Source organism: Tachypleus tridentatus, chromosome 4 (assembly GCF_004210375.1).
Source record: "Tachypleus tridentatus isolate NWPU-2018 chromosome 4, ASM421037v1, whole genome shotgun sequence".
Lineage (NCBI taxonomy): Eukaryota > Metazoa > Arthropoda > Merostomata > Xiphosura > Limulidae > Tachypleus > Tachypleus tridentatus.
In genome coordinates this window covers 53,143,520-53,215,608 of record NC_134828.1, presented here as the reverse complement: position 1 = coordinate 53,215,608, position 72,089 = coordinate 53,143,520, and the positions used below count along the sequence as shown (strand labels likewise).

Below are 72,089 nucleotides of genomic sequence, written 5' to 3'. Positions count from 1 at the left end.
GTTCAGGACGATCTTTTTGGTAAATTATTAGTTTGAGCATAGTTTATAATACATTGATGATGAAGGCTGATCTTAGAGTAAACTGCTCTTATCTAATGCTTGGTAATTTATCTTACCTACTTGGTGATTACCAGCTAAATCACATTTCTTTATTTAGTGGTGCATGCGTATACAGTCTTGTTTATTTGCAGCTCCTTGTAACAACTGTGTTTACAGTCAGAAAAATCATACTTCACGAAATGATGGCAACTTTTCATAATAGTACTCGATGTGTTTGTATACTTTCCATATATACTAGGTTTCTTACCAACAATACTTTTTATGAATTCATCCAATAAAAGAGAAGTACTACATACACTTGCCCCTTTTCACTGAGGATTATTATAGGTATAAGTACTTTAACGAATGCAGCTGGAGTTTTTAACTTAAATGACACTTTATGAGCAAGTTGGCTAAGCTTTCTGGTCAGTGACATTTAGGATTCAGGTAAAGCCATTTCTCATTTGATCTAACGTGTACTGTTACGATACTGAGAGTTACTTCGTAACAGAAACATGATCTACAGTGCAACCCCTCTAAGCGGCCACCCCTCAGATTCGGTCACCCCTCGAAAGCGGTCATTCAATCACAGTCCCTTTTTTTGTTTACATAATCCCTAATTATGTACAGTGGACCCCTCTAATCAAGCCAGGTTGTCTCAGTCCCGAAGGTGGCTGCTTTAGAGGGGTTCCACGGTATAAGTTTTAAGCAACCTGTATGAGCTTTTCTTAACGTCTTTAAAGGTAGTAAATGTACAGCCTTCTAATACATGAATCATAATTTCATTATACATATGTACAACTTTTCTGATGAATTATCATTAATGTACTTATATATTTGTACAGAAAATGAATGAGTTAATGAATTTTTAGTATCGAGTCTTGAAATAGAGAGAAAGCTAACTGATATTATATTCGTCTGTTTTTAGTGTGTGATGATACCTAATTGTAGTGTCAAGTAATGAAGCAGTCGAGTCATTACATTCGTTTGTTATTAGTAAGTGCATGATAACATCGTATAATCAATGATAACATCTCATAAACAGTTTTGTGCAGCCTTTTAATGCCTTACTACTTTCAACTTCGTATCTATATAAGTGATACACATGTATTATTTCCAACATGTGTTGATATAACAAGTTAGCAACGTTATAGCAAAACTCCGTAATGTCAAAATCTTGTACTTCACCTTTGAAAGTGGTGCTTTAAGTAAGATTCTTTATTTTAGTTGTTCTAATGGCATTGGAACTGTTTTCTTGGAAAATTTCCTTATTACACTAGAATATTCTGACACATTAAATAATATAACAAATCTAGTTCATTGTGTGTTTATGCATGTGTGTACGTACGTATAACATTATTGTTCACTTATTACACGAACCATTTCAAATATTAATGCGTCAGACTGAGTTTTGTTTTAATTTGAATTGCACCTTACGGACAAGTGGTCTAATATTTTATTACTAACTGTAGCACTGTACATATCATACTAACTAAGCAGTTGAAGAACTTTAACAATATCTTAATACTATATATAGCAGTAGTATTTAGTAAGTAGATTGAATAATATGGGTGTTGTTGATTGGGCTAAAGATTCATCTACAGTCAGTTTCTATGAAATGTTGACGGTAAATTAAAAAACAACAAAAACGAACAGCATTCACTTTATTTATTCTTAAAACAATATATCCGGTTGGAACTAGTTAAAATGTACAACAAATTCTTTACAATATAGACGATCATAGGCATATCATAAACACTATATAATTCTCTTCTTTTTGTCAAAAGCCCAGTTGGGCCTACTCAATTTCTTCGGCTGACAAGACGTATAATTTTTATCTATTATTGTCGCCAAACTGTCCGAGCATAGGTCACTTAAGTTTCGTCGAGTTACCAAGGTTGTGTCTTATACGTCTGAAACTGCCTGCTCCTTTTCGTATTTAGGCCTACTTCCAATAAACGTCTACCTTTTGTCAAAGTTCACATAGGCAGGTTCAGTTACTTTCAAACTCTTTTTGACGGGATAAATTATTCTGATTATCTCTTTCAAAACAGCTAATCTCACTGCAATATATATCAACAGTTAGGCCTACATTAGTTTTTTAGGCCGTTCTTCTATTTCCGAACGTCTCTTTCACCAGTCTTTATTTTTCATCTTTGTTTGTCTATTCTCTCATCTGATACTATTTATATGTTTATTACTAAATTGTCTGCTCGCTATATATCCTCGACGTCAATAAATTTCACGTGACGTTCTATAATCTCGACATCAAAGAGTACAACTCTTACCAACTTGGCCCGGCATGGCAAGGTGGGTTAAGGCGTTCGACTCGTAATCCGAGGGTCACGTATTTGAATCCTCCTCGCACCAAACATGCTCGCACTTTCAGCCGTAGGGGCGTTATAATGTGACGGTAAATCCCACTATTCGTTGGTGAAAGAGCAGCCCAAGAGTTGGCGGTGGGTGGTGATGACTAGCTGCCTTCCCTCTAGTCTTACACTGCTAAATCAGGGACAGATAGCCCTCGTGTAGCTTTGCACGAAATTCCAAAACAAACAAGCAAAAAACTTACCGACTTACATAACTAAACTTATCATACATTTACTTTAAAATTATTATTTCTAACTTTCTTACTATGAACAAAACCAAACAATCATAAAATATTCACTCACAATATAAGTAAATTAATCATGTCTACACTAAACAGTCTTTTGTATCATGACCAGCTTTATAATGTGATATATGCGTGTGTGTGTATGAAATGAAAATCTCTGTTCATACCTGCAATATTTTTATCAATATCCGCAGAGAAGTATTTTTATTACTTCCTATATCACAGTAGGATCTTCTCTGCTATCGTTTCATCAAATTTCTAAGATATTTACTAGCAAGAAGTAGTACTTGTTCATTTATATCCTTCATCTACCTGGTCTTTACTTTATAAATTGTATGTTTATGACTCAGGATGTGATGTACAGCTTACTGAGTGTTAAAGTGAGCTAGGGTTCATGACAAAAACGTCACAATTTTTTTCCTCTTTTTACTGTCCTCCGCTTGTACAGCAGTAAGTCTACGCATTTACAACGCGAATATCATGGGTTCGATTCCCCTCGGTAGACACAGCAGATAGCCCGATGTGACTTTTTCGTTTTGAAAACGTATGGTGGCTTTGTATTCGATGTTTGCTTTGTCTCGTACTGTCTGTAATATTACGTTAGAGTTTCGTTTAACATAGATATCGCGTTGTGGCGCATCATGCAACTATGACGTCACACACCATATAACATGGGATCTAACGTTGTCACGCGCTCTGATGTTAGGTTTCAATGGATAAATTACACGCTCTAGATGTAAAATTGTGATTGATATTTGAATTTAAATTAGTTCCAAGATTTGTTGTCTTGAATTCTAGTGATATCAAAATTAAAACAAACTACTAACTGTCTTGTATTCTAGCTGTTCTGAGGAAGTCTGTCTTCTTAGAAATTGTTCTAATGCGACTAACATATCTTAATACCTGAGAGTGATATTTACAGAACGTCATACGTAAGTTAGCTTAATGTACCAACTTTGTTACAAAAGCATCTAACGTTTTCTTTCTTAAACAGAGGACGACATTGACAACGGCGAAGAGAGGTATGCCTTGTGTACCATGGAGATTGTATGTCCTTCAGACTAACATAGAACTTACAATATGCAGCTTTAAAAATCAAAGCGTTTACATACATTAATAATAACAACAGAAATAAATATTTCTCAGCAGAAAACATACAAAGTTTCTATTCGTATTCTAATAATAATATAGTTTTTTTTTAATTGCTGCACCCTAAAGATGTTGAATTACGAAATAAGCTGAGAAAGCACTAGTCATTTTAAAACATAAATATGTGATAGACGTGTATATTTATTGTTAATTTAGAAAGTTCTTACTGTCATATATACTTGCTTCTTGAATCCCGTTGAAGTACCTCTTTTTATCCCGGAGGTCAGAGTCCATCTATGTTAGGGGCTAAGTGCACTTTGGTCAAACAGAACTTTCCTCAATACTCAGGTTATTCAGACAGATATTTATCACTTGTACTCTTATTCCCCTAATTACTGTTTAATTATTCTCTGTCGTTTAGAAACTAATAAATATTTACATTTCCATATACAGTCTTCATATCTAAAATAGGCTCGGCATGACCAAGTGATTAGGGCACTCGACTCATAATCTGAGGGTAACGGGTTTGAATCCCCGTCACATCAAATATACTCGACCTTTCAGCCGGTTGGGGTGTTATAATGTAACGGTCAATCCCACTATTCATTGGTAAAAGAGTAGCTCAAGAGTTGGCGGTGGGTGGTAATGGCAAGCTGTCTTTCCTCAAGTCTTACACTGCTAAATTAAGGACAACTAGCACAGATAACCCTCTTGTAGCTTTGTGCGAAATTCAAAAACAAACAAACATAACTAAATAATATAATAAACATGTTTAGGTATTTGGAATTTTCAACATAGACATATGGACTAAGCAACTAAATCAAAGACTCTTAAGGCTTAGGAATAACTAGCCCTAATTTATAAGTGTTAACTAAAGAGATGGCAAACAGTCAGCAGCACCTGCCGCCAACGTTTCCCCTCTTAAAGGAATAACGGTATTGGTTGTCATATTTATAAGACTCCTTATATCTTAACGTGCAGAACGCCCTCAACTGAATATTGTAGATTAAACCTTCTAATCTGTAGCTTCAAACATTAACGACAAGCCCACGTCTGCCCTTGTAGTGTGTTTTTATCGTGAATGATATATAATCAGTGCAGGTAACAGTGTCTACTCATCTCGTTTTTAAAAACCTGTCGTATTAAACTCCAACAGTGCGTCTCTCCCGGGGCACAGCAGTATGTCTACGGACCCAAACCGCTAGAAACCGAGTTTCGATAGCCGTAGTGGGTAGAGCACAGATAATCCATTGTGTAGCTTTATGGTTAATTCCAATCAATTAATTAACCCAATTATGTACATTCAGTCATCTGGTTTTTGCTCTTACATTAAAAGTAAACATAAGCTCACTTTCTAGATTAAAAATATGTATACATAGTAAGCGAACATTATGTATTTGATGAGCTTAAGAAATTTGTTACAAATCCGATCACACTGTAGAGAGGTATTAACCCAAATTGCAAAAATCCCTTATCTCTCCATTATAAAAATGCTTCAAAATGACGCAGAATCCGGATTCTCCTCAAAGCTGGGGAGAATTGTCCATACTTACTTCTTCCCATCATGGGTAAAATTTGCGTATACATTGATCAATTAAGAATAATTATGAAGAATTCATTATTTTGGAAACATTTCTGCGTGACGACACTACTCCATGTATTGTACTGCAAATGTAGTTGTGTATTGTACTCGTACATGGCTAGTTGGATTGTGAACGCGATGATGTACTGTTAATTCTGAGATAGTGTAACATTATATAATATGTTCTTAACTGAGTTTGGGCATCCATTAACTTTATGAAACAAAATGAACAAAAATATGCACATAACAATTTATTTGTTTGTTTGTTTAAAATTAAGCACAAAGCTATAAAATGGGCTATTTGTGCTCTGCCCACAACAGGTATCGAAACCCGGTTTCTAGCGGTGTGAGTCCGCAAATATACCGCTGTGGCACTAGGGGAGGGGTAATTCATTTGCAAAAGTATTCTCGTTTAAATAAAACTAATTATCTTGCACGCTATTCATGATTTGGAAAACTAGTGTTTGTGTGTGTGTGTGTGTGTGTGTGTGTGTGTGTGTGTGTAACAACTGATGTCTTGAAGTTACAATGTTTGTAAAATTTCAAATGTCATAAACTATTCTCAGTATATATAGAGAGGATGAGATGGAGTTTTTTTCGTACTATTTATCAGGAAAGATCGAAAACCTCATACCTGGAAACACAACACAGTCAGTAAGCCACAAGTACTGTTCGTACCAACCACTTGATGATAGCCTAGTTTAAATCATATATTGATTATCTATGTTGCAACTAATCAATCTAGACGAAAGAACCTGTGACATTTAAGTCGTGCAAATACACTACAACTACTAGAATAATAGCCTTATAAGAAACATACAGATAATATATTTTATTTTAATATAAAAACTGAAGTTCACGTCTTTAGTTTAAGGACACATATACAAAAACCAAACGTTGAAGGAGAAAGAAATTATAGTTGTGCATTACATCAAGTAAATTTTTAATGCCTGTGTTACTAGTGAAGCACGTGTAAAATATACGTATTAAAGCAGTTATATGACACCGATTAAGTTGGTTATTTAAAACATATCTTCGACTTTATTATATAAAATAAGGCACCGTAAGATCAATTTTAACAGAGTACTTGTTTAAAGCATGGGGTACCGAATATAATTTTAATAAAACCGTATCACTCACCTACTCAAAGTACAACTGGCTGTGTTCTGCAATTGTAGGGATGTCTTTATCGTCTCTGATGACTTCTATATTTTGTCTTGCGTTCTTCATTATGTTCTTTAGTTCAATAATGCATTCTTTGAGAGGTTTTGGTCTGATTGAAGACTAAGGTAATTCCCAGGCAAGGTTATTTCATGTCTAAAATGTGGTTTAGTTCGTTAAAACTCGCCAATTCGTGAATAAAAGTTTTAATACCAAAATAAAAGTCAGGTAAATAATTATCACTTGTAAATATATACAAATATTATTTTCCTGGCGTTCCTTTTGACTCTTTCGCTCAGTGGCCCCGTATGGCCTGGTGGTTAGGGCGATCGACTCTTAATATAAGGGTCATGGGTTCGAATCCCCGCCACATCAAACATGCTCACCCTTTCAGTCATAGGTGCATTATAGTATGACGGTCAATATTACTGTTCTTTGATAAAAGAGTAGCCCAAGAAATGACAGTGAATGGTAATGACTAGCTGCCCTCCCTCTAGTCTTACACTGCTAAATTAGGGAATGCTACCGCAGATAGACCTCGTGTAGCTTTGTGAGAAATTTAAAAAACGAACAAACAAACAAATACTCTTCCGTTCTTGTTTGACAGTGAATAATAATGAACATTAAAGACATGATTAATTCTCATTGTAATAATTGTCAGTCTGGAGTCGTGAGAATATTATATCTATAAAAGTGCTCATTTACTAACATCTTTACAACAGTTTCTGTGTTAATCTGTTTTATTGGACATACCTCAACCTACTTAATAAACTTGTTAAAAACAACAGGTATAAAATGTTTCAATCGTATCTGATTCAGATGGTTTAGTACTTTTTAGTTAATCATTATTGATCAAACTTTGTAATCTGATACATATGACAAGAAGAAACATAACTTTTAAAGTATTTTATCATTCTAGGCCGATAACCAAGTTTTACTGGTTTATCTGTTAATTTACTTATTCTTAAATTACCAGCAGTTTGATGGTCATATAATTCAGCCAATACAAAAGGTATTAGTGTTTTAGAAATAACTGTTTAAATTCACCATTCGTTGCAATAAATCATCGGTTAAAACAAACATTATTGGTTTACCAGTTATTTTGCAATTAGTGCGAGATTAATAAGTAGTTTTACATTTCTAATGTAAGCGTATGTTTGTTTATAGTCAGTGTATATTGATCGTTTTGTAATCAATTGTTTGTCTTTTGTTAACCCTGGCAATAGTTAAAAGTTCAATATATAACTTACTAATGTCTAGGTCAGGAGGTTCCACTGATAGGTCAATAAGAAGTAGTAACAAAATATCAAGTAATTTATGGTAACATCGTTTCCTATAGCCCACTGAACAAATAAAATATTACAATTTCAGATACTGACACATTTCTTTTCCAGTAACTACTTGTAAACAAATATTTTTGGCACAATACCCCTTCCATCATATTTGTCCGTTATATTAGTTTACTTTAGACATACCTTCTACCATGCTGGTCTGTTAGATTGGTTTACTTTTAACATACCTTTCATCATATTGATCTGTCAGGTTAGTTTACTTTTGACATATTTTCCACTATATTGATCTGTCAGATTAGTTTACTTCTGACATACCTTTCACCATATTGATCTGTTAGATTAGTTTACTTTACACAGCATATTCCTTCCCTCATATTGGGTTTCGATAGCCGTGGTAGGCAGAGCACAGATAGCCCATTGTGTAGCTTTGTACTTAATTCTAAACCAACAATCATATGAGTTTGCTTTTTACATTGCTTTGATAGTATGTTCTGTATTTTAATAAAAGGTTGAAAACAAGAAATACAATTCTCCGATACAAGAGTTATTGTTAATTCAGCTGTTCATAATTACGTAATAAAATGTCATTGTGTAAAATGGTACTATAATTCTTCACTATCAGTGGCAATTAGAATTACTTTCGCAGAATAGTCATATAAATATTGTTTTGTTTTGTTTTTAATTTCGCGCAAAGATACATGAGGGCTATCTGCGCTAGCTGTTCTTAATTTTGCGGTGTAAGACTAGAGGGCTACTCTTTTACAAACGAATAGTAGGGTTGGCGTCACATTATAATACCCCACGACTAAAAGGGCGAGCATGTTTGGTGTGACAGGGATTTGATCCCGCGACTTTCAGATTACAAATGGAGCGTCCCTAACCATCTGGCCATGCCATATGTAATAGTGTATGAAATGTATACACAAAAACAGACGTGGTGTTGGACCATGCGTAACAAATTTTAAAAATTTAATCATAACTGAACTTATATGTTTAGTAGACATGTTTTAGTGAAATTATTTCTATTCTCATCCTGAGTAAGTACATTTATTTGTTTTCAGATTTCAAAACATATATCATGGGAAATATGTAGATAATATTATGGTAGTTTTTCTTTAAAAAAAGAACATTTTTAAATTAAATAATAAAATTTAGTAGATTATTATATTTACTTCTGAAGAAGAAACAGGCTTCATTTACTTGTATAACTTACCATAATGACAATTTTTTTTCTTTATTTTCCCATTGTTATTCCCTGCATATTTATGTAATCAATTTAGTGCATGAAGGTGATAATTTCTTAGTTCTCACATAAACACACTAACTTGACTGGTATGTCTTCATATAGAGTAATATAAATACCCACTTGATTTTGCAGTTGTCTTAGGGGTGCTATCACTGAATGTCTGTTATGACTGGAAGTTTTACTTTAGCTTCATTTACATACAGTGCTGGTATTTCTTTGTAATACAGATGCTCAAAACATAGATCTAATAATAAGCAGAATTTACCTGATCATTTTACCCATTCTTCTGCTTCCTAACTTACCTGTGACATAATATTCGACAACGACCATGAAATCCTAAGAAATAATTTTTCAGCATGGAATGAACCTGTTTTGGATATTTTTACTAACTGACCACAATATATCAAAGAAAGAATATGTATAACAACCATCATTTTCATCTGATTTGTGTCACTTTTCCAGAAAGAGATTCTTTTTGATTATGTCAGATACTGTTGTGTAAAGCATGTGGACAGCTTTTGTCGCTGATATTTGTGATAATTGATTCTCGCTTGCGACAAAATGCTGCAATACATTTATTATGGCTCAGTTGTTACAACTCTCTTTTTTGGTGGTCCAGTTCCTTAAGTTAATCTTTTTTTTCAGTCGTATTAAATAAAATGGCTTTTACTGTCTCGAAAATTCTAAGTCCCCGATCTGAGTACATCTGTGACCTAAGTAAATGAATATTTTGTATTGAAAAGTTACGTACTCTTCCAAAAAAGGATGGAATTTCATTGGCATTACACTATCTATGAAATATCAAATAAAGTCAAAATGCAATTCTGGTATATCCCATTTCACCACAGCTTCATATTGGCTTGGGTTTTTTACATAATTTAGTGGCCTGTATATTCAAATTTGTTTTAAAATAATACAATCAACCCTATGTAGTGTATAAATACGTCTGTATCGAATGAGATTGAACTTTGGTATATAGCACGAGTTACACCTTAGCTAAAATGATGAATTGTATGCATGAAACATCATATCTGTATAGTCTAGCAAATACCATAATGCTCTGCAAAGTTGTATGATTTTCTACACAATATCTATATATAACTACCAGAACAAATAGATTTATTGACTTACAGAAACCATTTTCATTGATCAGATAAATTAAAAATAGTTTAAAGGTAGCTCAGTGACACATCTATAGGATTGAAAGGTGTACCGTAGAGAAGTGAATATATTTCTTCTTATTGGAACTCCGTATTAAAAGACCAGCAAAGAAAGATTTGTAAAAATTTATTATCAGCCTTATTTTAGTCTAATTTCACGTAGGTTATTAATCAATAATTCCCGATTCTCCAACATAAGACATTATGAAATTGATAAATTATAAATGATTGATATAAATAGCATTTCAACCAAAACCTTACGTGTTGCATTCACAGCCGACCAGTTTATCTCTGGTATTAAGTTTAAAGCCTTGTCGTGGTTAGGGCGCTTGACTCGCAATTTGAGGGTCGCAGGTTCAAATCCCAGTCTCACCAAACGTGCTCTCCCTTTCAGTTCTAAAGGCGTTATAATGTGACGATCAATCCCACTATTCGTTGGTAAAAGAGTAGCCCAAGAATTGGCGGTCGGTGGTGATGACTAACTGCCTTCCATCTAGTCTTTCTTTATTACGTTAGGGACAGGTAGAGCAGATAGCTCTCTTGTAGTTTTACTCGAAATTGAAAACAAAATGAACTTTAAGCCTTCTCAGCGGTGGCGTGCACCATACAGAGCGAGTAGGATGCTATTACGTTTCTTTTATTGGAAACTTGTCATACAGAGACAGCAAATAATTACTCGTAAATATTATTATCAATCTTATTGTGACAAAATATCACACAAATTATTAATCAACAGATCAAGTTTTGCCGCGATAAATCGTTATGTATCATCGTAACTGGTCACCAGTTGTGTTTATTCTTCTTTGTGTGCCAGCTTCTAATATCACTTGTTACTAAACTATTTAAAATATTTTGAGAGATTCCCTCTACTTATAATAATGTACAGTAGAGTCTCTTCTACCAAGTATCAAATTCAGAGACTACCTTTATAAAGACCATCCAGATGAATAGTGAAAATGATATATGAAAACTAAATACTTACTTGAACATGAGTTCTTTTTTAATGCTATCAAGCTGTATCTTGTAATGACACTATGAGAACATTTTTAATTGTGCTAACCTTGATTTTTCATAATCCGTAGATAGGTTGCATTATGCCATATATTCTCAAGTATATATGAAAAGTTACTAAGTGTAGTTCAAGGGTTGAACCTGCGGAAGCTCATTGGAACTGCCTATTCATGACATTTCTATTAATTCAACTGAGAAGATAATGTTGAAAAGTACTTTTTCGTGAGTCAGTAATAATTTATTTGTTCCCGCTGGGACAGCGGTAAGTCTTCGTATTTACACTACTAAAATCAGGGGTTTGATTGCCCTCGGTACGTACAGCAAATAACCCCATGTGGCTTTGCTATAAGAAAAAAAAACACTCAATAATTTATTTCTCCTATAACACCAAACAACAAAACAATCTGTCTGCTACTAGAAAACTTGAAACTGTTTCTTAGTAACTTGGTGATGCTGATTATAAAAATCATGTTGAAAATTATGGATCGCCTCAGGTTTTCTAATTATGATATACTCATTCAAAACATTCTTATACATGCTCAAAAACAATATGTAATAGCAATACCAATTTTAAAAAGAAAGGAATGTAATGAGATTATATATTGAATACATGTTTCAGGCTATGTTTAATATGTTCAAAGCTTTCATCATGGTATTATTTTTGTCATAAAATACCTGTTAATTTTTTGCATCTTTTATGTATGTTTTCATTTTCACGCTGCAAGATTTAACAGTTATCTCCCATCATCACCTGATTCCATTGTCCTTGATATCACTGTTCCATTGTAGGAATATCTTGATGGAAGCGTTCACCATGTTCATCAGTGACTGCACATATACCTTTTGGAAAGATGTCAAAATAGAATGTGTGGATGTGTAAAGAATGTGTCATTAGTGACATCCAAGACATCATTTTCCTGTAGTTCTTCAGAATATTATCACAGGATAACTTCATTTCTGTGATTTCCTGAGAAATCTTTGATGACCAGATTGAATGATTTCCAGGTAGCGAGTTCTTTCGGATTGGGTACTGTTTCAAGATCATCATCCAATAACGCTTCCTGAATCTGTGGCCAAACAAAGATACCTTCTTTTATTAATGCTTCACTGATTTTTAGAAAGTGATCATCTTTGTTCATTAATTTATAAATTTCTTCGCAAGTCTCATTTGAACATGAAGCGAGAATATATTCACTAAGGGTTTGTACTTGATACTTGTTGCTCTTGTTTGTTTTGGTTTTAACATAAGATAAACCAAATTTCTCGAAAAACGTTGACATCTAAAGAATTACATGAAAATGTGTCTGAAATTATCTAAAATGCATCCTTAAAATTTATTAAATGCAAGTTAGTGGAAGAATATAACCTGATATATGAAGAAAGTCTACCAGAAACGTACAATTCTTGTAATCTAGAAAGGTCAGAAAGTGAAACAAAAAGAGGCATCCGAGTATTTAAAGGAAGAATTTACAACTTCACACTACACAGCCAGAAAGTGTGGATTCCCAAGCACAGCCTTAAATAAGTTAAAGTGACGTGCACAGACTACTGAGTGGGCTCAAACCCCTGTCTTTCTTCCCGTTAAGTCTTTTTATTTTTCTTCTCTCTCATACAAACTATCAATAACTATGGAAAAATATACCTGATTCCACACCAAGCTTGCTGTGAGTGATATGTATTTGGTAAAAAAAAAAGGAATTCAGCTACCAAATAAATGAATCACAGGGTCTTTTAAGACTTTACAGTCCAATAGTAACTGTTTTGTCTTAGATTATAAAAGTATTTATAAGACTAATTGAATGGTAATAAAAATAATATCTGTTTTAAAATCAATTTTTACTTTCGTGTACTAGAAACAATTCACAGTTCTAATGGCTTCCTCTAACATACACACACATACATCAACCTAAAAGACTTGCCTTACAATGATTGAAAATTTTCTCCCCTTTTTTTGTTAATGAGATCCTGCCTTTTTACTGTCCTTTGCGCATCATTTGTTGAATGGGGCAAACATTTAAATTTTTTTGTTTGTTTGTTTGTTTTAGTTTCGCGCAAAGCTACACGAGGATTATCTGCGCCAACCGTTCCTAATTCAGTAGTGTAAGACTAGGGAAAAGGCAGATAATCATTACTACCCACCGCCAACTTTTGGGCTACTCTCTTACCAAGGAATAGTGGGATTGGCTATCACATTATAACACCCCCACGTCTAAATTTCAACTGAGATTAATGTATGTTTCATCCGTAAATTCTCTATACAACTTCTTTCTCACTTCTCCATTAGGCAATTTATGAGTGTATTCAAGCAAAATTGTTCTGTAGCTCATATAAGCTCAAGCCGTGAATGTTCTGGTTCTCTTACGCTCCACCAGTTCGGCTACAATTTTTCGCTCAATTTACAGAGCTCGTATCATGGAGGCTTCTGTATACATTCTTATTGTTACTATTGGTTTCGTGTAATTATGTTTTTTTCTACATATACGTGTAATGTATTTATTTAAAGACATATTCTTCCGTTTGGTCAATGTAGGCTTCAGTTTTCACAACTACAGATAATATTAACAAGTATTAGCCCCAGAAATACACTACCGAATATATCGTTAACAGTGAGTATACTCAATTAATGTATCGGTATAATCATTATCGGTTCTTAATTTGTTGGTGGTGCATACCCCGATTAAGAATCGTGTGTGAGATGAGCTGCATTATTTATCGCCCGCGTCGCGCTAAACATGCTCACCCTCCCAGCCGTGGGGGTGTATAATGTTACGGTCAATCCCACTATTCGTTGGTAAAAGAGTAGCCCAAGAGTTGGCGGTGGGTGGTGATGACTAGCTGCCTTCCCTCTAGTCTTACACTGCTAAATTAGGGACGGCTAGCACAGATAGCCCTCGAGTAGCTTTGTGCGAAATTCCAAAAACAAAAAAAAACAAAAACTTTTTCCCTCAAAAAGAGTTTTCCTACTATTGTTGTAAAAAGTATAAGAACAAAAAAATTGTTTTTCTCTTTCACAGTTTATTTTTATCAACTTCAAGCGTAAAACATAAGCTTGAAATAACAGAAATTTTGTTACTTATTGTGTCAAGTTTTATTTTTCTTCTAAGCCTAAATAACTAGCATTTTTGGTATGTTATCACCATATACGTAACATTGGTTTAAAGAGACAAAATGTAGAAGATAAGGTTAACCACTCGACAAACTAAAATTTGTTTATTAATGAATACGAAAACAATGTTTCGAGCAACAGCCCATCTCGAGTTTCCAGTAAAAAGAAATCTACCTTTAGAAGCTAAATTGTTTAAAAGTAATAACAGAGAACGCGAAACTCAAAGACTCGAGAACATGTCTTAGAGTCAGGGGCGTAGATCCGGGGGGGGGAGAGTATACATCCCCCCTTCATTTTAGATGGGGGGTTTAGTGCATACAATCATCCCCCCTACAGTTCGGTCTGTTGAATTGTTTTATTGCATCACAGGCCTACAGTTTGTTCTTGTGATTCTCGTGTTCTTACCAATCGAATTACATAATTAGGCCTAGATGTAGGCTTTTTCAGAAGCCGAAATGTACATCTTTAATATAGGCGTGCTACTAAGCTTTTCGATCTAAGTTATAGTTCGTAACTTCGTAAGTAGACCTAAGCATACATCCAAGTATCGTGGCAACAAGATTACTCTGTGACTGCATGTTTACAGCTTTCAGGTTCACGTACTCAGTCATTACCAATTTGCAAATTGAACAGTCCACATAAGTGATTGCAAAAATCATCCCCCCCATCGGGTGTAAAAAATATACGCCCTTGCTTAGAGTACACGTATACAGCAATTAAAAAATAGGACTTCTATTTGTGACAGAAAAAATAAATAAAACCTAATATATATTAAATCGAATTAACTAAGGATTCAATTAAATCATAACAAATTAATCTTAATTCACAAAGGAAAATACAACTAAAATCATTTTCAACCGAAATTAAGCATTGAAAGCAAACTGAACTAAAGTTACTATAAAACGTAAACTTCTATTAAATAAAACAACAGTGCTGCCTATTAACAACAGTTACATTATAAAACTAAAAATGCATGGAACAAAATTTAAACAAATTTATTAGATTATTTCTACTTAAGTTACTTAGGTCCAGCTAAAAGAAGTTCAAATGATACAATGCCGAAGAATATGGACTTGTGTCTCTGCGGACTGTAAACGAGTTCATCAACAAGAAGGAAATAATACATAAAACTAACAGTGTAAACTTTTTATTAAAAAGAACAACACAATCAGAAACAAGTACAATACAAATATACAAAACAAAAGCAAATGTCTACTGCAGGTATGCTGAGCCAGCGAGAAAGAGATATGAAAAATAAACTTTTATTGGTTCTATTTTACCATACAAGTATGCTTCTCTGTAAGATGACAGAAAAAAGAAAAAGAAAAGGTAAAATTCTGAAATTAACTCGCTAAATCTAGATAGAGTTAATTGTAGTCTAAATCTCCAGGAGATTTCTACAAAATTTAAATCTGTATGAAACTTGCTTAACAGGGTAGAACATAGCTTTAAATACGAAATAACAATAATAAAACTAAGTTGATCACACTATGCTCTTAGATTACGAGACCTGGAATCACATACACTTAAGAGTAGGGGCCTGAAAGCCCTGGGCCATTACTCTACTTGTTGACAGAAACAACAGTCATTTTTCTCTTGACGTTATAGTGTATTAACAGCTTCCTTTCCCTGTAAGAAAACACACTTAATGGCCAATTAGGACATATTAATTTCGTATACGCCGGAGCAAGAAAAGTTGAATTGTTTACCTGAACAACTCTCTACGTCCAAACTCCACTGAAAGAAAAATGAAAATTTTTAAAAACTTACATATTAATTAATAGAGTGGCTAACATGAGATACCATCCTGTACCGCAAATTTTGTCCCCCATTTTATTTCTAGGCTGATCTGAGCATCCATAATTATAAAAGTACAAAAAAAAATCCGGAGTTAAATTTAAGCTGTGTCTGTTGCTCAAAATATCAAATAACTCAACTTTGTCCCAGTAAATTCACTTGCTCAACAACATTATTAAGTACTACAGTATAAACAACTTTGCAAAACAAGGCAATGAAATAAATTTTTTTTTATATATATGTAAAAACGGCTGGTATGGATAGAAAAAACTCTATGTAGAGGAGCGAAAAACGTTGCGACCTTCTTCGGTTATCGTCAGGTTCAGAAATATATTTTGCAGGTTACATATATATTTTTCTCTAGAAGTTGGTTTTCTCGTCATCACAAACTGTCTCTATAGAAAGGGACAGTCTAACATATTACACTTGGATGAAAAATAAAAAATAATAGTCCTCAATAAAAGTGAGAATAAATATATCCACTGTAAACTAAACCTTTTATATTACACAAATTATGCATTTATGTACTTCATGAATTAAAATAAACATAGATACATAAAATTATATTATCACACTATATACTTTACAAGAAAGCTGGAATTGCTTACCTATAGGATTTCCGACAGCAAGTTTTCCAATATAACCAAGAATTTGTAGTGTACCATGGTGGCCTTACAAAAAAATGGCGGTTCTCACAAGTGCCTCCCAACAAAATATTTCACTCCAACTAGCAGATTGAAAACAAAGAGTGGCTAGAATGGCTAAGAATTTTTTATCTTAAATTTTAAAAAAATCTCTAAATTGGAAATATGGGGTCAAAATAAAACCTAACTATCAGAAAACTTCATAAATAGTGTAAGCTAAAGTTGTGATATCCTGATTACAAAAATGCTCTGTCCTAAAATTCCCTTCAGGACCAGACCATTAAAATTTTAAAAACTAAACTTGCATTAAAGCTTTACATCAATAGGCTTGTATGTTCTCATGCCCAACCTATCTGCAGAACATGATCCCTTCTTCCTGCACACCTTGTCCGGTACAGACTTTAGATCATTTTTCAGCTATTATGAATTCAGTCAAATTGAAATGTTTCTGACTTACACATACAGAACCCAGGTAAAACTCTGTTTTTCCGCACTTGTGACGGGAGTCTAATTGCTACTTTAATCTCTTTTCATAAAATGGACTGTCAAATGTTTTAAAGTCAAAACTGAAACATGTTCCTACAACAGGTATTTTCTTTCTTCGAATAATGCCTGACAGACCAGTTCCTATAGTTCAGAACTCGAGGTATTCACATCCTTATTCATTTCTCATATGCACATTCACAGGTTGTCTATTGGTTGCATTCTCAGTAATTTATTCATTATGTGTTATCCAGCACTTGCAAAGGTATAAGTTTTCATATATGTTTAACATCTTCACATACATATAGTTACAAATACATGTTATATATTTGTTTCCAACTTTAATTTATTACAACATATACTAAGAGCTATTGACAGGCTGCCTCAGGCGTGTATTCTATTGTCACATAGACTTCTTTCATCAACTACTTATTTGCAGTTACATTTTGGTAACATGACACCGTCTTTGGATAATGAAACTTAACAGTGAAAGTTTAATGAAATAAATATATACTGGTGAAATTCAGCTAAACTGGACTATTCTACCAAACTTAACGTTTCTGAAATAAATATCTACTTTGTTGCTAGCTTGTACATCAATACATGTACAAATTAAATTTGGCTAAATAGAACTGTCCACAGTAAATGGGCTTAACTGGCAGAAACAGCCATAACTATAGACAATAGATACATTTTATTTCCCTATACGAATCAATTCACTCATGTTAGTTGACATCACAGAAAAGTAAATATAAGAAACCACAATAATAAACTCATCACCCTAGTACTGTGCACAACTCTAAGAACAACTGGCTATTAATGTTAGATTCCTAATTAACAGGAATCTCTTTAGTGGCACCAAAATGCACTAATCTCCAATGCTCTATTAGCAACAGATTACGCCAAAGTGTTTACAATTAGGAATGCCTCAACCTCCTTTGTAAAATAATCAATAATGGCCAGCACTTATTGATTACCTTGCTTATTCACAAAATCAGTCACTGGCAATAACAACGACTACTTTCCTGATAGGAGAGCCAATAATTATGTGTTGGAATTTACCTTTTTGAGTAATATTTCCGTGAGATGCACTTGTAGTACCCTGTCAGTGTGTGTGTGTGTTTGTTTTCTTATAGCAAAGCTACATCGGGCTATCTGCTGAGTCCACCGAGGGAAATCGAACCCCTGATTTTGGCGTTGTAAATCGGTAGACTTACCGCTGTACCAGTGGGGGACAACCTCTCTTAACCTAGTGAGTCTTGAGAATTTGCAGATTCAAAACTATCAGCATCATTAGCTGCAATACAGACTGAAACCACATATAGATAGTTGATAAAGTTGGCAGAGCATGTCATCGTGCATGTGCTGTAACGCTGTACGAGTGCAACAGACTGTGTGTGCCCACACCACATTTGTCAACCTGTAATGGCCATGTGTTACCTTGTTGTACATCAAGGAGTACCTACACTAGTATGCTGGTTCTGAGTCTCTCAGTTTCTCTTTGGAGAAGTTTTGAAGTATGTATTTTGAAATCCAGTCAACGGCGAAATCGTCCACTACAATATTTCTGTTTTGAAACAGCTGAAATATCTTTTGCTTCAACATATCAATGAATGGATATGGTCTCATTGTGCAGTAAGACTGTCTGTCCAAATTTCTTTACTCCTGGATGATACTGTTTGACCTTTCCTTACAATTTCAACAATGTGAATCAATACACAGTCATCTCTTTTGGATTTCATGAATCACTTTAGCCATGATTATCCAACTTTAAAGTGAACTTTTTGACATAAAAATAACGTTGGTAGTGTTTAACAAAAACTACAGCTCCAATAAGTTCTTTGCCATACAATATTTGAAATCAGAAGCTATTAGTGTATGATGCATATAATCTGTCATTTATACTGCTTCATCCTACATCTTTGACAGCACTATCCCAATTCCACCGTCATTGTCATTGGTATCCAACAAGAACTAATAATCCTGTTAAGAATATTTCAGCATAAAAGGTTCCACTAAATCATGCTTCAAGAACATAAATTATTGCTTACACTTCTCCTTCCACTTCAATTTCAAATCAGTAATAGCAATTGCTGGCATCAATGTGTCAATCTTGAAGAAACTGGATGGAAAACATAATAATATGACACAAATTCAAAGAATTGTCAAACTTCTTCTATGGTCATTTTGGGGTCATTAACAAACTGTAGTGATCTTCAAAGAAGCCACTGAAATGCCTTTTCTTCCCAAGACATGGTCAAGACATTTTACTTGTATGCACATCAGCACATATATCATGGGCTTCGATTTTAAACAAAGTTTTGGATGTTTACTTGATAGCCTAATTGAAAAATGTCAATGCATTATACCTGATTTTTAGTAAACCATATTACACTACTTACATACAGAGAAATACTATTATCCACTCGGCAAAAACATAAAAACAGTCCACTATTCCTATATTCACTATGGACAGCACTTGATGACTTTTCCACCAAAACACAGTTTAAATGATACAGACACAAAATTGGCAGAGTATTTCTGTAGTATATGTTTTAAAAATGTTGATGGTAGAAACAATGTCTGCAACAACCGCCTTTTTTCCTATGGTTCTCATGGCCTAGATCTCTCTGTGGATGTACTTCTTCATTCAAACTTAGTGTGACATCAATTATTAATACAAAGTGAATGTCTGCTGCCCCAAGTAGTGGTTTTACTTGAAGAGCCCGACACTCAGAGATATTTAGCAGGATACTTGCAACTTCTGTAGCAATCAGAAACTCCATTTTTCCACTATATATTGTTAATGTTTTAAGCACTATGCAGTTTTAAAAGAGGCGAGCTGACCAATACACTTTTCGGATGTTCCCTTCCATTAGTTTTCTTAAGCCTGAGAAATGGAAAATAATACTTGTTTTCAGCCCTCCTGCACTTACTGTGCAGTAGGGAAAACAGAGGATCTTTCTATTTTGTTGTGATGCAAGGTAAGTGCAATTCGTTCAGAAATGCTCCTACATTCTACAACCATATAATATACTCTGGTTCTTCGTTCTGGAACAGTTTCCTGGCAGAAGCATCAGCAGCACAAACATTACGAGATATCCTATGTAACCATGTGTATTTGCTGTAGCCAAGCCCGTTTGTAGTACAACACCAAGAGGTGTTTACTAATTTAAACCCTTCATGGTGTTGTAGCACAAATATGTTGAAATAATGAATTATTTTATTGAATAATGTAAAAATTCTTTTCTTATAAAATTATAAATTTTGTAAAATAAATAAATTTTATTAATTAATAGCTGGAGTGCCCGTCTCCTAGACAGAAGTCATATAAATTCATGATTAATGAAAGGTAATCTTAGGACATGAAAAATTGCTTTCCTTATATGTATTTGTAACGAATATAAAACGCCAATAAAAATCACCAACCTCAAAATGCAAATTTGAGAATTTGTATGTATCTCCTCATGAGCCCAATAAATATCCATACTAAATTTGTTGAAGATTCGCCAACAGGAGCGAAATAGTGATAAAAACGTAAAATGTCCATAACCACTACAAAACTGAAAATTTGTATGGATCTCCCCATTAACTCAGTGAACCATACCAAATTTGGTGAAGCTCCGACTATAAGGGCAAAGTATTGATAAAAACGCCTATAAAACCGAAAAATGTAAAACTGGAAATTTTTATGTACCTTTGCATGGGCCTAATGAGCCACCATACCAATTATGGTGAAGATCCATCCGCACCCTGCGAATTAGTTACATGGTTATACAAAAGACAGTACTATTATATTTATATAAATTATTATTTACGCCAGGCGACATTGGTTGTGGTCCCCCTCTTGGTGTGGTTAAAGCTTAACGTGAAGCGCCTACTTCATGCTGAGAGTTGTCATATCAGCTTTTGCTGTCAGTTTCCTCCTCTCTGACAACGTGTCTGGTGTAACCACCTCAAACTTCATTACCATAGGAACTGCTTTCATTGAGACATAAATGCCTTATACTCTCAGGTAGTACCATATATAATTATTAACAAGGATATCCTCTCAATCTGCCAGCATCATTAAAGAGTAGGTTCCCATGAAAACAAGATATATCGTTTACATTGGCACCTAACTTCTTAGAAGAGCTATTTCTTTGAGCTTTGAACTTGTTCTGGTGAACAGCTTGATTTTCTTCCAAATTTAATCGATGACACAGCTCAGCTACAACTATGTTCCAAGCTTAGGAGTCCTTTCTTTAGATGCTTGAAGTTGTTAAGGGTCGAACCATTTAAACACGGGATCAAGCACTGCATTTTCCTATTTCTGAGACAAGTGTCTTGTTTGCAAGGTCTTAAGAAAAGTGGTTCAAGTTCTTCTTTATTATCCCTTTAAGCACTGGAAGAGAGATCTGCTTTGCTCCTACTACATATAAATATTTTCCTAGTGACCCTACAGTCTTGTATGAAGAAAGTGCTACCAAGTAAACGAGCTCTGAGAGCCATATTCTATCGAGTGTTAGCTCTTTAACCTAGGATCACTAAGCAATAAGATATTGGTTGCATCTCCTCCATGAAAGCTATGGAACCCCATATGTTGTGGTTGCTTCATTAACTTGCCTCCCTTTCCATGGATATGTACTCTGTGGTTTCACAGATTTTCATTCTTATCTACAAATGCACACTGCCTCACCTGATGGCAATGCAGCTTGTGCTGATAGAGCTATGAGTTACCCTTCAAATGGATGTGTACTTCCCTTCTTACCCGATAACTGCATCATTATCAATTATTTCTCCCTGCTTTTTCTGCATGAAATGTAGTTTCTGTTGATGGCTTTATCAATTAATGGCCTCTTAGCCTTGATTTTGGGTTCAATACCTGGTGATCTCTCTTTATCAAGAGGTTCCCCACCTTGCATCGGATTATCATCACCACCCCAAGAGCTTTTCATTTGATCTTCTGGAAAAACCATCTCCTGCTGTTGAAGGTCATCTACTAATGATACCTTGCTTCTAACTCATGGTAGGGCTATGCATCTCCCTTCTGCTCCAGTGATTATCATCTTCTTGCACAGGTGCCTGTTATCTGTTGTATTTATTATTCACCAGTGGCATTTTACACTGGTGCTTGGCTTGATAGAAGGTCTTCTCATTCAAAGAAGTTTTGCATATTGAACCAATTGCTAGCTTGCTTTTAAATACTGCTGCCTTACCTGCCAAAAGAAAAACATCTCATTATGTTGAAATTCATCCACAAACTGCACCTTTTCACGTCTTCTGACTTTTCACTGACCACAGATGAGACTCTGACTCTGTTTGGCAAGTACTTACGGGTCTTATAGAGGCTGCTCAATGTAGTCTCAGATATCTTAGACTACATGATACCTTGTCAGTACTCAATCATTTATACTTCACTATTTCCAAGGCTCAGGCATTTTAGGCACATTCCTTTCAAATTTTCAACCAAAATATCATTATTAGCGATTCCCATATGCAACAAAATATCAAGCATAATATAGCAGTGCTGACTTGTACTTAGGTGTTCCTCAATTTTCACCATCTCAACCATTTCTGCATTAGAAGTTAGCAATAAATCTAAAGAGCATTATTTCTAGGGGGTTTCTTGAGGAATTTATAAAAAAAAATTCGTCTTGAACAGTTTTCAGAAACCTATCTACCTCATGCTTTGACTCTAGCATTTCCCTTCTTGTGTTTTTGGCTGCAAAACAGTGGCCTCTAGGGAGTTATGCAGCATTGGCAAAATTCTGAGATGCAAAAGAGAATGTATTCTTGACCTAAGTGCCCTTCCTCAATTCCCAACTAAACTTCCCCCATTCAGGTTTTATACCCTACACCTAAGAAAGAAAAACATTTTTACATAAACTTGAGTTACATGTTGAGGTATTGAACAGTCAGAGAAATAATTTATCCTCCTAACAATAATATTTTTTATCATGGTGCCAAGGTTTCTCTTCCACATCACACTGTGGTTTACTCTAGTGCCTGGATTTCCCACAAAGCAGTCAGTTTGGACCTAGTAACAGAATACAACAGAGTATGTGTTTATTCCTCTCACTTCAAACCCTGACTGAGTACGTTAACAATATACAAGATGTACAGTAAAAAAACTTATTAAATAAAAAAAAAACAAATACAGTACATAGAAATAAAACAAAAGCAAGTCTTTGCTGTGATTATGTTGAACCAATGAGAGAGCAGTGTGAAATATAAACCTTTACTGTTTTTCTCTCATCATACCTATTTGGGCTACCTGTAAGCTGAAAGAAAATCTTAAAAATGAAGTTAAAGGTTCAAGTAAAACAAAGCTAACCTTAAAACAAAGAAGCATTATGCTGATGTCAGTAATATCTTTCATTAACATTAGGTGTAATTAAATCTAAAAAAAATGTCTTGAAAATCCAATTATTTACGAAATTTGCATTAACTACCAGATAACAATAACAAAGCCAAGTTGTAAGTTATTCATATCAAGCTCCTTGCACATCTGACCAGAAGCTATATGTGTTCAAGCAGAAGCACTCAATCACATATGTTGGTGTGTTCGTGCCATTTTAATGGTATGTTAGTCATATGCTGCCACATAGACATGGGTGACCCATATCCTATAAAACAATCACTGTGTAGACTTTTCTGGAACACTATGGATAACACCAGTGCCAAGATAAAGCAGGTGTTAAAGACCAGAGTAACAAAACTTTTGGAGTGTACTTGGTTTCTAAAATAATTATTGACAAAAAAAGATGTAAAGTTATATGTGAGCTTTAGGTTAAAGAATGCAATAATTAGCACTGATTTCTTTCTGGTGCTACAAATATCTTAATGTCTTTTGCATGTGCTATTAGGTAGACATTGGTTGGGTATGCTGGTTACAGAAGTGCCCTACAGACTCCAGAGCTGTGAGGTGGAGGCACAGATCCTAAGTAAGCTGCATGCTATAAATGCAAAACATTTTAAATTTTTCACATAAGTTTGTTTATTTGATGTTTAAAACGTCTGACAGATGGAAAAAAATATATTCGATATATAAAACAAAATATATGCACATCAGAAAAAAAAATCTCTGACAACATGGTTTTTTATAATATTTTTCATTATCTTATTTATTTTCCAAAACTGTTGCAGCTGTTGTCTCTTTTTTCCTCCTGATGTTTTTCATTCTTTGATAACCTGGAAAATGATAAACATACATTCAACATATGTATATCAATTATCATGTTATTTATTCATTTTACAATTTCACATTATCTGATTACATTTAATTTTCAATACTAATAAAAGTCATCAGGTCTGTCAGTAAGATTTTCTTTAATTCTCTGTATACCTACCTCGAGTGAAGGCTATATTTACTTATGTAATGATTATTCTACCTATAGTTTTTACCTTATCATGTTTATTTTTTATTATTGCATCATTTATTTTCATATTACATTTAGTAATATCTAATTTATGTTACTTTGTTTTGAATTAATTTATATAAGTTTGACTGTTGGAGTCTCTATCTTATAAATATATGTCTAATAAAGATTCCTTTGTTTCTCTCTATGACATCTTTGTTTCATTGAAGAAAGTGATTTACAAAAGTCTTACCTCAAATAGTCTCTTGTTTGCCTTTAATGTTAATTTTCATATATAAAAGTAAGGGAGAAGTGCTGCAATGTGAAATGACAGCATTTTAACCTTCCATGATTATAATATGAATATATCTTGATTAAGGTATGTTCTGGTAGCATCAGGGTGTTGTAGAGTCAAAGTCTTATGGTTGGGAGTATTCCATCAACATCTTTTCGCACCGGGCATCATTTCAAATTTTCTGCATTCTTGAACTTACTGTCTTGTTAAAAGATGAATCCATATCCAGATATTTTGTTCCAAAGAAGATGATATGATGGATAAGAAATAGCTTGTAACTTTCAGCCTTCAGGTTGCCATCAATTTTGTATAGGTCTCCAGCATCAGTGGCCAAGGTGCCCAGCATGCTTTAGTGTAGATGCCATGTGTTGACCACTAATGATACTGTTTTCATCCCTTCTATTTGACAGATTATTATTAATTGTTGATAAACAATTTGAGTTTTGATTTATCTGTAAAGATTTTCCTCCTCCAGCATTGTTCATTCAACTGTTTGAAGTATGATAACTATTTTAACCTTTTGTCTTGATTATTTCTCTTGTACAGTGATTTATTGGCAGCTACACATTCATTAAGGCACTTTTGTGTTAATGTGTATCTCACTGTTCAAGGAGTAACATTCACATCTTTATACACATCTGAGTCACTGAAAAGATTTCAACAAAATTGTTATGAATTATGTAAAGTTCATACTCTGAGTTACTTAACATTACTTGCTTAGAATTTGGATCTCCTACACTGACCTCTTTTATTTTAAGCAGTACTAATTTCACATTTCCTCTTCCAAGTTTCTGTACAGGTAACTAAACATAAAATTTCACTTCAGTTTGTCACTATAGAGTAGTATTCATCAAGCAAAATCCTGATTTCTATGTTTTTCATGTGGCATTTCTGTTTTCAGAACCCTGAGTACAGTCACCACACTATTGCTAGAAAGAGTATGCCTGTCTATACTTTTATTGGAATTATACTGTTTGACTGGTTTGATGTGTAAACTACCCACACGTGACTATATTATGGTGAAGTTCACTTACGTACAGGCCCGGCATGGCCAGGTGTAAAAGACACTCGACTCGTGGGGGTATTATAATGTAACGGTCAATCCCACTATTCGTTGGTAAAAAGTAGCCCAAGAGTTGTCGGTAGGGTGGTGATGACCAGCTGCCTTCCCTCCAGTCTTACACTGCTAAATTAGGGACGGCTAGCGCAGATAGCCCTCGTATAGCTTTGCGCGAAATTCCAAAAAACCAAAAACAATGAACTCAACGGTTTTCTTGGCCACATATTATACGAAAACATATACATATTTAGAACAGAATAAACAGCAGTACTACAAAAAGGAGGTATATTTCTGTACCACAGAAGTTAAAAGAGTTAGCTCAAACTTAAGACAACACTAATCAATACCTATTCAGGTAAACAGTGTTTTAATTTGACATGCAAGAGAAAAATTTTGTTCACGTTTCTGTCAAAAAAAATATTTGTCTTCTTTTTAGAATGTATTTTCATTCTGACGTCATAACGTCTGCAGCGGTTGCCATTTTGTTCGGAATCGATCAGTTGAGACTTCATAGTTTTTAAGTTTGGTTGAGGCTGTTATTTTTGTTTACCAGTTTCCGCCTGTAAGGTAATTAACGGGAGCATTTTTTGCTTCAATGAGTTTCATTACAGAAGTAAGTAACTAATATTAACTTTTACATATATTATAAACATATTAGACTATTAGTAGTTTCGTTTTCCCTATATTTTACTAAGTACTACTACAAACGAAATAAATTTAGAAGCTCAACAACTTGAACAAGACAATACTGAAAATTGAAATAAGTTATGTTAAAGAAAAATTAAAGGTAAAGTATAATGAAATTTGTGTTTGCAGTACAAGTTTATAAATTTTAGTGTTTTAGACAAAAACAACTTGTCGATGACTTTGCTGTCTAGAGTTATACTGTCAGTGTAATGTATACCGTGTGTGAATATGATGTTAAATGTTATTGTTATATTGATAAATTATGTGTGATGTTACTTTCTCAAATATTTTTAAAAATACAACACGATACCCTGTCACTGTCGGTTCTAAGTAATGTTACAAATGTATAATTAAGGAATCCAAAATAGTAACAGTAATATTCGATTCAGTAGTTATGTTTACTCCACTAGTCTAAACCCTAATCTAAGATCCTTAATTTCGTTTTAGTAATACTCTTAGTACTAGAATTAGTGTGTGATACTGATGCAGTAATTGTGATTCAAAATCCAAGAAACACTTGTATGATTTAAGCTTGGGAGTGTCTAGAGCAAAATCTTTTGTTTGTAATTAGCATGTCGTTTTTTTAATTTTTAGGTCAACTTAAATCTACCATTAAATGAGTAAAAATAAAAGTGTAAAAAATGAACACAATAGTGCCTATATAATTATCATTAAATGTATATGTACTACATGGTTAAATGTAGGATATCTGTTTAGGCTTAACAGTAAATTGTAATGTTATCAAAAATGGCGTTGGACAGTTCTGTAGTTTTAAATATATGTTCAGGTATTCATTTACAGTTGTAGACTGTAAACTCAAATTGAAAACAAAACAAGCTAACTTTTCCTTGATTTGAATGTAAGCATTATAAAAAATTGAGTTTAAATTTCTGAGCATTTGTTGAAACATAGCCAAATGCATCCATTGAATTAATTAATAATCAGCAGGCTATTTTTTTTGTTGAGATCTGACATGTTAGAGATTTATTCAGAGCAAAGGAAATATTGTTAGATAAGATGCCTAAACAAAGTATGTAAATACTGTAGATTTAAAAAAATATAGTGAAACAATTTGAGACTGTTTTATTTATGTAAGACAATGCTCATGATTAAAGATTGTAAATGAGAGGTGTTAAAAAACTACAAACATTTGTAATTAAAATAAGAAACAGTTGAATTATTAGCTTTTGATAGCTATGATATTTTTCTCTTTGTTAATTTCAGTATTTCAGCAGTTGATTTATTTTTAACTTTCCCAAACTAACAGTAATATTCTGTTTTCAGTATATTTGTTGAGTAGCCTTATTAGGTGTTTTTTTTTTTAACTATGTCATTAGTGTATTCTAAATACATGTAGGATATTTCACTTTCTAATGTTTTGATAAATACCTTTTTTTCTCTAGAAGCCCCTTATTACCTTATTCTCTCTCTAATAGTATGTATTAATCAGAGAAAGTGATGACCATTATGATACTTCCCTGTTTGTGAAGAAAATCTTATACCTGTTCAGTGTAGCTTGAGTAGTTTTTATAAATAGTCAAGGAATTAGCAAGATTTCTTAATGTTAAGTGATACTGAATAATTAATACCTAGTTTCCAGAAATTGTGTTATGAAATGAACATGTATGGGCATATTTGTGAGGCTTAAGCAATATCACAAATGTGCATTTTACATTTTGACTGGTTAAGGAAAGGAAGAAGTAACTTTAAAAAATTACTGTATCAAGAAAAATAACTTGTGTTTTCACTGTTATGCTGCTTATATAATCAGTTATACTCTTAAAATGAATTGAAATGATATTTTAAATTTTATTATGTAGTTCAGTTAATAGGTGTGAAAGTATAAAATTGGAAATGGTTACATTTCTGTGCAGGTATGACTTGCAAGAATCAATTATGTTATAATTTTTTGTGATGTACATCTGTATTTATCTGGTTGAACTTATATTCACCTTTTTCATATTTTATATAATAATATAATTCAGCATGTTTATTTGATATGATCTTTTTGAAAGGAACTGTAGAAATGTTGAATATGGGATAAATACAAGGAACTAACATCTGTTCTCAGTGTTAGTAATGCTAAAGATAGGTGAATAATTGTTTTCATATAATTTATATTGATCACCATTTTAAGTTAGGTTTTAATTTTAAAATACTTGATTGGCAACTTATGCTGCATATAGAATAAACTAGTAGAAAGATGTATAAATGTTTAAAAATGTAATTATAAAATGAAAAAAAGTTTTATATAGACAGTGAATAGTAAAAATGCCTCATAGATTTACATTAGTATATTTTTATTTTGTTGTAAGGTTAGAAAGAGAATACATCACCTGTTGATGGAGTTGTTTTTAAGGGTGGAAGGAGAGTATTGCCAGGCACAACACAAGTAAACCTTCTGCCTATGCTAGTTTTGTATAGACAACTAGTCCATTCTGCTTGTGGTAGCTGTATGGGGTAAATAGTGACTAAAGCTTCGGCACACCAGCAGCAACGAAGACATCAGATACTGAAAGAGGAAAGCTGTAAGCATTGAGAGAGTAACTTGAGAGCTCTTGATTTCTCGTGCTTAGTATTTTATTACTTGAGGTGGCAAATTGACATTTGCTATTGTTTTGATTGTCTTCATTTTTCTTTTTTAAACCCTAAGAAACAGAGTTTCTTTGTTTTCTATTGTGTAATGGACATTATGAAACAAAAAACAATGCGACCAGCTCCATCAGAAATTACTTTCAAAAACATGCGGTTTCTTATTACGGACCGACCAACAGACTCAACTGTTCCCAGTTTCTTGGAGGTAAGTTTTTTTATATACAAATAAACATGTGCACCACTCTAATTTTATAAGACACCTACTAAATGACTGTTTGTCTTTGACTATAAAAGCAAAACAGTATTGTTTGTATTATGTTGTCAAAGATTTGGAATGTTAGAAATAATTTTTTTCCATAGAAAAGTACAGTTTAACATTTGTAGTGATATAGTTTATTCATTTATATTTATTTTTTTAAGAATTGTGCTTGTAACAACTATTATATGAAAAGAATTATACACTATGGGTATTATTTATTTTGAAAGTGAGGCTTGATAAAGTATGAGTAATTCTTATTTATAAATAATGTAAATTATTAAAGTACAGTGCAATGTATTTATTCAAGGCATTTTGTAAAATGTTCAACAATACTTATTTGCCTCAGTATAGAAATGCACTTCACAAACTCCTACTTATATCCCTCCCTCCCTCTAAATATTTCTTATGAAGGAAGGGGGTAAGGGTGAATAGATGTTATGGTGTTAGAGAATAGTGAGTTAGCCCAACCTAAATGCTAAAGGTGGCAATAAGAAGGTTAAAAAACTAGATAAACAAATTAACTTCTTTTTCATTCATGAGACCACTTAACAGTACTTTATTGTTATCTCTTTTTCATTCATGAGATCACTTATTAGTACTTTTTTGTTATCTCTGCAATGTTAATAACTTTTCCATTAAACCATACACAATTTTATTAACTTTTAAAAATGTATAAATATGCATTTCATTAATTTGTGAAAGGTATAATGGAAAGGTATCCAGTTAACACTTAGAGAACCAATTTTCTATGGAGTTTAGAACAATGGAGGCCTTGATTTAAATGGTAAAAAAAATTTAAATATTACTAATATTTGAAGAATAAAACATGAATATTTACTGTTGATATTGTAGACATGATTCCTAATAATAAATTTTTTACAGAATAAGTCTGCTTTTGAAGTTGAAAGTTAAGATTGAAATGGAAATGTGCCTGATCAAAAATGTGGCAATAGATAACAAAACAATACTTCTTAAACAGTACTAAAAAATCATTTACTAACAATTCTGTCATAAATAACATAATGCCTTGTCATTCATTGCTTTTCAACATGCTATACATTCTTTTATAACCACAATGAATATATGAATGCTATTAAAGGAATCTGTGTTTTAGTGAAACGAAGAAATTTAAACATTTGAAAGAAAACATTTTCTCTGGAAGGTGTAAAATACTTGAGCACAACATCTCATACTGTATGTTTTAAACAATTGCATCAATCATACATGAAATTGTTCCTGCATCTTACATGTAGGCTAACAAATTGCAGTGCATTTGAAAATGTTACACTACTTTGAAAATTTCTTGCAGATTAATTACTGAAACCATAAAAATGTGTATAAAAAATTTTAAAATACTATTTCTCATTTTATAAGCTTAATGAGGTATGTGAATACTACCATGCTCAAATGTTTAATAATAATTCAGGTTAAAATGGAAAAATAAATACCCTGAAAATGATGTAAGAAAAAAACTGTATGAAAATAAAATTAATGTAAAAGTTTCATTGCCTAAACATTAATACCTTTAAGGATTCATAATGTAGTATACATTATAAGCAGCATACAGTATAATGATGTTAAGCAAACCATAGATGCTGTTTAGGTAACTGATTTCTGACAAATAACAAAGGAACAAATAGGATATAATGTGTAAAAAGCACTAATGCCAAATGGAATGTGCATTAATTCAATTAAACAGGGTAAATATATTTATGAAAACGTTTAAAACAGTAAATTAAACGTGTTTTAATATTACAAAATATAAAGCTCTAACAATTAAAAAGTAATGGTGTGAAGTAGAAAATTTAATAATTAGCCATACGTAGCTTCCTAGTGTCAAAGTTGGAAAACATGCTCAAATACTGATAAATATACTGAATTACAAAAACATTTTTTTTAAATACTCATTTAGAAACTGTTTATGCAGTTAAAATAATTAATATTTTATGCAAAGATTTTTGTAGGTTCTCTGGAAAAAAAATATCACTTAGAATTTGTTTTTCTAAAACAGTGAGGCAAAACAGAGACTTTACCAAAATAATCTTAAACCAGTTCATGAAGCTTTTCTAAACACTCTTTCAGAAAATTTAAGAATTATTAATTATTAAATATCAGCTTGAAAAGTTTTTTTCAAAGTTACTTTTCATAACAATATCTACACTATGCTCACAATAGTCACATTACTAAGTCTGTACAGAAAATTCTTTTCTAAATCCTTCTTCGTGTGCTACTTTTTATTATATTAAACAAGAGTTCATGTAAGCAGTGCTTCAGTTATTAGGAATTTCTCCTCATGTCAGTAATGTTTAAATGATAGCCATCAACTCTTTAGTAATTTTTATTATTGTAGGGTTATAATTACCAGAGTCTTAAACCTTACTTTTTTAAAATGCCATTTTTTCTAGCAATAACATCTTTAACAATAACAGTTAAATAATTCTCTTCTCCACCTATAAGAGCATTAGATAGGTGTGGATCTTCCTCAGTATTAAAAGGGCTGAACATAGCCCGTTGGTTTGTGTGGTATAGATTTGAGGTCTTGTGGCTCATACCTCATTATGACCAGAATTAAATTGTGTAGGTTTGAACATTTGATTAATCAAAAAAATTGGTTAAATATATTTGTTTTTTTACCTTACCTTCATATATACATTAAATGTTTTGACTCGTTGATTTCAGGGTTCTCTGAATGAATACAGTTTAGACAAGTAATGGATAATTTTAACCCCAGGCATATGCCACACCAGCTTTTAACAGATTTGTTGAAACTTTTTAGCCTCCATATAGATGTTTCATACACACATGTATACAAATTAGTTCATTTTACACTGTAATCTAACAGTGATAATTTTGAATTTTGTGCCAAGTTTGTTATCATGGAGTACATGTAATTGATTGTGATATTGTTGACTGCTTGATGAATTATAGCACTTATGGTTGTTTCTTATCTAAATATGTTAGAGAGGCTGTTTAAATTGTATTTAGATTTTATTATTATAGTTTAATTAATTATGTATTATTTTTGGTTTAAAATCCATAATTAAAAGGTTTAAACATATTTTTAAATATACATCATACCTTGCATCCATTCTCAAGGCTTACGACATTACGTGCTGAAAGAAAATTTACTAAAATGTAACACAGGTCTTCCAAAGAAACTGTAAAATGCTTCTAGGGCACCATTTACTTTTGTCAAATTTAGTACGCAATAAAGGAAAAGAAAAGAAAGCTTTAAAAATTAAAACAATTAAATTGAAAAGGAAGAGGCTTGAAATTATAAATTTGACAGAAGGAAAATCTTTAGATATTTTACAAAAAATTGAAAAAAAAGATGTGTATATTTTTATTCTATTTCCTAATTTTAATTATGACATTTTGTATGTTGATGATAATAGCTATCATCCTTATGATACACAATAATAATTGTGAATTATTATTAGATTTCAGGTTAAAAATGTGTAAAAATTTTTAAGAATTTGTTTTTCTGAAACCATGAATGGTTTATAAAATTATAAAGTATAAAATTTAAATTTTATAATTTAAAAGGATTAAATAATAACTTTAATTATCTAAGTTTTTTTAGATAATTAAAAAACTAATTTTCTATTAAATTTATGATATAATAGAAAAAATGAAAAATATAAATATTTACTGTAAAATACTTTTTATCCTTTCAGGATGTGCTAGAGATTATGCTAGTGTAATATGAAGCATTTTTATACTTGAAATGAAAATCATCTTACAATTTAACTATTTTAACAAAAGCATCCAAAAAATGAATAATGGTTTTATTAAAAAGACATAATTAAAATCTTGTTCTTTGATATACAAAGATATACAAAACAATCAATAGTTTTTGTTTTTATAACTGAACACACAGTGATTTTAAAATCTTTTAATATGGTGGAAACTTGACTGTAAATGAAATGGAGACTGTTTGGCCTAAAAATTGATAAAAAAGAAAATAATCTTGGTTATTACTTCAGTATATGTGATATTTAAAAAAAATTAATTTTATTACTAGTTTTTGACTTTTCCAAAGTAAATGGTCATTCTACCGTCTTACGAAACCTGAAATAGTACTCTGCCATTCGTGCTGTGGTTACATTATAAAAGTGATAAGCAGATTCCTCTATTTGGTGTGACAAGAGTTGGTGGTGAAGGGCATTCACTGTAGTCTATTACTTAAAAATAAACTAGTTTAAGAATTTTTTTGTATGGTTTTGGATATTATTGGAACCATTGGGAGGAAAAAATGATTTAACTCAGCAGTTATTTTCTTATGATGTTATGAAGCGCACAAAGTTTTCAAAATCACTGAATCATATCAGTATACACACACACACTAGATTTAGTGTCTAATTCGTGTTAGTTACAAATAGGTATTTCATTTTATTTTTTTAAGACTGTCATATCCAAATACATGTTCATAGTCTTAAAATGAAAGGATATGTGGAAGGAGGGGGAATTAATAAAAACAGATATGAGTGGTAAAAGTCTAGTGTCCCACATTTATAACTTCCATTTTCAAACAGTTGTGTAAATGTAGTTGTTAGTGAAACAGAAAGGGAATAAAAAAAGTAAAACAAATGTATATTTTTTCTGCTCCATTATTATTTTATTATGATTACATAATATTTAACAGACATAATAAAATTTTAAATATCTTTTAAAAATAATAAATGAACCCCTTCTTCAAGTTAAAAAAATTCGAACTCTAATTTAGAATAATTTAATATCCAAGTAATCTAATATTTGTGTGCTAATTACCACAGTTGTAATTTAAGTAACCTATATTTAAAATAAAATGAATTTTTTATTAATTACTATAACAGCCATTAATACTTTTATATAAAGCTCCTTTTTTATTTTATTAACTTTGCTACTGAGTATTCTAAAAATATTTTTGAAAAATGTTTGCTTAAATTATATGATTAAAAGGATTATGTTACAAAGAAAATATTACTGTTTATTACAGGCTGTGAGAAATTGACATAGTTTTGCATGTAGATGAATGGTACTATTAAGCAAAGGAAATCCATAAATTTGGTAACTAAATTTTGTAGATTTATCAAAGATATTTATTTCAATTAAACAGTTTGTTTGTCTGACCAAACCAACTGTATACTGACAAACAGCAGCATGTAAGAATAATTAAATTTTATTAACGGAAAGAACATACTGTGTCTTTCAACTTAACATTGGTTTTTTTTTTTCATTAAGGATATATATTCAAAATTACTGTATACAGAAATAAGAGGCAAAGGAGTATAATATATAGAAATGTTATCACATGTCAGCAGTGAAATTTACAACAGGTTTATAAGACAAAGAAAAGGCCAGATCTGGTCAAGCAGGTACTTGAAAGCTAGGTGAATAAATTCAAACAACTTTTGTTGATGTCAATAGGGCCACTGACACAGTTTAGTAAGAAATAACCTGCACTGATAATTTTTGTTGTTTGTAAACTTTCTTATTTTACAGTTGATATAGTAAAACTTTTTATCCTAAAGTATGCAGTGGTGTATCATATATCATAGAATTTCATGTTTTTGTAAGTATACATATAACATAGTAATATGGTTATTAATACTGTGATTTTTCTAACTAATTACACCATTATTGTTTATATATTCATTAGGTGTCTACCTTTTCATGACTAGCTGCAGATAGTAAGTGACAATTTTAAATAAAATGTGAAATTTTTTCTGCAAGGTCATCAACTTTGATAGTCAAGTTGTTTTCTTTCAGGAAAATACGTGCTTTTTTCAGAATGAAGAGTGTGTTTACACTTTTCAACTTCCAATAACTATAGCCCACTATTTTCTGTAAATGAGAAATAATCCAAGTAAAACAGTTAAATGGTAATTATTAAAAATAGTGTTGGATAAATATATAATGTGTTGTCAAGTCAGTTTCTTGGATCAGAGCATATGTGCAAATATGATTTGTTTGTGCACTGTTTGAAATCATATTTTGTTCTTCCATGTGTTAATATGGGAAGTTGTATTTCTTTTGTTTGTAAGCAAAGGAGACTGACAGCAATGGGTGCATCTAGCAAAAAAATGAAGCTCAGGTTTGCTAAATTGCTACAGAGATTTTTTTTGCTGGATGCCATCATTCCTTTCATTGTTCTGAATGCAAGAAAAGACTACTGCCAAAGTGAGTGCTTTTTCACAGTTGTCATTCCTGTATGAAGTGTCAAATGGGAAACACTTGGTTCAAAATTGATTTATTTGATGTAGTACAATACAATCATGCACATATGTGATGACAACAAGAAAAAAGTGTGTGTGTGTATGTATAAACTGAACAACAACAAGCGTATATTCACATACATTCCTCTTTTTCATGTGCATTCTTTATATTCCTGCTGCTTTCTTCAAAATATTTTTTCTGATCAGTTGATAGAGGAAGTATAATTTATTTTTCATGAAATTCTATCACATAAAGAAACATTTTTGTTCCTACATTTGTTTTCAAGATTGAATGTGTGAAGACTGAAAGATCTATGTTTATCAGTATGGAAATTTCAAAAAAGGTGGTTTTTCCTACAATGTACTCTTGAAGAGAAGGATTCTGGTGTATAATTTTTTTCTATCACTCACTGTTAGAAAGCACAGAATATTACAGATATTAAGGCATTATTTATTTATTCATATATATATTTAATATACCTGTACATAGTATGTGTTTTGGTCACCTGGAAATGATAACATGTTTTTTTTTTATATATTCAGATAACTTATTTTAAGAGTTTTTAATAAATGTTAATGTAATACACCATAATGTTTAATAGATAAAATAACAGTTGTTGTTTTGTCTTTATAATAAAATTACTGTGTATTATTTTTTTGGTTTTGTGTAGACAACAGTATGTTACTTAATGTGATAGAAAAATTATCACTGAATGAGTGATGAAAAGAATATAAATAATAACAATGACTTGTTAAATAAAACAAAAAAATAATAATTGTCAACTTAGCCACCATGTCTTCAGTAGCAGAAGGTTGAAAAAAGCTTTGGAAAAACAATTTTTGAAAATGAGTCCAATTTTCATGCATAAACATGTTCAGTAAGTTATACTTGTTGAGCAAGTAGCTCACTAATTTTACATGCCCAAATTTGTGGTCATTCATTAATATCAATCTTGTACAATATTAAGATAGGTAAGACATCATTTAAGGCATTATTCTGTATTGTTTTGGTCTCCATATAACAGGAATAATATTAATGTACAAGATAGTGCAGAATTGGACTTCTGTGATTATACCTGAGTTAAAAAAAAATAGCACCATGAAGAAGCATAATGTCTTGAACCTAATTTCACTGCAGTACAGAGTTGGCTTGATCAGCCCTCATATTAGTAACTTGTACTGTTCAGAACTTAAGAGTTCATTTACTGAATCAGTCATTAATTTTGTTTTTTAATGGTACAGCACTTAGTATAACAAATTGACTCAAGAGGATGGGGTTAATACACATGTTTTTTGTAAAATATATAGGAAATGATTGATTTCACATACTTAGGATTGTTGGCAATATTAATGGTATTTTTAAAATTTTTTTATGCAACTTGTATATGCTATTAAGGACCTGTAACCAACAAAATCTTGGAACCCAAAAGCAATGTAGTTTATAAATAATTTATAAAAATGTGTTTGTAAGTATGGTGTGGTGCATATAAACCCTCATTATTTATTCTAGGTTAATATGTTTATAATTGTTAGGGCTCATACAAGCTGTTTATAACTAGTCTGTTAGAGTAGCAAAATAAGGCTAAGATTTTACTAGCTTGAACATTATGGTAAGATATTTCAGTTTAATAACCAAAATGCTTTTTTTTTCCAGAAATTATTTTTATCATTAGGTCTGTAGGTTTTTCTGATATGGTTTTTGTTGTTGGTAGATATGTTGTAGATTTGTTTTGATTCAGTACATTATGTGTATTTGACAGATACCCTTTAACTTGGTGCTTTGGGTAGTTTTTTTTTATTCTAATAAATTGTGTTTTCCTGTTACCTTGCCTCTCTTTTTTTATTTACACTGCATGTTGTTAACTATTTTTATATGTATACTGATCCTGTATAATTCAAATAGCTTAAAAATCACCATGAATTACACATTCATTAAATTTCTTTAAATTATTTATTTATATATAATTATATATTTAAAATATATATCTGGTGATGACCAAAGAAGGTCGAAATGTTGTATGCTCCTCTATTAGTGCTTTCTCTACCTATATCAGCCATTATTAAATGTATAATTTTCTCTACAAGTAGGTTTTCTCGTCATCGCGGATTTAATACTTTCTTTAAATTATTCAAGTCTTCAGTGTATTTTGAAAAACCCACCTTTCATGTAAAGTTACATGCTTGAACTTATTATTTTTCCTTTCTGAAGGATAATATCTGAAAGTATATTTTTGATAAATAAAATTAGTCTGAACATACAACTTCAAAAAAGTAAACAGATTAACTATAGGTTTTATTAATGCAAGTGCCTAATAGAAGTATAGTACATATAAAAAAATTTCCACACTACTATGTAGTGTGTGTTGTCTTTGATTTAGGTATTCACATTCATTGTTTTGTTTTTTATAAGGATTTTTCTTGAATAAAAGCTCTTATATTTTATCTTAGAGAAAACTGTTATTAAATTTTGGATAGAATAAAATTTACTTGTACATGCAAATCAAATAATGTTGTGTGCTAAGTAAACTAATTTACCTGGTTTTTCATTCTTCACTATGTTAGTATCTCAGTTATTTCTATTCACTCCTTTCAACTTTGAAATTTTGTTTTTTTTCTCAGAAGATGAACTGTAGATTAAAGGTTGAGGAAAAGGTTTAAGAAAACAGTGAAAAATCTTTGATTCCTTTTTTCACTTCTTTTTCTTCAGTATTATACCAACAATAAGAATATATTTATAATATTATTCTGTAATTGATTTTTAATCTTGTTTTACAAATTCTAGAAGTGGTTAAAGGTATTTTGGAATTCAGCTTATGTGTTTTCTTTTTTCATTTTCCAGGAATTGAAGAAGCATAATGTTAAGGATGTTGTGAGGGTTTGTGAAGCCACCTATGAGACTGATTTATTAGAACAGGAGGGTATTAAAGTGCATGTAAGTTAAATATACTTAGTTTAGAAATAGTATATGCCCAATTGATCATTTGCTTTGTAATTGCAGTGCTTTTTATTCTCTTTCAAGTCTTAGTGTAAAATACTGTATAATATGTATTAAAAGATTCTGTGGTTTTGAATATAATTCAGTCAAACCTTTAAGGTTACACATGATAAAAAGATTTTCTGAGAAAGAAAGAATCAGTTGTCTGTTTTGAGCTATCCCTTCTGGAATTTCAGTATTTTGTTCTTTCACCATGTCATCGTATAATATTATTAACACCATTACTTTTCAAAATAAAATCATCCTTAGACATCATACATGTGTATAACTTTAAAACTTGTTATTTAAAGTCTTTTATCTGAAGTTTTTTGAATAAGTATATAGGCATTTTGTGCCATCAGTTCCTTCAACAGTATACATAAGTTGCACAAAACGAAAGATGATTGGATTAGTAATACACGTAACTATTAGAAAAACAAAACATCAAAGCATTTAACATTCCCTGAGAGTAAAATTCTAACATTGAATTTTAAAAAATACAGAAGAGGCAAATGTTTTCAAAATAATGATTGAAATTTATTTAATACAGATATTTGATCTATTTTATACATAAAATATATTTAAAAATCAAATATTTTAAATTTGGGTTGACTTCAGTGTACTTTAAATAAAAAAATTAGTGATTTTTTTGAAAATATAATATGGTACTTGTATCCTCCTAAGAAGAAAGAAGAATGAAATAGAACTGATGTGATCCTTGTAATTTCAATACAAGATTTATTGATTTTAACTAACCACTCTTTTCCACTTCTCAGTTGCCATGTTATAATATAATTGCTTTCATTTCAGGTTTGAGAAATTATAGATTAGTGATCTAAACCTGTAACGAAAGCTGTTTTCTGTTCAGCTGTATTATCTGATAAAGTTTCCATTTCAGCAGAGACTTACATACAGATAAAAGTTAAGACACTGAAATTGCACTCTGAGAGTCACAGGTGTGAATTTCATTTTTGAATGTTCTTGCCCTTCTAGCTGTGTGAGCAATTTAATGTTGTGGTTAATCCTACTATTTACTGAGAATAGCTCAAGAGTTGGCAGTGGGTGGCATTAACTAGTTTGCCCTGACTAGTCTGTCACTTTAAACTTAGGAACAACTAGCAGAGTCAGCTGTGCACAAAACTTAAAACAGTACAAACAACTGCATAAAGGTTGCAACAGAGTTATAAAAGCTTAGGCTGGTGATAAGATGCTACTAGAAGAGATGTTTGAAAACATCTGAATTTTTTGTAAAGGCTTGTAAGAAACTTTCTTTATAATTGTATACATGAGTTAAATTTTGATGGTGTGGTGTTTTACAGAAAGAATTTTTTTTGTGTGGAACAAGCTGAAGTAAGATTAGTTGGATAATTTTAAAATTATTCATGTGAAAGTTCCTTTTGCTGGTAAGGCTATTTTTATATAGGCCTTACTGGCCTAAGTAACTGCTTGAATGAGCAAAGATAATATTAAAAAAAGAAATTAAAAAATGTATATAAATGAATGTTAAAGGTGTTTAAAGCTTGTAAATATATTAAAACCTGGCTAACAGTTCTGAAAAAAAAACTTGATTATAGTTGTGTTATAGTGAAACTATTTATTGTGCACTAGTAATCATAAGCACTGTGAAACTGCATGCAGTATGTGTCAAATTCAGCTTCCTAAACAGATAAAAGAATGTAGGACAACAATAAATTAGTAACTAAAATTTGTCAAAAAGGTAAGACTTTTAAACTGCTTCTTTAAAATAGACATAATAAAATCTCTTCAAAGCTACAAATTTATACAAATATACACACAGACACAAAACTTATCCTTGATGAAGAATGACCTACCTTTTAAAGGTGTTTTGGTTGTAGGATTTCTCATTTTTCTTTTTATTGATTTTTTTAACCTATGTACTTTCTTGACATCATGATAATCGAGAAACAAGATATGTGATCAGCAGAACCTACATAATCCCTATAAAGATCATCTCAAGTTCCATCTTTGGATTTTGTACAGAATGCTAGTGTAAGAAAAGCAAAGAAAACACAAAACAGTACAGCAGCTCATTCACAAATTTATTTATGTTATATATATGCATATCTTTTTAAATGTAACAGTGATGATCTTTATAGCTCTCCAGGACTGGAAAGGGCCAACTTCAGTGGTTTTTGTATTTACCTGTTAGTCTTCCTGGCAAGTTATGATAATTAACAATTATGCTACAGAAAGTCCTTTACAACTTGTATTACTGTAGTTTTTTTCTTAATGTTGTAGACTAGATGTGAACATTGGTTTTATGCTATTTAAGTTGTGTCTTTTTTTAAACTTTTTTGTTTTATCTTAATTTCCTTTTATGAATTTTACTAAATTTACTTTTAACTTTTTCCCGGATGTTTGGCACAGATAGCCTAGTTTGTGCCATAAAACACTAAATCAACCAACCAACTTTATAACTCTGTAAGCCTTCTTTACTTCTAGAAAAATCTGTTAGTGTAAAGCAACTGTAAAGATAATTCAGAGCTATAAATTTAAAACACCAGTGTGGTTTGTATTCTAAAATGAGTCTCATTTTTCCTTGTTTTATTTTTGTTATTTACATTTTGCAAGAAAAGAATTTTTGATGATTACCCATTACAAGTTCTTAAAAATTTGTTATAGTACAGAGTAATCCTAAGATACCTTGCTAATTTTATATGAGACGAATATAACTATTAACACAAACATAATTACTGTAACAGAACACTTAGCTCATCAGTAATGTCAGTTAAAGCATTTGGCTATTAACAGTGTTTTAAGCTACCATGTGTCTTACAACAACTTCATTGAACTTTTCAGTTCTCTTAAATGCCTTGTGTTACTCTGTCCCAAGATCTCAGTGGTTATCTGCTTGAAACACTAGGTAATTCTATCCATTATTTCTTTGATAGTCCATATTGTTTTGGCACAAATTTGTCCTTAATATAACACAATAAGATAACATTCAGTAGGAGTAAAAGGAGACCACTTCATTGTGCCATCTCTTCCTATCTAACTTGCATATGTCACTTAAACATTCCTGGTCCACCCTCAACATAGGTGAGGGTGTTTGTTTTGCTGGAACTGAACCTTATGAAAAGGTATTCCAATAAAAAAAAAAGTGGTTGGAATAGAGAACTTTAGCAAAAGTATGAGGTAATCCTCACTATTGACAGTGTTATGTGGAAAGAATAATGGAAATCTACTGTCTCTCAAGCAGATAATATGAACTAATTGTAGAGGATTCCCCTGTATGCCCACACTCAGGAAGTGATCTCTGTTTCTCATATTATGCAGCTATATTGGCTGATACTGATGGACAGTTGAAATGTTGCCTCATCTTTACAGAGTAGCAGCAGCTCCATCTCTTCAAATTCTAACATGGCAATCATCTCAAGGAAATTTGTATCATTGAGTTGATTCAGAACCTGAATACACTAAGCTGACATGTTCAGATCATTGTGCAAAATTTGGAAAACAGTTCCATAGGATAATTTTAATTTGTAAATTACTCTTTGGATGAACTTTTGGGAGCTGTTCAGCATGACATCCTGCACCCATATGTAATGTTCTCTAGAGAGTTCATTATTTTGAGGTTCCCTGTTCAAACAATCCATGTAGTATGTAATTTATTCTTTTCCAAATATCTCTTGAAATAAATACTTCATGTGCAACTGAGCCATATACTTCTGTCCAAGCCATTACTTCTTTCCTACAGCCTTATTGAAGGAGCTGGCCTATTAGTATTTCACCTAAAAACAAAATGAAATATAGCTACTCAACAACTTTATATTCCTCCCTTAAGAAATTAGTGTATTTTATGATGTCCGAGTCTAGTTAGTAACAGATTTTTACTTACAAGCTAATTTAGCTGAACTCAAGTTTTAAAATTTTCTAATAACCAGAATTAAGTCTTTTCAAAAGGAAAACAGAAAGAAGGCAAAGGACATTACTTCAGAGATAAAGTGTAAAGAGATCCAAATGTACTGGAAAGAGTAAACGAATAATTATATCACATAGTTTAGAACTACCAAACTGAGTTAAGCTGTTGGTTGTAAGTGAAAATAAAGGTAAGCTAACTCAAATTTGATAGTTACTGTAACACAATGGTTTAAACCATTTTAATGTTTATTTGTATGTCAAACATGCATAAATTTATCTGCTTAACAAACTTGTGTTTGATATTTGTTTTGAAATTTAAAATACTTTGTAGACTAATTTTAAAACATTGTTTACATTCTCAGGAAAGCTTATCAGCTATTTGCTACATTCTGATTGGTAGATTTGTTTTCTTGGTTGTTTATTTATGGAGTTTACATTTGATTACTTGTATAACCAGAGAGATAGGAGGTATAATTTCACGTACTTTCTGCTGCTAGATGCATATATTAATTAGAGCAGGGGTTCCCAACCTTTTGGCACTCGCGACATGAAAATGTAATTGATGAAATAAAATTAATGTTATCCCAAGCTACTTCTAACAAGGCTACGCGACTCCCCTGCCAATGCTTTGCGACCCCTTGGGGGGTCATGACCCACGGGTTGGGAACCCCTGAATTAGAGTTATGTGATAAGTAGTATTTGATAATTGATCTTCGGGCTTTATAATCAGTTACATTCAACTAATTAATTATTCTCACACAAGATTTGGATAGTTGGAGTAATCGTAATCATACAGTAATGAAATGAAACTTTTGCTTATATGATATGGGGAAGAACTTTATTATTATGAGATGTGCAACCCCAAACTTCATGAAATTTTTGTTCTGAGTGCATGTAAACTTCCAATAGGGGTCATGATTTTTCTGTTTTGCTTCCATTTCCCATCACATAAAACTATTCTTTTACATTCAAATATTATTTATGTTATTTAAATGTTCATTAGATGGAGGTGTGGATTATTAAGATAAGCCTATAAAACAAAAAGTTCTAAGAATATAACATAATATTTTCTTATATAGACACACACAATAGTACTGTCTATAGTATAACCATGTGCCTACTTCATAGAGTTTGGATAGATCTTAACCCAAATTGGTATGGAGGTTCATTGGTCCATGTGGCGTTACACAAAATTTTTCAGTTTAGCATTTTACATTTTGCATGTTTTTGTATGGGCATTTGTTTTCTAATCACACCCCCATCCTGTAAGTGTATTTTCACCATATTTGGTATGTTTTGTGTGTTTTGCTGTTTTTGTGAACTATTTCTCATTTTTATCACAATTACATATAAGAGAGCAACTTTATGTCCTAAGATAACCTTTCATTAATCATGAATTTACACAACTTCTGTCCAAAGGATAGGTATTCCAGCTAGTAGTAGTAATTAGAAACACTGTGCTCCCTCTTGGCTTAGCTGTAAGTCTGAAGGCTTACAACACTAAAAACTGAGTTGCAGTACTATGGTGGGCATAACAGAGGTATTCCATTGTGTAACTTTCTGCTTAAGAACAAACAAAAACTAATTAGGATTATTTTATTTTTTATTAGGAGTGACTAACCAGTTAAGCTGAACAGCCTATAATTGATTAAAATAGTGGGAAATCAATGACAACATTTTGATTATTTAAATGGTTGAAATAAATGGAAACAGTAATTTTGATTGGCTATTTTAGCAATATCAATCACTCATATATTTGATTAAATTGTTTTTACATAAGAGTAATTGATGTTCATAGGTACAGCCTTTGCACCAGGAAAAATCACTTGTTATTACAGTGGAAGATTACTAATTTTACCAGTCAACACAAGATGAAATATTTATTTCCTGATACCTGTTCACTTTTAACTCTTAATAAACCAATATAAGCACAGTCATTATTGAGAAGAAAAATTGCATGTGAGAAATAATCTTTATTTAATGGCCATTATTTCCACATATATAGTTGTGTTGAAAAGATAATTCAATTGCCATCTACATGAATATCATTTACATTATTGTAATTAGTATGATAGTTTTGCAACAATTTCATTTAAGTGATTTATAAAATTATTTGTTAATCATCAACTGCAGAAGAGTGGTACTGTACTGTGATGCTTTTGATGCTAGTAATTTTTATTTACTTTGAACATAATCTTAGAAATAATTATATAGGACATGGTAAATTGTCACTTTTTCAGTACAACAGCAGCATCATTTGGTTTGAACTTGGTACTTACAAGCTAATAGTATAACATCACTTATAGCATTTCAGATTCCATCCAACAAAAGTATTTTATATAACAGACACTTTTTCTTAATGCATACTTTACTGTGAAAAATGTTTTTAAATTTTTTGACATTCTAGCACATTAATTCAAAACCACTGTGATCGATGTTACCACCATCATAATATTATGCTTAGGCATGTCTTTCATTTTTTATAATAAAATAGGAAGAACCTGCAGCCTGTTACCTCTGTTCAAATGCTGACCCACAGATTTAAAAAAAAAAAAAGATTGATGTTTTTATGTATGTCAGACTGACTAGCATCTTTCTCTGATAGTCAACTGCCTTTTAAACAGTCTCTGACTGATATTTACTGTTTTACAGAAATGCTGGGGTGATAAATTAATCAAGTAAACTTTCCACATCTAAATTACTAATGACTTTAAAAATTATCCACATTTAATCTGTAACATCACTAGAGTATTAATATTGTAAGTAGTAGTTTAGAGGTTTTGCTTGATTGTACCATTACTATTACAGTAACTATTTTGGTGTGGGTTGTCAAATCACTCTACAAATGTGCTTATCATTTATTAACCTCCTCAGTGTGGATGTCTGTACTTGGTGAGTGGATCTCTCAGAGAAGGCTCTATTTTGCAATTTACCTCCACTTGAATCTGATTGTCCACCCATGTGTTTGTTGTGAATTGTGACTTGTGAAGGGGAGGAGAGAATCCTGGTAGTTAATGAGTCCAACACCAGCACACCACTTTGGCCTTGAATTCCTGTAGACCGGTAGCATTGTAGTGCATCTCCCATAGGATTCCATGGTGGGTGAAGTTAGTGGATACTGAATCTTTCGTCTTTCATTATGGATCCCTAAACCCAACTAAAATTATAATATTAAAACATCATTGGTAAACAACCATTTTTTGAAGACTAGACAGAAGTCTTCATCTCCTACACCTGTACCTCATTTTTTATCAGACAAACATTTATGATAAATGTCTTCCTTTTTTTTTTTTATTGAGAAGGGATTGGAGGGGCTTGCTGGCATTCCTAAGTCAGTCAAGAAGCTATGTTCCAGGGATATTTTGGTTGAAACATCTAACCTCACACACACAGTGAGCTTTTCTTGAATTCAATATCCATTGAGGATATATCTGTTGAAGTTACTCCCCATGCTAATTTGAATTCCTCATAAGGAGTTATTATTGAGAACATCTTCAAGTCAGAGATTCTCACCGGCTTCTCCAACCATACAGTTTCTGTAGGGAGGCGTGTCTCCACTCGCAAGGACAGAATTATTCTGCCTGCTGATATTCTAATTCTGATGTTTACATCACCAGGTCCACTCACTGTTGTCACAGTGGGTTATCTGAAGTGTAAAGGTGGGGCCAGATGTTTCCAGTGTTAGCAATTGGGTCACTTGAAAGCATCATGTCATAGTTATTTGATGTGCTTGTTGTGGTGGCAAAGACCATGAGGCCTGTGAATGTGAACTAGCACTTCACTGTGTTACTTCTAATGGCTCTGACCCCTCTTACTTTCATTCTTGTCTTACTTTGAGAGAAGAGAAAGAGATACAGCATTTGAAAATAATTCATCAATATTTCTTATCCCAAGGCTTAAAAGTTATTGTTCCCATCTTCATCTTAGGCATATGTTACTTCACTACATTCCACTGCTACAGTGGATATGCAGACAGGTCCTTCCATGAAGAGTTGTTTGCCCTCAATAGATAAGTGAGTTGACAAGTCTCTTTTTCCATAATTCCTTTCATTGACATCCTGGGTTCACTTCCTTTGCCCCTGGATCTGATATCTGCTGGGATCCACCATCTTCACTCATGAGATATAGAATGATCATTTGTTCATGCCCTGAATTGGTGGAATCTCCATCTACTGACACAGACCTGCTCACTTGACCCAGGGCAAAATCCTTGGAGGTTGACAAGACCTTCTTCTAATAGAGAAAAAAAATGGCATGGTCATAAACCAAGGGGCTCTCTACCCAATTCTTTTCCACCTAAATAAAAATGGCCACTCTGATATAGTGGAATTGTTGAAGTTTCCATTATAATTGGAATGACATTAAGGCCTTGATTAATTTCTATCATCCTGTTTATTTTTCCTTACATGATACATTTCTGAAACATACTGATGTAGCCACCTTTCATCAGTTTTTTTTATGCCAAAAAGACAGGCTGTGTGATGAAAAGCATGCATTGAGGGGTTTTACTGCTTGTCAACCAGCACATTCCACTCCTGTCTTTGCCACTCAAAACACCTTTAGTGCCAGATACCATCTGTGTTTCCTTGGGTCATAACTTTATTCTTTGTTCTCTCTACCTGTCTTCTAAAGAGACCTATGATCAATCAGACTTTGATGCCATTTCCCTTTTTAACCCTGGAAGACTTTAAAGGTCACAATCTTCTCTTGGATGGTGCTGATTTTGATGGAAGTGATCACTTCATTGAGCATATGTTTTTGGATTACATCCTTTCTCTCTTCAATACTGGTTCTTATATTTATTTTCATGCATCTAGTCAATCTCTTACTGCCATTGATCTTTCTCTCTGTTCCCCTTCACTTTTCTCTCAATTTTCTTGGAGAGTTGACAGTGACTCAAGGGGAAGTGATTATTTTACTATTGTTTTGAAGGAGATTTCTATGGTTGTTTTTACCTGACCCACGTGCCTCTCTGTGGAAGTTGGACCAAGCCAATTGGCCATCTTTCACCACTCATTATCTGTCTGTCATTAATAGAGAACTGTGTGGTAGTAGGAAATGACTGTAGTGTCAAACCAGCTGTGCTTTAACTTTTTATGGGCTGTTGGCCTTTTTAATTTTATTTAGATCTTTTATCCAAATTTTGGACATTGTTTTGCTTTAATTTTTTTTATAGTACTTTTCCTTTTGCTGATTGTTTGACACAGATAGCCTGGTTTCTTTGTGCAAAAAAACTTGAAACAAAAAATCTTTATTTTCTTTTATGCATAAACTTACAATAATGAACCATAAACAATACAAGGATGTTTAAAAATAGTCATACACTTGTTCACAGTCAGTGTGGCTGACACTTCAACTGCTCACATTGCTTCTGGGCCTATGATTGTTCATAAGTGGAATTTAAATACTCATGTTTATTATTTAAAACATGCATGTTAGAAATACTTTTTTTGGGGTAAAATATTGGTAAAAATGGCAGACATACTACCAAGTCTACAGTGTACCATTTTCAAAGTGACATGTACTTAAAATCAATGCATTTTCCACATTTCCTTTCTCTCAGTGCAACACTGAAAATCAGATCTGTTCCATGTTTGTGTTTATATCCATATACTGTTTATGGTACATATTTAATAGTTATATATTCTATAGTTACTGTTAGTGTAAGTTTTATTTTAACATTCTAATTAAATTACTGTTGCCTAATACAATGCCATAATTATCATGTAGTGATTTATTATAGCTGATATAAACTTAATGCCATTAAATGTTTTTACTTTATACATGTACTAGCAAATGTACTCTTACCTCGTATGGCATTTATTTCATTGGCTTTGTGGGTATATATGGGTAGCTTTTGTGTGTATGTGTGAATCACTAGCCATACAGGTCTGCTGAATACAGATAATCAGCAAGTGCACAGCATTAAACCTCACATGACATCAGGTTCATGTAATAAAAATTAAAATAAATGGTTGTAAACTTAAACTTTTTGTCCAGTTGACTCAATTCAGTTATATATTCTTAATAGAAAACCATTTTGTCTATCTTCAGAGTTACTGCTGTGAAGTATTTTATACCAGTAAAGTACAGAGTAGCTTGTTAAGTGATAATTTACTTTCAGGTACATTTATTTACTGTAGCTGGCAAAAATGGGAGTGTTCACTGCCATAGGCTGTTGAGAATGTTATGTGCAGCTTAAGTATAGAAATAAGAGGTGGATGTATTCATCAAGTTCAAATAAATGAAAATTGATTCATTAATTCATCCATCGGAGTCTTTTCAAGACATATACATGTCAGTTTAAATGTAATAAGAACATAAACATTGTTTTTCTACAAAATGTTAAAATGTTTTCTCTTTTTCTAGTTTTGCAGGAATGTTTTCTCCCATGTACATTCTGTGATAGTTATATATTCAACTGGCACAAAAACAAAGATGAAGACCCTCTCAAAGGGCAATAAGTTGACATATTGATGAGTTTTTTTTTTATTTTTAAAATCATTTAACAGTATGATATAGGAATATGTTAGAAAGCATTTGGTATACATTTTAGAAAAATTAAAACAAGCCATTATAATTAAATCTTGTAAAAATACTCATTTCATAAATCATAGTAAGTTCTTTAACAAAATTGTTTATGGTTATCAGATCATAGAATGTAAAAATCTTCTGTTAGGTTGATGCATATATACATTCACCTGCTTTCTGTATAACACACTTAAGCGATAAAAATAATGTGTTTTGAAATTAATGTTACAAGTTTACAGTAGGAAGCCCTGTAAAGTTCAGTTGATGAAATTGCAAGAAACTAGCTGACCATTGAATATCTGAGATAAAATTTACCATTGAAGCCTTTGGCTCTAAGAAAAGGATGCAATATTAAACTTGTTTTCATACGTTCATTATGTATATATCATATTTTCATTTTATTATTTGTAATTGAGTAGTAATTGCTTTTAATATTATTTTCTTATGACTATGAATTATAGAAATTAGTGTTTATTCTTGTAGGATTGGCCATTTGATGATGGCTCACCTCCACCAGGTAAGATAGTGGAAGACTGGTTTGATTTATTGAAGACAAGGTTCAAAGATGATCCAGAAGGATGTGTAGCTGTTCATTGCGTAGCTGGTTTAGGAAGGTAAGAATGTTATAGCATTGGCACGTTAACTTCCTCGATCTATTACTCTCAGGGTTGTATAGCTGGTGGCTTTCTACTGCCGTTTGTCATTTTGGGAGCTAAAAGAGGAAACAGTGAATTGATTGACTGTCTTCAGAGACACTTGCATTTGAATCTAAAATCTGCATAACTCATATTTATACAACAGTGTTGAAACTTACGTTATTAACAAATGGGAAAGCAGGTAATACCATCAAACTTGTAAACCAGTTCCTCTGGTAGTCTGTACATATCATTGCAAATTTTGACAGTGGTAACTAGATTAGTAAAGCTTAATGAAGTTGTTAATACTGTTAGTGCTGTGGAGTTTCCTAGTTATCAACCAAGATTGTAAGAGTTACTCCACACTTTGAAATCAATTGGCTTACAACAAAGGCCCATTAGTCATTATAAAAGGATGTGTAATAAAACCAGAAATATGAAGGTTTCAAGTATGAGAAGGTTACAGTTACTTAAAAATAAAAAGCCTAGATGAAGCAAGCAACCTACTCTAATCACAGCTTCATGGGAAATGTTGATTATAGAATTCAAATGTAACATCTATACCTACTGTAGTTGAGGTACAAGGGATACAGAAATAACCTTCAGGACAGTTTCAAGTAAATCAGACAAAACAACCACAGGTCATAGAGAAAAAAGAAAACTTAGGCTGACAGTGCCAAGGTTAAGAGAATTTCTTTTTTTTTTAATGAAAAGTTACTACATTTTGTTCTTCAATAATGAAACATACTTTGGGTCCCAAACATGGCAGCAGCAACCAATTATGAAATCTATAATTATAAAACAAATGATGAAGAACATCTGGCTAAAAACTGTAAATACTGTGTTTGAATGTTTCTTACTTTCTTGGGTGTCTACATAACATTCAGAATACTTCATTTTTGTATCAGTTCAAATCTAATTAATGTTAAGTTTATGTATAGCATTATATAAATTTATTGAGATTTATTTAGACATTCTATCTTCTAATTACAACTATAAATAACTGTACACACAAATATCTGTGCTCTAAATTGGGTTTAACTAAATGTATTTACAAGTGTAAGAATGATTTTCTTGTATCAATAAAAGTAAATTAAGCCAACATTAAAAACAATTCTTTCTCATTTACTGACCTTGTCCTGTTGGGTGTTTATAGGCAGGAATAAAAAGCTTTATTAGGTAATTTCCATGTATAATGAATTAAACTCAGTAGTATTTAAGAGAAGAATTAGAGGACCATTTATCAATCTTTGAATTTTGCAATGATTGTGTAATGACAAACAAATAATCACTGTAAATAATAAAGTTGTATATCAGTTGTTATAAGTCTTTTAGTTTATTAAACTGTAATGTTACAAAAAAAACTACTATGATACAGAATTTCAGTCACATAGGTAAAGCAAACGTTTAATGAAATTAAAAACCAAAAAATGTTTTTATTATATTTATACACCTGTGACTTTCTAAAGTCATTTGATCAGGTTTTATTTTGAACTCTGTTCCCACTTGAATACTAAGCTGGTGGAATGATTCAGAATATCCTATGTTTCCTTATCTTTTTCAGGTCCAACACTAACACAGAGAACAAAAATGTCCATTTTGGTCTCCTCTCAAAGTGCTACTTTTTATCTCACTGAGACGTGCCTGAAATTTAACATTTGATACTTTTGTTGAAGTTGACAACATTCATGTATGAATCTAAGCAGAAATAATCAGTTAAGTTTATCTGAGAAAACTGCAACATTGGCTCCTTGATCTAGAATGTAATCTTCCTCTTCTAGTATTATGTCAAACTTTACATCCTTGCATATAGGTCTTTCAGGTATTCACAGCTAACACAGTTTTTTTTTTTAATTTCCCCACACCTTATAGTTCTTACAGATATGCAAAATATAGCATCCACTTTGACTCTTGAGTTGTTTCTAAGTTGGTCAGATATTTTATAAATTGGATTTTACTAAATGACAATTTTAAGAGCAGTATTGAACAGAAAAAAAAGAAGAAAAAAGTTTGAAAACTGAAAATGATCAGCAAAATTTGGATCCAAAAATAGGCTGGATAAAAAAAAAAATACCAATAGATAAGTAAGAACATTTTAGGAATTGCACAGATGATGCAAGTTGGTTGGTAAAGAGGGACAAATATAATTTAAATTTAAGCCTAATATGATATTATTTTAACTTTTCACTTAAAATTTCTGACATACTTGTTTTCTAAATTAATTACATGAGTAATAAATAGTTGTATTTGCCAAACATTAGCACTGCAGCTAAATACACATCCATAGAGGTTATTTTTCATGCATTCAATGACAAATCTTAGATTTTTATTTCTTGCTATGATAAATGTTTCTATGTCAACAAATTGAATATTTCTTAGTGTAGCAATGTACTGAAATAAACAACAGTACATAACAATTTCACAGTACCATGCATGTATTATGCTATTTTTTGAATGCAAATTATTCCTACATTTTTGTTCTAATGCAACAGATATTACCACAGGCTTATTTTCTCTGAGTATAAATACACAAAAATATGTTGCCTACAAATAAACCATTTTTATTAGAGAGTTGCATTAACCCTATACAGTAGCAATAAAACAAATATGGGAGTGTCAGAAATCACATGGGAAGGCTATTCTTTTATCTAGTGACTGTTGCTTCACTATCAAATAACAAAAACAAGTGATATTATGAAGTTATATGTGATTGTCTAATTTATCCACACATCTCTCCATTAGTTGTATCCCACACATTAAAAAAACGTTTATGGCAGTATGCTCACAAAATGTTTTAGCATGTAGACCTTTGACTGAAAACATTGCACAAAACAGCTGATAATTGGAATTCATAAGTTTTTTTTTATAACAAGACAAAACTGTAAGTTCAGAATAATCTCAAGTTTACTCTCATCTTGTTTTTATTCAATTGAACATCTCATAATAATGGTATCTGAAATGCAGGTTTGGTTTTGGTTGGTAAATGAACTGAATTAAAAGAGTCTTTACATCTTTACAAATATTACTCTTCAGTATGGAATATGGTGACAGTGACCAGAAGTAGAAAGAGTAGTTGTCACTAATACTGCCTGCTTAAATTAAAGTGTATCTTTGACCATTCCTTTGAGAGAAGTTTTAGCAGAATGTTATTAGTACATGGAATAGCTTGATGGTATATTATGTATGCCCTATAATAATTCTTTACATACTTGATGGAACTGAAATTGAATGAGCAAGTAGCCATTCCATTCAGTAGTCTGTTCCTCAAGGAATGTTGTTGGTCAGTTTAGTATATTGGAAGCAGATGTTATGAACCACTAATCTGAAGCCAGGACTAATTTCATTTAACAGATAATAGCAAAGATTGTCTCAAAATGTGGTCTCCACAGTGTGTGGCATTAATGCACTATTCCACATGATGTTAAATTTGTAATGAATGTGTATTCCTGCTGTATCCATTGCTGTTGTATGCATTACTTTTCTACATAGTAATGAGTTTCTATATAGCAGTTATGTTTTAGGTTGTTTTCATATGAGTATATACTTCTTTATTTCAGAGTAAAGCATGACTCATGTAAAAAGAATAGTGCTACTTGTGTTTGTGTTCACCTGAATGTATTTTTGATACCATTGTTTCTTTACTAAGCACTGTCTTAAACAGCTGTATTAGGCTATTTTACTATATGGTACAGATTAAGTTGCCTAGATTAGTGTGTTTTACTGCAAAGATTTTACAACATGGGTCCAAGAAGATATATTTTAGCACATGGTCAAATTTAAACCAGATTTGAAAGTGTTCTGTATATCTGCTTGACCCTTGTCAGTTTCCCTTTTGATTTTCTAACACTGACCTTCAGGTTATGTTTTGGTATATATTTTAATGTGCTTTGGTGTAATTGTATTTGAAAAAATGTTTAGGCCTGATTTTACAGTATACCTCATATGCAGCATTAATATAAATGGATTATAAACTATATTTTAATCCACAGTTGAACCTATTACATGTGTTAATGTGTCAGATCATCCTGTTTCTTGGTTTCATATTATTTATTCTGCACTCCATTGTTTTGTACAGCACAAGCTGTTATAACATTACCAGTAACACATTACATCCCCTCAGTGTGGATTCCTGTATGTGGTGAGGGGACCTCCCAGGGAAGGTTCTGTTCTTTCAGTTTACCTCCTCTGGGATCTGAACATCTATCCACGTGTTTGTCATGAGTGGTGACCTGTGAAGGAGAGAAGAGGATTCTGATGGTTGAGGGGTCAAACCCTAACACACCACTTTGGCCTTGAATGCCTGTAGACAGGCAGCCTTAGGTTAGCCCCCCTTGGGTCAGTCGGCTGGTCCAGTGTGGGCTAGGGTCAACCAAATACCAGTGATGGATGTTCTCAACAGGTATTATGGTTATTGTATCTGATGCTGGTGTTTAGGTATAGTGCTCACAAAACCCTAGCATTACTGCAGCTTCCTTGTTTGACATTGTAGTGTGTCCCCTCGTAGGGCTTCATGGTGGGTGGGGTCACCGAAATATTCCTTTTCTTACAATGGATCCTCCAAATAAAAACTTAAATAAAGTAGTAAAAAAACAGTCCATAGATAAACGACCATGTTTTGAAGATTCTGAGTAGCAAGGTTCAATATCTTTAACACCTGTTGTTCCTTATTTTCTTATACTACATTATCTTTTAGACAAACCTTTAAAGCAGATGTCTCCCTTTTTCATTCAGAAGGGACTAGAGGGACTTGCTGGCTCTCCAAAGTCAGTAAAGCTTTGATCTGGTGACGTACTGGTGGAAACATCCACATCTCAACACAGTGAACTCTTCTTACATTCAAAGGCAATTAGGGATATACCATCTAGAGGTTACACCTCATGTTACTTTGAATTCATCATGAGCAATTATTGTTGAGAGGGATTTGGAAAAATCCCCGAGTCAGAGATTCTCGCTGGTTTCTCCACCCAAGAGGTTTCTGCAGTGAGGTGTATCTCCATTCACATAGATGGAATTACGATGATGACCAATGTCCTCATTCTGACATTTACATCACCATGTCCACCTGCCACTATCAAGGCAGGCAATCTTAATTGCAGAGTACAGTCATACATACCAAAACCCTCTTTACCTGTCACCTGGAGAGACCTATGATCAATCAGGCCTTGATGTTCTCATTGAACAGTTGCTGTCTTCCTTTTTAATCTTGGAGGACTTTAATGGACATTATCCCCTCTGGAGAAGTGCTGATATTGATAGGAGGGGTTGCGTCATAGAGCGTATGCTCTCAGATCACAACTTTTTTCTTTTCAATACTGGTTCTTCTACTTATTTTCATGCACCTAGTCAGTCATTTACTGCTCTTGATCTCTCAATTTGCTCCCCTTCACTATTCTTCCATTTTTCTTGGAGGGTTAACAATAACCCACGAGGAAGTGATCATTTTCCTGTAATTTTGAGAGAGAGTGGTCATGGTCGATGCCACCTAATCTGCATACCTCAGTGGAAGTGGGATCAAGCCAACTAGCCCTCATTTGCTGCTCTCGCAGAACTTGGTCCTGCCATCAATAGATGACTGTGTGGCAGTAGTAAATGGCTGTATTATACAAGCAGCTGCTCAATGTATTCCTAAAACTTCGACACATTTTCGACAATATCCTCATCTGTGGTGGAATTCTGCCTGTCACATGGCACGGAAGACTCAAAAACAGGCCTGGGATACTTTTCATAGGTATCCCACACTCTTGCACTGCATTGCTTTCCTGCAGGCCTGTGCACTTACTTGGTGGGTAAGATGTCAAAGCCAGAAGGAATCTTGGATTAAGATCACAACCAGCATATCTTCTACCACCAGTTCCAAAGTCATGTGGGACAAGATTCGAAAGGTCAGTGGGCAATATAATTCCGTCCCCCTCTCGATCTTACTCTGTGATGGCCAGGAATCGCCGATACTGTAGGTGAAAGCTTTTGCCGGGTATCAAGTACTTCTGCTTCTTCCTCCATCTTCTTAGCCATCAAGACTTGGGCAAAGTGATCATCTCTTTCCCTTTGAGCTGATTGTCTTTATCACTATAATCGTCTCTTTACAGTGGTGGAATTCAAACTGGCCCTTCATCTGTCTGGCAATACATCGGTTGGACCTGATGATGTACACTATGAAATGCTGTGCCATCTATCTCCTGCTTCTTTTGTTATTCTTCTGATCTGATTGTTTTTAACTGGATCTGGCAAGAGAATGTTTTTCCTGATGCCTGACGCCAGGCTACTGTCCTACCTGTCTCTAAGCCTGGGAATGATCCCAAGATTCCTTCAAACTTCCGTCCAGTTGCTTTGACAAACTGTCTCTGTAAGACCTTAGAAAGGATGGTTAGTGCTTGTTTTGTTTGCTTCCTCGAATCAAACAATCTCCTCTCGCCCACCTAGTGTGGGTTCTGATGACAGCGCTCCACCGTGGATCACCTCGTTGAACTTGAAATGCCAATCAGAGAAGCCTTTCTCAAACGACAACATCTTGTATCAATATTCTTTGGCATTGAGAAGGCTTATGATATAACATGGAGGTATGGCATTTTGCAAGGCCTCCATATATATGGGTTATGTTGCCACTTGCCCATTTTTATTAAAATTTTTAATGGATAATGACAGCACCATTTTAAACATTTTTTGTCTATAATGTTAGACAGTGTTATTGGTGATGGTGATACTATCCACCTTGGAAATGTTTTTAGTTTTGTAAAGGCCATCAGTCTTTTTAATGCCATTTAAGTTTTTAATTTATACATTAGACCTTTTTAAATGTGATTCCCTTTCAAGTATTACAATCCATCTGGTTTGATTTGAAATTAGAAAATGGCTGTAATGTCAAATAACTCGAAACCAGGACTGGAAAGGCCATCTTCAGGTGATTAACGCTGCTGTTTGAACTACCTGTTAGTCTTCCTGGCAAACTGTTATTAAAATTTTGCTACAAGTCTTTTAAAACTTTTATTATTTTACTTTTTGAAAATGGCCATAATGTCAAATAACTCTGAACCAGGACTGGAAAGGTCAACTTCAGGTGACTGATGGTGGTTTTTGTACTTACCTGTTAGTCTTTCTGGTGAGTTATGATAATTACAGTTATGCTACAGAAAGTTCTCTACAACTTGTTTTACTGAAGTTTTTCTCTTAATGCTGTAAACTAGATATGAACATTGGTTTTTGTTTTATAAACTTTGTTTTACCTTAATTTCCTTTAATGAATTTTACTAAATTTACTTTAATTTTAACTTTATACTGGATGTCTGGCACAGATAGCCTAGTTGTTACATTCTCATCAGCCACTTGTCACGTCACCCTTCATGAAAGGTTTTTCCTTTGTAGCTTGTACCTAGTTTTTTATGGTGATAAAGCTTTGAAAATATGTACAAGTTTAAGACTGTGCCAACATTGTTACTCTGTAGTTGTTCTGTTAGGGTGCACTTGTGTCTTGGCAGTTGGCACCAACATCACTGACATTTATGAAGAGTTGTACACAGTTAAGTCACTGAGCTATGACAATTATCTCCTCAGTCAGAATAAACCATACTTGTTATAACTGGGGCCCAACATAGCCTGGGGGTTAGGGCACTTGATTCATAATATTGTGGTCAGACGATTAAATTCCATCATTGAACTCATTTACCTTTTCAGCAGTAAAGACATCTATAAGGTAATGGTCAGTTCCACTATTTGTTGGTAAAGAGTATCTCAAATGTTGGTGGTGGGTAGTGTTGATTAGCTGCCTTTTCTGTAGTGTATCACTTTGAAATTAAGGATGGTTAGCACAGATAGCCCTTAAGTAATCTGTATGAAATTCAATAAGAAACAAAATATTTGTAATAAAATTTATGATATATATATAAATATATATGTCTGTCTGTGATCAAATATTAAAGAACAAGTAGCAAATATTCAACAATAACATAATATTCATCTTTGAAACCATATTATGAACTCCATACTGGATCACTATTTACATGCAGTGGTTAAACTACCTGTGCAGAAATATATTTACTTTATTATGCCTCAAGACAGTTTAGATATGTTTATTTATATTAATATTTAAAAATATTAAGTTTTGAAAATATTTTCATTCATAAATCTTATTAAGCTTCTTTAACTATATCATTGTTAACATGTTGCAAAGTTCTGGGCAACATGGGACCTATTGGCTATTCCTTTCTCTAAAGTAAAACTGTTTATTTTTTTTGTAAAGCCAACACTTATCAAGCATTTCTTTAAACTCAGTTATTGCATCCACCACATCTGAAGGCAACCCTGTTCCAAAGGCCAACCACTCAAAGAAATAAAACTGTCTTAGTTCAAAATATCTTTTACTGACCAACATTTAAATTTGTCTCTTAGTGCTACTATTTTGCCATTAAGCATGAAAAAAAACAAATGTATATTCCCTTAACAGTCTTAAACACTTTAATTAGATTCCTCCTAACTCTCTTTTTTTCAAGAGAAAGCAATTTGAAAGATTTCAACCTCTCCTTGTATGACAACTCCTTTATTCCAGACATCATTTTATTAATCCTTCTCTGAATGCTTTTCAACAATGCAATGTCTTTTCTAAGGTAAGAAGCCCAAGACTGAACACAGTATTCAAAGTGTGGCATAACCAGTGACCATACAATGAAACTATAACCTCTTTAGACTTGTATTCAGTATTTCTGTAGGTAAAAACCTAAAATCTTATTTTCTTTACTACTAGTAATGGCACATAACTTAGATGGCTTTAGATACTGATCATCTGTTACATGAGAATCCCTTTCCATCATGACACTGTTAGTTATTCCCATCCAAGTTATATTTTAGTTTGAATTATGATAACCCATTTGCCATTTATTTGTCCAACTCATTGAATTGTCTAAATCCTTTTGTAAATCAACAGCATCCACGTCACATATATGCTTTGCACATATTAAAGCAGTTGAGCAGCTTCTACAATTCAACTATCTTTATAACAGTTCATCTACATGGGTGAGGTTTTTTTAGACAGTGTTTTTCTGCATTACTAGTTGTATTGGTTGAAAAGTATTCCCTGCTGGTCTCCCAAGTGATGCTCCTAGTGGATACACACAAATACACCTTAGTCAATGACACATTCTATGAACTTTTCTCTTCCTATTACTTTATTCTCACAAAGGATTTATTCCTTGTTATTTTCTTTTTATCTGCATAAGCTCCCTCACACCATCACCATTCTCTTTATGTGGGATTCTCCAAAGAAACGCCCACCCTTCCTCTCTACTTCTGAAATTTCATTTTCCTCATCAAGAATGGTGAGGTTCTGATACATATTAAGTGTTCAAAGTGAGTACTGTGTTTAGTGGATGTGTAACCCTCCTGTTGGTACAAGGCTATAGTCTATTGCTGATAACATCATAGACTAGGATGTTGAACATAATAGGTGAGAGTTTTGTTCAAAGACTTGGCATGTGCACAAAACCTTTATCACAATGTTATAAGGTATTAGCTGGCTGTTTTGTGTATCTAACATGTATGTTCAGCAAAAGAAGGTGACTATTGTTAGCATAATTTATAAATACTTTATTTTTTCTGTTTGGCTGTTTTGCAGAGTATATTAGTATAACCTTAATGCTGTTATCAGTAATAATATTTTATTTAAACTAATTCTTACTTTGCAGGGCACCAGTATTAGTTGCTTTAGCACTAATAGAACTGGGCATGAAGTACGAAGATGCTGTTGAACACATTAGGCAGTGAGTAACATGTATTGTTGCATAGGTGGTTATGAATGAGTTATTCTGTAATAGTGTTCATACTTTATCATTAAGTCTGTTACATTGTTAACAGGTCAGACTAGTTATGTTTTTCTGTTTCTTTACAAAATAGTGCACTTGAAATACAATCAATCACATTTTGGTTTAATGCAAAACTTTTCATAAATACACAGAGAAGAGAATAATAGAAAAATAGAGGAAAAAATGGTACAAAATATTTCTAAAAGTGTAATGTAAGTATTTTAAAAACAATATCAAATAATAAACTTCACCTAGGTTCCCCTAAATATACAGTAATGTATTATGCTACACAAATTTTGAAGAATGTGCTGTATGGCTATTATATCGTTTATGTATTTTAAAAGCTAATAAACCCAACCCCAAACTGAAAAATATTAGTTTGAAATTTCTTGATGTTTTGAATACCATAAAACTCAGTTTTATACTTAGTTCAGCATGTAAAAGAATTATTGTTTGGTTAGTTGTATCATTTTAGAAATTAGTTATGATATTACTCTATTTTCAGGACTGAAAGGTGCGTTATAGGTCAATGAAACTAATTTTTGTATACCAAGCGGACGTGATTTTATATATCAGTATACAAGAAAGCTAAAACCTAAGAGTATTTGAAAAAGTAATTTTAAGAATATCACTTTAACACACTAAAACAACAATAACATATTTGAAATTACTGTGCAATAAAAACTTTTGCAAAGTAATTGATATTTTTCAGTGCAGAGTTTCATAAACCAGAATTGAGATCCAATACAAGTTGTATTAGGGCATTTTAATTTGGTGCAATCCATGTAATTCAGCTTGAAACTATTTAATGATATCTAGATTAATTTAGAAATGAAGTAAGAGGTTAAACTTTGTGAGAATAAAAACTGCATATTTCCAAATAATAATAGCAACTCGAAATATTTTTTGCAGTTTCTGATGAGTTGTTATTTTTTCTTCAGAAAACGGCGAGGAGCTATCAACTCTAAACAACTATCCTACTTGGAAAAGTACCGTCCTAAGTCACGACTGAAAATGAAAAATGGACATAGGCCTTGCTGTCTTCAGTGAAATAAGAATCTTCTTAACTTCCAGAAAGTTTTGAATAGGTTTTAACACTGACTTTGGACATTGTTGTAATGGAATTTGTGTCTTTGTTGAGACATGGCACAGTAATAGGCACATGTCTCTCTGTAATTTGATGCTACATCCCCATCTGCTTCCTACAGGAGTGTCACATGTATTACATCTCTTAAGTATTGTGAAACATTCCTGTTGTATTTTGCACTTTTTAGATTAAATACAGCCATCCAGTTGAAATTGTTTTCTGTAAAACATTTTTATTCTCTTACTGTCTCTTCCTCCAGCTGCTGACTTGTGTAACTGAAATCCTTATTTTTATGTGTAAACTGGTTTTAATGTGAAACTATGACTGTCCAAACCACTATTTCTTGTAGAGAGTACAAGTTGTCACAAATTATAAGAAAGATACTGACTGTTTAAAACATCTGGTGTCATGCACTGATACTGGTGTTTAAGTGACTTCTTCATGGTAACTGTATTGAAATTTATGTAAAATCAAGATTGCCAAGGTTTAATTTATAGCTTATTTATAATTGAGTGAAAATATATTTTATGCACAGAAAAATTCAAAATTGGTCATGCAAAAATAGTAAATTGCTGTGATACTCCTAAGAACTGGAGTTGCCTGTGTAGTCCAGCTGTAACTTTTTACCTAGGGAATAATATTTTTCTAAAATAAGTTGGGTCATTTTTAATGATATTCATCAGTGAATTTATGTTCAAGATGCTTCTAAGATTAGCAAAAATTATTTATTTTATGTTAAATGTTAAACATAGTATGCATCATCATCAATTTACATTTATAACTTTTTTCAATTGCATAACAGTTATAAAGTTGATGGTAATTAAAAATGAACAAGTAAAAATTAGGTAGCATAGTGCAACTTCATTTTTTGTTTAAGATTTGGTCTTGGATATTTTAATATAGTTCTGAAACTTGGTTATTTCTCTCACTTATGAGTGTGTTTTTATTATATGTCCAGTGAAGTGTCTCTGGATAAATGTATTAAATGTGAATATATTTTCCCTAAACAATAGTACTTAATTCCTAGTTTTTAGAGTTTATTGTTTCACTTTGTTCAGAAAGTGCAGTAATACTCAAAGCAATTGTGTTTTGCAGCTTCATGTGCTCCACAGTATTGTGCATCCAAATAGGCATTTTACATCTAATCAGTGATTCTTATTATTTTAACCCTTTACAGAATTATATTGGATATAACAGTTTTACCTTTCATTTGCTGCTTGTTTAATGACTAGGTATTCTAAAACACTTACTAAAACAGATAATTTCTCAGTCTTACCAATGGTCAGTTTTGCAAAGTGAATTTAATATTTCAAAAAAAAAGTGGTATCAAGAGCAAATGATCATACTTATAGAATTCTAATGCGAGAAATAATTAGTTTAGGTGTTTTGTAATGCAAATGAACTGTAATTATGTTAAACTTGCAATTATTGGTTTTAAAAAGTAGTTGTGAAAAAAATCATTAATTGAGTTGTGTTACAGGTATACATTGCTCTTGATGTCTTGAATATTTCCAGGTAAATAAAAAACTTAGGGAGAAAGATACAAGTAAAAATTATTTTATAACAACATTTTCAAACTCTTCACCAGAACTTTATTATTATGTTTTTTATTTAATGTTAATAGTTTTGTTTTTAATATGTAATTAAATTATGTAACTAATTATTACCCTCTTATAAGAAGAACCTGACAGACTAAAAGAAATAAAACCGACAGTCAGTGAATGGATTTATTTGTTTAGTGTCCTTGTATCCTAATTAGTTTTTTGGATTTTGCAATATCAAAAGGCTGTTAAATTATTATTCTTTTGTACTCTGACAGAATTCACATGCATTTGCTTTATGAATTTTTTTGGTGCTCTTGTGATTTCTTGAAAATCTAATTAATATTGTTTCTGTAAAATCTGTAGCTTGACAGAGTTTTGAAAGTTTTCAGAAAGAGAAAATTGGAATAAATTCATTAGATTTAATAATAGACTTGTGACTGTATGGTTAAAAATAAGTAGCTAAACAAATTAGATTTTGGGGTATTTCTCTTTTTTCTTTTGTGATGATGATATGTGTACAGCATGTTGTTATATTCCCAGTTGTGTACAATAAAAGTGACCTTTTATTTCCCTAATATTCATTCTCTTTCAACCAAAAGAGAGAAATTTTCACCACCTTAAGTATGACTCCTACAGTGGCCTATTTATTTACATCATCAATCTTCATAAAGGCTTATAAGATTTTCCCAATACTTACTGTATGTGCCACTTGTTATGCTGGATATAGATTGATGCAAAGTTCAGAAGATTGTAATCTCAACTGTAATTGATGTATTTTAATAAATGATAGTTGGTACAACATTTGGTATAGTTACATTTTTGTCATTTTTAGCATGAAACTATTGATTGCTGTAGGTGAACCATGGTAATCCACAATGCCATATAGAATTTCTGAAGTATTTTGATATAATACTTTAGCCACATGGTAGTGCTTACCAATACTTTCATCAAGTATTATAATTTACTTCTTAGGTGTAGTCAAACCCATTATCTAGTAACTGTGATATGATAATTGTTGTTGTTTTTTTATGTAGTGCCAGGCATATTCAGTACACTTAGTTCTTGACTAACTCATAAATACATTAAGCTTGTACCATAATCAGCTGAGAGTTGCAATATCAATCGAAAGAACAGTTTTTTTTTATATTCTACCTATGATAAGGTGCATTTTTAGTTATTGAATAACATTAATGACAGCACTTTTAAGTCTATTATTTACTTATGCACCATAGAAGTTTAGGACAGGCTCTCATCCATTCAGTTGTGGAGCTTTGTTTCAGTGCTCAGTTTTAGGTACTATCCTTAATTCAGAATCATCGACCACAGGAAGACAACTGGCTGGCAGCAAACACTTTTACTTTATACCTTATTATTGTTGAGTATACCTTTAAAAACAAATATAGGTGATTTTCCACTACTATTTATTGCTCAACAATTTTGACAGCTGCCTTGCCACAGGTTCACCTCTTCCTAATAATTTTCTTTAGGTTCTTCTAGTAGTATACTTAGTTCAGTTTTTATTTAAGTAGCATGTGTCTTTTTCCACATACTTTTCTGTATTTCCACCTTCTTTTTCTTAGTTGGTCAGTGTGACCTTTATTCTCTCAGTCTACATGTTATTTCATTGATGACATTATTCTGAAATCTAACCAGGTTCCCTAGGAGCTACCCTTGCCAGCTAGGTTGTTTGCTTTCTTATTAATGATGTGCCACTGTGTCCAGAAATATAGGTCATTATCAAATGAGTCTTTCGAAGCTTTTGTCCATGTTTCTTAGACAAAACATCTTTTCAATTTTGCAATACAGTTTAGTGAATGTTAGGAGTATTATTTTGCTATGATCATTACTGTTACTGATCAGCTACACAAGTTTATGTTCATATGAATTACACTTTGCTTAGAATTTTTGACTTAACTCGTTTTTAACCATTAATCACTCAAATACTAGATGTCTGTCTCTCCATATGGGTCCTGCCCAAGTAGTTACATTTTTACTAAGCTATCCATTAGTATGGTCAGCATCAGTTTCTGTTCATGCAACCATTCTTACATATGGATTCATCTGTTTTGACCAGCCATGATCTTTTCCTCCACATTCTGCCTCTAATCTGTTTAAAGTTAATGCCACATACCTGGAGTCAGTCATTAATCTTGATGTTTCCTATGAAGGTTTCTGATCTGCATTATTTTTGGCCTTAGTAATCCATGATGCAACTAACTTTAGACTCTTCATTACTGCTTCTTCTGCCCTGTCTCCCATATGCTGATACTTGATATAGTGAATGACATGTACTTCAGTTTCTCTGGGTAACACTTGACTGACTAGAATAATTTGTTGTATAGTAATACTGCTCAAACTCAGCTAAAAGTGCAGGGTATTGACTATCCCTTTTGTTCTTCTCATGACTACATTGTTTCTATCTTCCTAACTGCTGCTGATGCACACAGATGAATTCCTTATTCCATTCTTGTCATGACTGTGGCTTTCATTAGATCACCGAGGCTCTTTTGTTACACTTTCTGGAGTGCAGAATGCTTGAGAAGGAAAAGGTTTTGGTGATATTTTTCTCTCTCATGTGGTCAAAATGTCTGCCTGCATGTACTCATCACATCACCCAGAAAATTGATAGTGATTTTATATGAACTCTTCTGTTTGAATATGCTAGTGTGAAGAGAGATGTATCTGTATGAAATCTGGTAGTCAACATCCATAAGCTTCATATTGTTAAATACACATTTTGTTATTGATATTCCTCTGACAGAAACTTTAGCTGGTTTATTGTAGGCCTTCACCACTTCCATTGGTGTGTGTGAGATGCAGAAATTATATCATCAACATATGTATTTGGTATCTACTTAAGGGTTTTCTAGTGTACTAACCATTTCAGTTGTGTGTACACTGAACTGGTCAGAACATATTAGGAATATTTGTGGCAAGCCAAAGCTAGTTTCGAAATTTTCATATTTCGTTTTACTCTATTTCAACTGATTGCATCTGATGTCTTACGCAACCGATATCTATTATTTGGGAATATTAGAGACACTGTGGTCATTGCCCCATCCCTCCTTGGTAGGCAGAGAATCTTAATTCTAGAGCTCTTTCACAAGTTTTTATGCTACTTTATTTTTGATGAGCTTTACCTGTCCATTTCGTATAGTTATTAGTCTGTATCCTTTTACTTGAAAGTTTTCAAAAGATATGGGCGACACTGCCATATAGCACTCTTTCATGCCCTCTAATTTCACTTCAATCATTGACAGATCAGTTATTTTATTCAAACATTATTCAATCTTTTTTAATATCTTCTCATCACTCAGCAGTGAACTTGGAGATTCTAATACTAAAACTCTGGAGTTTATCGTAAATTATCTAGATTTGGATTTCATAGTTTATCAGTTGGAAATATAATAACAAGAGTAAGCTAAAATAACTGATCTGCTATATAGCACTCTTTCATGTCCTCTATTTTCACTTCAATCGTTGACAGATCAGTTATTTTAGCTTACTCTTGTTTCTCTAGTTCAGAGAGAGAGAGTTGATTTGGGGCAATGTCTATGGTGTTTATAGTAGTAGATTGACTATAATGAGTCACTGCAGAGTAGCTGTAAGCCTCGCAAAGTATTACTGCTTTCTAATCACCAATTGTCTTGAGATATCATCTGGGTGGATTAGGCCTACAAGACCACCCTTTGACAACATGGGCTAAAAGCAACCAGTATATCTCAGCTTTCAACTGAACCAATAATTCACAGCAGAACCTGAATGACAAGTCAACATAGAAATGGTCGGAGATATTTTTGCCAGATGTTTTCCCGAAACGTATTGTCACAAAACGCCTTTTTTTTTCAGTAGTGTCAAAAAGTGGATTAGTCAAATGACATCTTAGCGAATATTTCGTGACATATTAATTTCACTTAAAATTTCAGCTCAGGTACAAGGCACGTATACATTTGGAGAATGCATGTGACCAGAACCAATCAAAGTGTCACTGATGAAAGAGAAGCAAGCATATAAGTGTCGTGGCACGCTGTTTTGAGAAGAGACAATTATTTTTGTTTTCAAATTGACTGACTATGTCTGTAATATAACATTGTAAATGCTGTGTGATATAGGGATGTAGTTTTATTAGTGCTATCAGATGCATTTAGTGGAGCCACATTAACTGCGGCACAGTTGCGCCAGGGCCCCAAACGATGAGGAACACTTACTGACGATCCGGACAGTCAGTTTAATTCTCTCTTATTTACGATAAAACTTCATATCTTTGTCCGTTATTTGTTCTCTTCTTGCTTAATACAGAGTAGATAAATTTGACTAACCTCGTAACCACATGTAAACAAAATAAAACCGCAATTTTTTTTATAGAATTCAAATTGTAACAGGAAATATTTCATTACACTAAATAGTTTAAAACTTCTTAACCTTGTACAACTATTTATAATTAAATTATATAGTTTATTGCCTTTTAGACCTCGATTTTTACAATTTCCGGGAAGGCAGCTAGTCATTACCACCCACCGTCAATTTTTGACCTACACTTTTACCACCGAATAGTGGGATTGACCGTCACATTATAATCTCAGCTGCTGAAAGGGCAAGCATGTTTTGTGTGAGGTGGATTCGAATCTGCCACCCTCGGATTACGAGTTAAGTGCCTTAACCATCTGGCCATACCGAGCCTAGCCCTCCCTAATAATGATATCACTTAATCTCATTTGATTCCAATCTTTCAATAGTATATTCCGTAATCCGAGGGTCGCGGGTTCGCGTCGCGCCAAACATGCTCGCCCTCCCAGCCGTGGGGGCATTATAATGTTACGGTCAATCCCATTTTTCGTTGGTAAAAGAGTAGCCCAAGAGTTGGCGGTGTGTGGTGATGACTAGCTGCCTTCCCTCTAGTTTTACACTGCTAAATTAGGGACGGCTAGCACAGATAGCCCTCGAGTAGCTTTGTGCGAAATTCCAAAAAACAAAACAAACAATAGTATATTCCACCTTTTAAATTTATATTACTATCAACGTTGATAAAATTTTAAAACATTATGTGCAATTGTGTTTTAATCAAACACTTTTTTATTAAGCCTTTCTATTTTTTTTCTAAAAATTAGACCTGTCTTTTCTGTAATTTCATTATACATTTTTCTGAACATTAGTCATTTGATCTACTGTATTTTAACATTAAAGTTATCAGGTCTCCTTAATGTTTACGAAAACAGTTGTCTTAACAGAATGAGTTTGCAAAAGAATCGTATTCAGAGTTGAATTACATTACACTGGTCTACTTCAGTATTTAATCCTCAAATATTTTACTTTGGTAAATACAACTCTCCTGTTTCATTTCCACGGTCTTCGTACAGCACAGGCATTAAAAGACTTTGAAACACCTAATACTGTTATTTAATTATTGTATTAATTGTTCCCTCTGACTTCTTACCCCCTAGTAACAAAACGCTACATCAATAACTAGAAACATCATGTCTTTTATTTAAAAAATTAAATTAAATATATATCGTTGACTTTATTCTCCAGAAATTGAAAACGAATGTAATGTTCATTTAAAATTTGATTTTCACGAAAACTGTCTTCTGCTGTAAGATACAGAAGGTGATACACTTAGTTTCATTTGGCATTAAGTGGTCAGGTTTAAAACAATTTGTTTAATAAAGTACTAGCAAATCATGGTAAAAATGTTTATATCTTTGACATCTTATACAGTTTCATTGAAAAACTTTAGGACAGCACTTTTTTATATGTTTAGAATCAGTGTTTAAGCATAATCGTTCAAGAGGAAAAGACTGATACATGTGTTGCTGCATCAGTGAATATATATCTACTTTGACCTGCAAATTTCAATTTCAACTGTCATTTGGTAGCTCACTAGTAAACCTCAGGGTTTAAAATGTTAAAATTTGGTTTTGATGCTTGTGGTTGGCAATGCACAGACAGCCCTTTATGTAACTTTGCGTTTACTAACAACCAAACAAATCCATTTCATTCCCATCTTTATCCAGTTTTAGCTAACAAATTCAGAATAAATATGATTTTTCAAATCACAAATATAAATTTATGAATAACGGGGAATTTAAAAACTATAATTAAAACTTAAATAAAGGGGTGTTTACTTTTCACAAAAAAAAAAGTGGTCAAGAAGTCTTTAAGTTGCCTTTCCGCTATCCATAGCTATTATTTGTCATTTATTTCGAATAAAATGTATACACTGCTAGCCAAAATCTTAAGGCCAATGAACATTAAGAAAAAAATATGCATTTTGCGTTGTTCGACTCAACCACTTATTTGAGTAGAGCTTCAAAAGAAGAAAATAGCAAAAGGGAAAATAAAAATTAAAAACAAATTAGCACTTAATAGGGAAAATGTGAACACTATGAAATTAGCCTAAACACTAGCTGGTCAAAAGTTTAAGATTGTTTGTTTGTTTTTGATTTTCGCACAAAGCTACTCGAGGGCTATCTGTGCTAGCCGTCCCTAATTTAGCAGTGTAAGACTAGAGGGAAGGCAGCTAGTCATCACCACCACCACCAACTCTTGGGCTACTCTTTTACCAACGAATAGTGGGATTGACCGTAACATTATAACGCCCCCACGGCTGAAAGGGCGAGTATGTTTGGCGCGACGGGGATGCGAACCCGCGACCCTCAGATTACGAGTCGCACGCCTTAACGCGCTTGGCCATGCCGGGCCCAAAAGTTTAAGACTACACTGAAACGAAGCGTTAATCGGTAAACACGTAACGAAATTTAGTCATTTGTGTTCAAGCATTAGCGTTGTCAAAATCGCCCATTTACATTTCCTGTATTACCTTGGGTAAAAACATGGCAAAGGCTAAAAAGTTGACAGTGTTTTAACGTGGCAGAATTGTCGAGCTGCAAAAGCAAGGTCACTCTCAACGTGCCATCACTGGTGAGTTTGGGCGTAGTAAAACTGCTGTTGCAAATTTCTTAAAAGACCCTGAGGGATACGGAACGAGAATTTCAAGTGGTCGGCCCAAGAAAATTTCGCCGATCGTCGAACTAGATTAAGGCCCTTACGGACGCAGAATACAGCTCAAGAATAATAAGACGGCAACTACGAGAGAAAGGCTTTAAAAACCTTAAACGTCTTCAAAGGCCACACCTCCTTCCACACCACTAAACAGCTCGGTTAAACTTTGCTGAAAAGCACCAAACATGAGACGTAGAAAAGTGGACGAAGGCTTTGTTCTCTGATGAGAAAAAATTTCACCTGGATGGTCCAGATGGCTTCCAACGTTACTGGCACAATAAGGATATCCCAGCGGAGACATTTTCTACACGACACAGTGGAGGAGGTTCCATCATGATCTGGAGTGCTTTCTCCTTCCATGTACCAATGGAGCTTCAGGTTATACAGGGACGTCAAACAGCAACTGGCTACATTGGCATGTTGGAGAGAGTATCCTTATTGACTGAAGGCCCTCGCTTGTGTGGAAATGACTGGATCTTTCAGCAGGACAACGTTGCAATCCATAATGCCCCAGGACAAAGGACTTTTTCATGGCAAATAACGTGATTCTTTTGAACCATCTAGCGGGTTCACCCGAACTGAACTCCATTGAAAATGTTTGAGGTTGGATGGCAAGGGAAGTCTATATAGAAATGGACGTCAATTCCAAACAGTGCATGATCTTCGTAAAGCCATCTTCACCACTTATATTGACCATGCCAAAGCGAATGTTTGAAGTTATTCGCAATGACAGCCGTGCAACTTACTACTGAGACCTCTTGTTTGGCATTTCCTACCCTGTTTAGGACTTCTTTTTTGGTAAGGTTTTAAACTTTTGACCAGCTAGTATTTAGGCTAATTTCATAGTGTTCATATTTTCCCTATTAAATGCTAAAAAAGTTTTTTTTTTCCTTTTCTTATTTTCATCTTTCGAAGCTCTACTCAAATAAATGGTTGAATCTAACAACGCAAAATGCATATTTTTTCTTTATGTTCATTGGCCTTAAGATTTTGGCCAGTAGCGTATATTCCCGTAAAAATATAGCCATACAGTTATCTTTATTGTGTGGAAGTAAACAGCAGTGTCTTCAAATTGTAGATGAGGTGATGTCTTGAGATTACAAAATTACCAGTCATGTAATTTGCGCTAGTCACTCTGGATAAGTTTTAAAATACCAATTTACCCAGGTACAGTGGAGCTCTGTTAAGCCGCGGTATTTGGGGGGGGGGGGGTCAACCTGCTTAACCGCGGCTTAAACCTTTGTGACTGAAAAGCCGAAGTCGCCAACAGCTCCGCCGAGGAGCCTCATCCGGGCCATTGCGTGATCATTATATCGGGTTATCGAATTAAAAATAATACTTTAACTATTGATCACTTTTTCACGGATTTACCGCGGATTAACTTTAATGTATGGAGAGGTGTGATTCGGTAACAATGGCGGCCTCCATAAAGCTGACATAGAGAGCGGATAAGGTAGATTAACGGTCGATTTCTATTGTAATATATTTTATTTATTTCCCAAATTAAAGCAAATCCTTTTTTAAATATCCCCTTGAAGTTATAAAGCCAGAATTAAATTCGTAAGCCGCGTTTTTACACGTTCTTAAATAGCGTTGAGCCGCGATAATCCTCGCTCACATCGCTCACAAGACTTGCTACAGCGGCTTAAGCGATTTCGCGGTTTACTGGTTCGCGGCTTAATGGCACTCCACTGTATTGTAAGGTTTGGAAATCTGTCTGGATCGGTATTTGGTCGTTGTCAAGTTCTATTCAGAACTCTTCCTTCCTCCTTTACGGGGCCCGGCATGGCCAATTGTGTTAAGACGTTCAACTCGTAACTCGAAGGTTGCGGGTTTGAATCCCGGTCGCACTAAACATGCTCCCCTTTCAGCTGTGGGGGCGTTATAAAGTAACGGTCAATCCCAATATTCGTTGGTAAAAGAGTAGCCCAAGAGTTGGTGGTGAGTGGTGATGACTAGCTGCCTTCCCTCTAGTCTTACACTGCTAAATTAGGGACGGCTAGCGCAGATAGCTCTCGAGTAGCTTTGCGCGAAATTCAAAACAAAACAAACAAACAAATCCTCCTTTACTATTGTAATATTAAAATGCCAAATGCTATAAAGTACTCATAAAATCAGAGCTTGAAGACTACGTAAAATACCGAGTGGAACCATTGATTCTATTTCCCTCTTCAGGTTCATATTCATGAGTAGAGTGTTATTGCATTTAGTTCAATTTCACTACTTTTGTTGATTTGGTCCTTTACACTCATAAATAGTTCCGCAGTAAAATGTCACTTTCTCACTAAAATATACTTGTCATACTTAAATCTAAGCTGTACTTTACGGTATAGTGCAGGTGGATTTTTTCATATAGTAAAAATTGGGTGAAGAGGGATACTTAAGACTACCATCAGCTAATGAGCAATCTAATGAGGTTAATAAGTCGTGTAAACGTAGATTTTTATCAAAATATTTGAACAAGCAACAATGAATCTGCAGTAAATCGGTTTTATATCTAAGCATGAATTTTAGGTTTGTTGATCTGGGCACTCTAAATGCTGTGGTGATTACTGCATTTTGCATAGTCTGTAGTTCCTTAATATGTGTTGATACTACATTAGTCCAAGCAGAATAGGTGTGTTCTACTAGTAGTCGTATGTTTTTTTTTTTTTTTACAATTTTTAATAATATTTTCTGATGTGGCTCCTGTAATTTTATAAGTCAATCTCTTGATATAGCTTGCTTGTTGCCATATTTTATTTCTAATTTGAGTGATATGGTTTTGCAAGTTAATTTCTAATCATACGTTACACCAAGAAATTTTGCTGATGTAACTATTTGTACACCATAATTCAGACAATGGTCATAGTATCGTTGTAGTACATTATCTGTAGAACATTCGCTATTCCCAACATTCGCGACGCCATGTTCTGTGAGACATTTTTCTCAACATAGCAGGGGTTATTGTTTCAAATGCCTCTGTAAAAACTGCCTTCAACTCATCATTGGT

General features: G+C 32.9%; 1 protein-coding gene across 2 annotated transcripts; it reads left to right on the top strand.

The window, feature by feature from the left end:
- Positions 1-26,371: 26,371 nt before the first annotated feature.
- Positions 26,372-62,899, top strand: LOC143249141 (protein tyrosine phosphatase type IVA 3-like). 2 transcript variants are annotated; one of them, XM_076498522.1, is made up of 6 exons: positions 26,372-26,532; positions 28,922-29,406; positions 38,497-38,589; positions 49,528-49,658; positions 59,351-59,425; positions 60,409-62,899. In XM_076498522.1, exons 2-6 carry the CDS (start codon positions 29,290-29,292, stop codon positions 60,515-60,517), a joined length of 525 nt encoding a protein of 174 aa, XP_076354637.1. In that variant the 5' UTR covers positions 26,372-26,532; positions 28,922-29,289; the 3' UTR covers positions 60,518-62,899. The 2 variants fall into 2 exon arrangements, with proteins under 2 accessions (XP_076354637.1, XP_076354638.1); XM_076498523.1 differs by having other exon boundaries at positions 26,418-26,706.
- Positions 62,900-72,089: the final 9,190 nt, after the last annotated feature.

Excerpts from the sequence above, each read along its gene's own strand:
- LOC143249141 (XM_076498522.1), top strand. The coding sequence starts at position 29,290 with ATGGACATTATGAAACAAAAAACAATGCGACCAGCTCCATCAGAAATT. Across the intron at positions 49,659-59,350 it reads TGCGTAGCTGGTTTAGGAAG|GGCACCAGTATTAGTTGCTT; the intron begins GTAAGAATGTTA and ends CTTACTTTGCAG. Across the intron at positions 59,426-60,408 it reads GCTGTTGAACACATTAGGCA|AAAACGGCGAGGAGCTATCA; the intron begins GTGAGTAACATG and ends TTTTTTCTTCAG.